The 72,089-nt window shown below is 38.2% G+C and overlaps 1 protein-coding gene and 3 non-coding genes across 4 annotated transcripts; 3 read left to right on the forward strand and 1 right to left on the reverse strand.

Moving 5' to 3' along the window:
* Nucleotides 1–34,994: 34,994 nt before the first annotated feature.
* Nucleotides 34,995–35,084, forward strand: LOC141589026 (small nucleolar RNA Z101). The gene has a single exon (XR_012519985.1). It is a non-coding gene; the product is annotated as a small nucleolar RNA Z101 (small nucleolar RNA).
* A 196-nt stretch (nucleotides 35,085–35,280) lies between these two features.
* LOC141589212 (small nucleolar RNA R30/Z108) lies at nucleotides 35,281–35,379 on the forward strand. Its single transcript, XR_012520162.1, has one exon. It is a non-coding gene; the product is annotated as a small nucleolar RNA R30/Z108 (small nucleolar RNA).
* A 75-nt stretch (nucleotides 35,380–35,454) lies between these two features.
* On the forward strand, nucleotides 35,455–35,554 carry LOC141589023 (small nucleolar RNA snoR31/Z110/Z27). Its single transcript, XR_012519982.1, has one exon. It is a non-coding gene; the product is annotated as a small nucleolar RNA snoR31/Z110/Z27 (small nucleolar RNA).
* Nucleotides 35,555–35,677: 123 nt separating this feature from the next.
* On the reverse strand, nucleotides 35,678–41,996 carry LOC141587168 (type I inositol polyphosphate 5-phosphatase 2-like). The gene is made up of 11 exons (XM_074408608.1): nucleotides 41,710–41,996; nucleotides 40,954–41,062; nucleotides 40,764–40,868; nucleotides 39,829–39,916; nucleotides 39,618–39,722; nucleotides 37,454–38,267; nucleotides 37,112–37,296; nucleotides 36,892–37,000; nucleotides 36,639–36,787; nucleotides 36,326–36,550; nucleotides 35,678–36,210 (listed from the first exon to the last, which is right to left on the reverse strand). Exons 1-10 carry the CDS (start codon nucleotides 41,890–41,892, stop codon nucleotides 36,343–36,345), a joined length of 2,055 nt encoding a protein of 684 aa, XP_074264709.1. The 5' UTR covers nucleotides 41,893–41,996; the 3' UTR covers nucleotides 35,678–36,210; nucleotides 36,326–36,342.
* Nucleotides 41,997–72,089: the final 30,093 nt, after the last annotated feature.

A 72,089-nucleotide genomic window follows, 5' to 3' on the forward strand; every position in this document is an offset into this window, starting at 1 on the left:
GAAATTGTTAATTAAAAAGAAAAACGATTCAATCATACCCTAATTCGTTCCCTATGAGCATAATTATACAACTAATTACACAAACATTGAAGTTTAAACAAAAATCCCCAAAATCATAAACCCTAATTCGAAATTATACATATTTAACCCTAAAATTGCCAAAACCGCATAAATTCATTATGTAATCGATTGAAACATTCAAAGCTTTGTAATTATAAAAATACCTGCGTTTATGAACAAGGGACGGGAAAGAGCTGAGATGCGGTACGGGAAAGAGTTGAGCGAGAAAGGAGACATAAACAATAGATGTAGCAGGTCAAAGCGTCGTTGTCATTGGGGTAGCAAGTCGTCGCCGTTGAGAGTGCAGGTCGTCGCCGTTGGAGTAGCAAGTCGTCGCCGTTCATAGGTTTTGTGAAATGAATGAATGAGGGAGGGAGAGTGTGTACGGGGTTTTGGGGGGTTAGGGTTGGGGTGTAAAAGTGAGGGAGAGGATTTGGGGGAAAATGTAGGTAGTTGAAATTAGAAGTGTGACGGCGGTGAGGTTAGAGTATAATTTTTACTTTAGATGCACAGCGGTTAAATGCAATGTTCCATGTCCATGACTTTTATATAGACATGGGTTTTATTAAATATCACATGTCCTTTAAAATCAGAAATAATGGACATGTGTTTTTTAACGCAACCGATGTACATTTAATTATATGCACATCAGTTTTTTGCAAACAACCGATGTGCATGTTATGTACATCGGTTTTCTAGATAATCCGATGTCCATCGACTGATGTCCATTACGAGTTTTGTAGTAGTGTCTAAGCATAAGTTGGTTATTACCCTGGATGACTTCAAGAATGTCTATCACCTGAAGAGTCATTCTACTAGAAGGTTTAATTTTCGAGTCAGGTCGAAGATGGCTCACCTGATTACCAACTTTGATTCAGGGGATGATAAAGGATGAGCTCAAACCTATATGTTTATCAAGGCTGATTCAATTGCCCCTGACCTGGACTATCTCAATTACCCAGCTGTTGAAGGAGGTAACTTTCTTTCCTGCATTATTTTTGGTTTGGTAATAATATGTTTTGGAGAGTTTGCTTACTTTGCCCATGCCTTCTTGTAGTAAATGATTGGGTGAATGATCCTGATGCTGAGGGGTCGGCTAACCGGATAGCAGCGTTTATGGCGTTGCCTGAAGAGGAGAGGGCGTGGCCTGCCTGTCTGGGGCAAGCTTCTATGCCTCGTTTTAAGAAGGCCAAGTTGAGTACATATAAGCATGTGAAGAGCACTAAGATTCCAAGGGTGTCTTCATCAGGGAGTAAGTTTGTTGCTTACTTTTGTCATTCTGTCTCTTGTATTGAGCATGTGTTTATATTGCTGATTTTAGAATCTCGTCGTGTAGCTACCAGGGCTTCTCCCAGGATTGCTAGCTTTGGTCTGTCTCTGGTGAAGGCAGGGGTCTCCCAAATTACAGAGGAGATGTCAAAGAGCAGTGAGGCTACGGGAAGTGATTGTGCTGTTCAAATTCAGGAACCTGTGCAGGGGGTTCAGTTGGCATCGCCTGAGAAGGTTGTGGATGAGAGTGACCGTCCTGAGAAGAGGAAGAGAGTGGATGAGTCTTCAAGAGGAGTTCATGAGGTCAGGGGGGTCAGGGCTCGTATGGATGAGGTCCAGTTTGCCAAGGAACAAATTCAGGCTCAGGCTTTTGTGGTTGATGATCCCTACTTCAAGTATCAGGCAGAGGATGCTTCTGCCCGTGCTTTGGCTACTATGTACCGTTCCAGGGACTATCTTTGCCTTTGATTACCATGCTTCAGGAGGTATATATTCTTTGTTTTTGGCTTGTTTATTATGGATATTTGTGTGTGTTTTCTTTTTTGTGGCTTAGATAGGCATTTTTTTCTTTGTTAGAATGTCAATGATATGCTGAGGAGCGCCTGTCAACTGGAATCAGTCCACAGCCTAAAAAATACCCTGGATTGGGAGGTACAAATCTTGAAAAAGATTTGACAAGTTTAAGGCTGAGTTGGAGGTGTCTAAGGTGAGAATCACTCTTTAAAGGAGGATAATGAAGCGGGGAAGGCTCGGTTGGTGGTGGAGTCTTCTAAGTGAAATCTGCTCAGGATGCTCTGAAAGCTCTTCAGGCCAAGTTTGATATTGCCCAGGAAGAATTGAAGGCTGAAAAGCAGGCTATGCAGGAGCAGTTGAGGGTGAATGAAGAATTGGCTGCAGAGAGGGATGAGGTTCAGGCCAGGTACAAAGATGTTGCACTGTATTTCTTTGGCAAGGGTCGTGTGGATGCTATGAAGGAGCCTGTTGAGGTCAGGCCTTTTTGGAATCCTGATCAGGAGTTGGCTGATCTCAATACCACTTATCCTGAGCTCTGTAAACTGCATGCTGATGAAGAAGTGGATTCTCCACCATCCAAGGGAAAGAGTAGTGATGCTGAAGGGGAGGGAGATGAAGAAGAGGAAGTTGTTGATGAGGGAATTGGCTCTGCTACTGCTTCTAAGGCGGGCTAGTTTGTATTTAATTTATTTTGTGGGATTTTGTGTTGTTTTGGCCTATTCAGGGGGGGATGTTCCCTGAACAAACAGTTTAGAACTTGTTTTGGTTTTTGTTGGTTTTTCCTGGATAAACAGTTGTTCTTCCTGCCTGGGAAGGGTATATTCCTGGGTAGGTATTAATATATATATCCTTTCTTCTCTTGATTTTCTTGCTGTGCTTGACTAAAATTTGTACCTTTACATTCATGTGGTATTTTTCTGTTAGAGTAATGCCTGTCAGGAGGGCTTATGACCCTCATTCCTGTGTTTATGGGGAATGGTGGCTCTATTTGCCTGTCAGGAGGGCTTTAAAATGAGGGTGGTTGCCGGTCAGGAGGGCTTATGGCCCTTAGCCTGTCAGGAGGGCTTATTTTGACAAGTACTCTGGTCTATTCCACCATTGTACTTGCCTTTTTATGTACTGAGCTCAGTTTAGTTTTTAGGTCAGGCAGGCAGGTGCCAAATTAGAGCATTTTTAGAAATGCTATTCAGGTTGGGTGGAGTGGCCCTCAATCCTGAACATTTGTTTAAGCCTAAAATGTAGCATATAATAAGTGAAAAGAAGGCGTAAAACAAGTTTTCAGGATTGGAATAAAGTTTTAGATAAAGCTAAGAATAACAGGCAAGCAGTTTAGCACATAGCAGGAAGTTCTATTGACATGTATATAGGGTAGGTAGTTTTACCTGCTTCTCAGATATGAAATAGTTTCAAGTGGGAAATGTTCCAGGATCTGGGGATCATTTCTCCTTCCAAAGTTTGTAGCCTGTAAGCTCCTTGTCCTACTATTGAATCAATTAGGTACGGGCCTTCCCATGTAGGGGCTAGTTTGCCTGCGTTCTTTTCTCTGGTGTTGGGGAAGACTTTCCTTAGGACTAGGTCTCCCTCTTTGAATACTCTGATGTTGACATTTTTGTTGTAACTTCTGGCTACTGCATGTTGGTAGGCGGCTATCCTGACTTTGGCTGCATCCCTTAGTTCTTCTGTTAAGAGCAGGTTATCCTGCAATAGGGGCATGTTTTCTTCTATGGTGTTCAAGCTGCTTCTGGTAGTTGGCACATGAATTTCTATTTGGTATTCGCTTGCATGACCATAGACCAGGGAATATGGTGTCTGGCCTGTGGCTGTTTTGGGTGTGGTCCTGTCAGCCCATAGGACTAAGGGGAGCTCTTCTGCCCATCTTCCTTTTCTCCTTTTCAGTTTTTTCTTCAGGCAGCTGATTACTACTTTGTTGCTTGATTCTGCCTGGCCGTTGACTTTTGGGTAGCCTGGTGTAGATGTAACTAGGTTGATATTCCACTGTGCACAGAAGTTTGCTGTTCTTTTTCCCACAAATTGTGTACCATTGTCACAGACTATTTCTGAAGGTATTCCATATCTGCATATGATATTTCTTTTGATGAATGATATGACATCCTTTTCTTTGACTTGCCTGTAATGATCGCCTCTATCCATTTGGAAAAGTAGTCGGTCATTGCTAGCATGAAGACTTTTTGTCCAGTGCCGAGGTAGCTTGCCTACTATGTCCATGCCCCATTTCATGAATGGTCAGGGAGCTGAGATGGAATGTAGTAGCTTTGATGGTTGATGGATATAAGGGGAGTGGATTTGGCAGGCTTCACATTTTGAGCTATATGCTATGCAGTCAGCTCTCAGGGTTGGCCAGAAATAGCCTGTCCTGAGAATTTTGCTTGCCAGGCTTCTTCCACCTTTATGATTTCCGCAGTATCCATCATGTATGTCTTCTATGACCTGGCTGGCTTCATTTGGTTCCAGGCAACGTAAGTAAGGTCCAGCCTGAGACTTTTTAAACAAGGTGTTATTTATAATAGTATAAGTGGAGGCTTTGATTTTCAGGGCCCTTGCTTCGTTTTTATTTGTAGGGAGTATTCCCTGTAAGAACCAATCATAGTAGGGTTTAGTCCAGGAGGTTGTGTCTTCCTGGATAGGACAAATTTGTTCAGGCCTTTCTATGGTTGGTTCCAACAGGTGGACAATGGGTATTTTGTCAAACACAGCAGGGCTGAAGTTTGATCCCAGGCTGGCTAGGGCATCCGCCTGGGTATTTAAATCCCATGGTATTTGGTCAATGTCAAAGGTTTTGAATTTTTTGCAAAGGTTTTTGACATATTCCAAATAGAGCATCATTTTTGAATCTTTTGCAGCATATACTCCTTTGACTTGGTTGGAAATTAAGAGAGAGTCAGTTTTTACCTTGAGGTTTGCTACACCGAGTTCTATACATACCTTTAGTCCAGCAATCAGGGCTTCATATTCAGCTTCATTATTTGTGGCTTTGAATTCACAATTAATAGCCTGTACAATTAGGTCTCCCTGTGGTGATTTTAGGACTAGTCCTAGGCCAGTGCCTTTCATATTTGTTGCCCCATCTACATGGAGAGTCCATTCCTGGTTTGTCTTATGGGTGTCAAGGTGATTGACCTCTTTTATGAGGTCTGGTTCTAGGGTAGGACTGAATTCAGCTACGAAGTCTGCTAATGCCTGAGATTTAATTGTCGTCCTGGGTTCAAAGGTTATATCATAGGTGCTAATTTGTATGACCATTTTGCCATTCCGCCTGACAACTCGGGCTTTCTCGGACAGATTTGATAGGCAGGTTGGTTCTTACAATAATTGGGTGACTCTCAAAATAAGGTCGAAGTTTAGTGCAGGACATTACTAAAGCAAGTACATATTTTTCAAGTAAGCCATACCTGGTTTCTGCGTCTAGGAGACTTTTACTTACATAGTAAACTGGATGCTGTTGGCCATCAATTTCTTTGGTCAGGACTCCACTTATCTTTGTTTCTTTGTGAGATAGGTAGACCGTCGGGGTTCTCCTCTGTCTGGTTTGGCAAGTAGTGGAGGTGTAGTCAGTATGTTTTGAGCTCTGGAAGGTCTGTCTCGTGTTCAGGCAACCATTTGAATGCCTTGTTCTTCCTGAGTAGGTCATAGAATGCCTTGCACCTTACTGATGATCTGGAAATGAATCTATTCAGGGCTGCAACTCGTCCTGTCAGTTTTTGAATATCCTTGACTGACTTGGGAGATTCCAGTTCTAGTATGGCTTTTATTTGTTCTGGGCTGGCTTCTATTCCTCTTTTGGTCACCATGTAACCTAGGAATTTGCCTGAAGAGACTCCAAAATGGCATTTGGATGGGTTAAGCTTCATATTAAATTCTTCCAGGATCTTAAAGGCTGTCTCCAAGTCCCTGACGTGATCTTCAGCCTTCTTTGATTTGACTACCATGTCATCAATATAGACTTCCATTGTGTCTCCTATTTGCTCTTTAAACATTGTATTGACCAGGCGTTGGTATGTTGCCCCTGCATTTTTCAGGCCAAAGGGCATTCTTTGTGTAGCAAGATATGCCTCTTTCTCGTGATAAATGCAGTATGTTCCTGATCAGATGGGTGCATTTTGATTTGGTTGAATCCACTTGAGGCATCCATGAATGTCAGGAGTTCGTGCCCTGCTGTAGCATCCACCATTGCGTCTATGTGTGGGAGTGGAAATGGATCTTTTGGGCAGGCTTTATTGAGTTCTGTGTAGTCTACAAAAACTCTCCACTTGCCATTCTTCTTTTTCACTACCACTACGTTAGGTAGCCAGTCAGGGTACATGACTTCTCTTATCATCCCCATGTCCAATAGTTTGTCCACTTCTTCATTAATGATAGCATGTCTTTCAGCGGCAAACTTTCTTCTTTTCTGCTGGACAGGCTTATAAGACTCATCTATATTTAGTTTATGTGTGATAATACTGGCATCTATACCGGTCATGTCAAAATGTGACCAGGTAAAACATGAAGATTTATTTTTAAGAAAACTTACTAATTCTGGCCTGACGTTATCAGGGACATCAGATCCTACCAGTACATGCCTGTCAGAATACTCAGGGTCTAAGATTAATTGATCGGTTTCCATTTTGGTTTCTACCACATGAGTTGTCTGACAGGGTACTGTAATTGCTAGGCGAGAGACTTACCCGCCTTGGAAGGCTTGGTGACTCAAAGATAGCATTCTGGGCGGATTTATGTTCACCTTTTATGGTTGCTACTCCCCATTCTGTTGGTATTTTGATGCATTGGTGATAGGTGGAGGGTATGGCCCTTACGTTGTGGATCCATGGTCTTCCTAATATGGCATTGTAGGATGACAGGCAGTCCAGGACTCCGAATCTTTCATATGAAGATACTTCTTCCACATATGTGGGCAGGTGTATTTCTCCCAATGTGTTCCTTGTTTCTCCACTGAATCCTACCAGGACATTAGACTTCTTTATGATTTGGCTTTCATCAATCTTCATTGCTTTAAGGACATCTAGCATGATCGGGTTTTTATCAATGTCTCCGTCTATCAGATTCTCATGACACGTGCAGTCCCTATTTGCATGGTGATGACCAGGCTGTCATGGTGGATGTCTGGAATGCCCTGCATATCAGTGTCGTCAAAAGTAATTTGAGGTAAATTGCTATGTTTAAAAGGAGATTTCGTTTTTGACTCCCTGGCAATTTTCTTTGCAGCTGAACTGATCAGGCCACAAATCTCTGATCCTCCATTGATGAACTTGACTTCATAGATGGGTGGTGCAGGGGGTAAGTCACGTTGTTGCCTTTCTGTGTTTCTTCTTGTTCCATCATCCTCTCTGTTCTTTGTTGGCATCAAGTCTTTCAGGTATCCTTTCTTTAGCAGGTAAGCCACTTGTCTGCGTAATCCCAGGCATTCTTCTGTTGTGTGCCCTATATCCATGTGAAATTCATACCATTTGGTGGTATCCTTCCTTGGGTTGGGGTTGTCTGACTTCTTTGGCCACTTGACAATGTCTCCCATATGGTCAAGTCTTTTGATCAGTCCTGCAATGTCAACCGAGAAGTTATATTCTTGGATAGGAGGATGAGTATAGGAGTTACCTCGTTGTTCATATGTATAGTTGACTTCTTATCTGTCAGGTCTTGTGTAAGGAGATGGTCTGGAACTGCTTCCTCTATGGTTAGAACTCTTTCTGTTGACTTTGTCATATCTCGAGTTCTTTGTCGGCATTATGCCTTGTAGCCTTTGTCTTCTTCCAGCCTGATATAGCCTATGGCTAATGCTTGGACATCTTCAAAGGTATGACAGGGCTTCATGGTCATTGCATCGTAGAAATCATTGTCCAGGGGTAGTCCTTGCCTGAAAGCTTCAACGGCTGTTCCAACATCACATCTGGGTATTGAAACCTTTTCTTTGTTGAATCTTGTCATATAGGATCTGATTGACTCTCCAGGCTTTTGTTTGATCCTATATAGATCACTGGATCTCTTTTCTAGTTCCCTGCTGCTGGCAAACTGATGATTGAAAGAATTGACCAGGTCAGCAAAGGACTTGATGCTTCCATTTGGCAGGTTTATGTACCATTGCAGGGCAGGTCCGTTCAGGGTTATTCCAAATCCCTTACACATGCAGACTTGACGTAGTTCACTGGGAATTGAAGCTTCCAGCATCCTTTGCTTGTAGTAGGCAACATGATTTTGTGGATCTGTGGTCCCATCATAGATTCTCATTGAGGGAATCACAAATTTCTTAGGCAGGTCTATTTTTGCTATTTTATCCACAAAGGGTGAATCAGCATAGCTCTCTGGATTTGCTTCTTCAATTGGGGTAGGAACTCCTGGGATCTTCTCAAATCTTTCATGGAGTTTCTGGATTTCTTGGAGCATGGCCATCATAATGGCCGTATTAGTTTGATCTGGAGAGGTTTCTTCATTTTGGGGTTCTTCTGAGTCTGTTTCCTCTCCTGTCTTGGACTTTGGTGGAGTAGGAGTGCTAATATTGGAGAAATCAATATTCCTGATGATTGAGGAGAATGGTGTGCCAGGCTGAACTTTCAGCTTTGATCCTGAAGCTTTCTCTCCCAGCTTTAGTTTTAGGCTTGATTCTGACTCTTTCAACTTTGCAACTTCTGCTTCAGCCTGGGCCATTTTTTGTTTCAACTGTTCCATTTCCAACAATTGTTGTTTGGCGGCAGCCAGTTGTTGCTCAACGCTATCTTCTGCCATTTCTCCTTAGTTTTTTGTGGTGTTTAGTTATGGGTTTTGATTGTTTTTTGAGCTAGATGCCCCACGGTGAGCGCCAATTGTTTTGGCAGGGATTTTACTGATCTAGAATGTCCTACCAGGGATTTATATGTAGGGTGATCTAACTCAAACAACTCGCCTGACTAGTATAGTTAAGTGTAATAACGACTAATAAATAAAGACACAAAGATTTTATACGTGGAAAAATCCTGGGAATAAGGGAAAAAACCACGGGCACCAAGCCAGGAGTGATTGTTACTATGATTTTAGATAGCCTGACAGAGTATGGATATATCAGGCGTGACATGCGAAATTATAATGCTTAAGAATACAAAAGTGTAGGTGAGAATGAGAGTATATCCAATGATCCTTCTGATTTTGTTTTCTCTTCTATTTATACTTGATTTCTGCCCCTTTCTCTATGCCGTTTAGGGTTTCCTGGTAAATAGGGAATGTGCCCTATTTACCCGGAGGTGGTTGCCATCTCTTCAACCGTTGCCTTTGACTATGTTTCATATCCTTTTTTCTTGAATTGGTCTTCCTGGTTTGTAGGAGACATATGTTAATTGCCTAGTCTTTGCCTGTTGTGCCTGCTTTACTTTCCTCCCAGGTTGCTTTGGTTGATTATCGCCTGTCTTGTATCAACTCCTGCTTGGTGCCTATCCGTATTGAGTAGATGCCGGATTTCAGATGTCTTTTGCTTGGAACTTGTCTTTGGCTGTTGCCTGGCCTATGTCAGGTCAGGCAGGATAATTTTGGGCCCAACATAAGTTATTAAGAGATTTCTTTGGGTATTCACTTTCGGGAGAGGTTCTACTTTGGACCTTTTTGGTCATCCATTTTAAGGAAAGCTCAAGAATAAGTAAGAAGGAGATCTTACTTGTGCCGTTTAATCCGAAATCCTAAAGTAAGAAAGACGATTTCTTCTCTTGTCTATTTTAGTTTGCATGCATAAGATCTAGTTTTAATTTTATGACTAAATTAAAATGTCACATATATGAATATGTAAATTAATGTGATTAATAATTTCCAACAAGCGGTATCATGAGCCTTAGGTTGTTTGCATGCAAATCGGTTTATAATTTTTCCGAGTTATATGATTAACATACAAAACTAATTAATTTGGTTTTATGAAGATAAACCTAAAAATAACCTTGCATGTTAAAATTTTCTGGTCCTAAGTGATTTTAGGATATCTTGGTTTATTTATGGATTTTATTGTTCATTTTATATAATATTGGCATTAAAATGTGATTTTTATGATAAAAATGTCATTTTTGGACGAAAAATAGCTAAACTTGGAAATTTTTCAGTGATTTTTGGATATGTTTTCACATATATTATCTACTGATGGCCTGTAAATTTTCATGATAAAATGAGTTGTCAAATATGGATTTTTCAAGTTAAAATCGTATTTAAATGGGTAAATAGGTTAATATGAGTTATATTTAGAATCTGGTTATGGAAATTTAGTATGTTGTCACATGCAATTTTACAAGATGTGTGTAAAATATTTGGCTATAATGTAGTCTTTATGCATGATTTATGAATTTTTGATGTAAAATCACATAAATAGTGACTTTAATTAGTAAAAATGCTAAAACATACTTCATGACTAAGGAAAAACGTCACATGTTGCATTTTATCATATATTTCAGATCTAAAAGTGAAAAGTTGGTAAAAATATTTTTCTCATATTTTTATGGTCATAATTGTTAAAATCGATAAACCGCAACATTGTTTTTCTCGATAAATTTTCGAAATTTTAAACCTAAATTTTGAACATTATGAGTGTCATGGTATTTTTCCAGAATTTTCATGAGTTTAAATTTCAAATTTAGAAATTATTTGAAATTTTTATGATTTAATTTGAAGTTTATGGCATAATTTTGTATTTTAGGTCCATTTATGAACAATATTAAGAAATCTAGGTTAATTATTGTCAAAATGTTAGTGGAGACTAATTTTGAGTCCTAAGTTGGTTAGGGTAATTAACTTGTACATAAATATGAATTTATGTAATTATTGTGATTTTTAAAAGGTTAAATCACCCAAATCCGTAAAAACCGATTAATATACGATATTGGCTCCTTAAAGGCGATTTAGCATAAAATTGGGCATGTTCATACATATTATAATGCTGCGTTTTATTTATGATTGTCATATTTTAATTTTATGTAATTTTTTAATTATGTAATTTTACTTAGTATGGCCTTAGTTTTAATTGATATTACCCGAAATGTATGGGAATATCGATTCGGTTGTAATTTATTGTGATCTCGTATCACCGTTTTGTAATTTAATAGATTTATTTTATTTTAATTACAAATGTATAATAGAAAATTATGTAATTTATTATGTAATAAATTTATTCCGGAGTTCTTTGAAGACGGTGCCACTCGAGAAGGCGATTCATCAAAGAATGTTGCCTTGAAATGCGTGCCAAGACCGAAGTTCAAGGGACCAAAGGAGTTGGTTTTCGAATTTGTAATAGTTTATTAGATTTACTATTTTAGGAAGGCCATACTAGGATTTTATTTATGCTTTGCATTTTATTTATATGTTGCATGCATCGCTAAATCGCCATAACTAAAACATGCATTATCATTTTAAATCGAGTTTATCGACCGTGTCAATTACAATTATCGTAGTTCACCGCTTTAGTTCACTTAAAACGTGATAGATAATAAATTGACATGACCTCTCGCTAAAATAAACAATTGAGACTTAGCCTTACCAAAAAGTAGAAACCATGAAAACCTATTTCATGAGGGAGTGCACTCGGCCCTACCGGGGTACAAACCTTGTTACGTAGGGGAAGTGGGTGATAAATGTCTATCCACCGAATTCATGTTGATAAGGGATGAATCGGCCCTACCGTGCCCAAATTGATGTGGATTTGGATCATGGACACATTTATTCGAAATTTGGATTGAGCTCAACGGAAGTATTCGTGACCGTAGTCGCATGTGTTCCGGGCTAAAGATAAATATTAATGTAATTTTATAGACCAAGAGTTCTAAAAGTAGAATCGATTAAAGAGTTAATCCACCGAGTTATATTGATAAGGGATGAATCGGCCCTACCGTGCCCAAGTTAATATGAATTTGGATCTTGGAATCATTTATAATAGTTGGGTAGAGGTCACTATATAAATGCTCATATCTTGTTAAATTTTATTTACAAGTATGACTAAAAAGACAAATGTTAATATTTCCTTTTCCTCCATACTTGTAGTTCATTACAATGAATCCATCAAACGCAACTACACCGATAACTATTGAGTCTTGCCACAATGTTCTTAACGACATTTGCTTCAACAATGATTTCGACAGTACTAGAGAATTTCATTTTGAGATAGGTTCAGATGGAAATATTAACTTCATCACTTCTTCTAAACCACCTACTACTACAAGATCTCTTGTGAGCCGGTCTCAGGAAGACCGCCTCATAAAATCTATAGGATCTTTGTCTTTAGAAGAGAAAGATGCCAAAACTAGTGGGAGCTCAAGCAATCAAGCTCTTGCTTCTAAGGGCAAAAGGTTCAAGAAGAAAGGAAAGAAAGGGAAAAACTTCAAGCAAGTTGAAGATGAGTGCCATTATTGCTATGGCATGGGACATTGGCTTAGTAATTGTCCCGTATATTTGCGAAATATAAGGGGAGGAATCATCGTTCCAAAAGGTAAAATTCCTAAGGAAATTTATGTTATTGATGTAAATTATACTTCCACTACGACATGGGTACTGGATACCGGTTGTGTTTCTCACCTTTGTAATCATTTACAGGGGTTAAGAGACGTGAAGAGGCTTAGCAAGGGAGATGTGGATCTACGCCTTGGAAATGGAGCTCGAGTAGCGGCCGAATCCAAGGGAACTTATGTATTAGCTTTGCCTAATGGATTTGAGTTGTATTTACATAATTGTTTTTATGTGCCTACACTTTCTAAAAACATTATTTCAATCGCTATGTTGGACATGGACGGTTTTTGTTTTGTCATTAAAAACAATCGTTGTACTATTTCAAGGAACGACTTGGTTATAGGCCAAGCTCCTTCTATTAATGGCATTTACATTTTAGAAACCTCGAATCCGACTAATGACATCTACAACATTCAATCAAAGAAACTCAAATCAAGTGATCCAAATGAATCGTTCATTTGGCATTGTCGATTAGGTCACATAAACGAGAATCGCATCAAAAGATTAATTTCGACTAATGTGATTACACCATTTGATTATCAATCATATGGAACATGCGAATATTGCCTTCTTGGCAAGATGACTCGTAATCCTTTTAGCGGTAAAGGAACACGAGCTAGTGAGCTATTGGGACTCATACATACCGATGTGTGTGGACCAATGAGTATCACCGCTCGAGGAAATTATGACTACTTCATAACCTTCACCGACGACTTGAGTAGACATGGGTATGTCTATTTAATGAAACATAAGAGTGAAGTTTTTGAGAAATTCAAGGAATTTCAAAAAAAAGTAGAGAACCAATTGAACAAAAAGATAAAAGCACTACGTTCCGATCGTGGTGGAGAATATCTTAGCCTTGAATTCGATTCACACTTGAAAGGTTGTGGTATTATATCACAACTTTCTCCACCCGGAACACCACAACTCAATGGTGTTGCCGAAAGGAGAAATCGAACCCTACTTGATATGGTTCGATCAATAATGAGTCAAACCGAGCTACCAAACTCGTTTTGGGGATTTGCGATTCAAACCGCAATTAGATCTTTGAATAATAGTCCCACAAAGACAACCGAAAAGACTCCATATGAGATGTGGACGGGAAGGGTTCCCAATATATCCTATATGAAGATTTGGGGATGTGATGCTTACGTCAAGGCAAAGACCGACAACAAGGTTGCCCCAAGATCCGAAAAATGCATCTTTGTAGGTTACCCCTCGACCTCTCGAGGATACTACTTCTACAAACCTCAAGAAAACAAAGTGTTTGTGTCTTGCGAGGCTGTCTTCTTAGAAAGAGACTTTATTTCTAAGAGACAAAGTAGGAGAAATTTTGAACTTGATGAAGTTCAAGAGCCACAAACCCAGGTAGAGACGCAAGAAGATGTTCCTTCGTCGTCTAACGCGGTTGTCCCTCCTCTACTTAGAAGAACGGGCCGAGTTATTCGCCATCCCGATCGATATGTGGGACTTATCGAAGAAGATGGAACACTCGATGTGTTGCTTTTAGAAAGTGACGAGCCCGCCACCTACAAAGCCGCAATCTCTAGTCCAAATTCCTCCTTATGGCTTGAAGCCATGAAGTCCGAGATGGATTCTATGCATGAAAACCAAGTTTGGAACTTGGTGGATTTGCCTAAAGGGGCAAGACCTCTTCAATGCAAATGGATTTTCAAGGTCAAGAATGGCATAGAAGGACATGATGATGTCTACAAAGCTAGGCTAGTGGCAAAAGGATTTACCCAAGTCCAAGGTCTTCATTATGATGAAACCTTCGCCCCCGTAGCCATGCTAAGATCCATACAGATTTTGTTAGCGATTGCCGCATTTCATGATTATGAAATATGGCAAATGGATGTCAAAACCGCTTTTCTAAATGGGCATTTAGAAGAGGAGGTGTACATGATACAACCCGAAGGTTTTGTCGATCCTAAAAATCCTAACAAAGTGTGCAAACTTAAGAGATCCATTTATGGACTTAAGCAAGCATCAAGAAGTTGGAATCATCGATTTGATCATGTGATAAAAGAGAATGGTTTCACTCGAAGTGTTGAGGAACCATGTTTATACATAAAATTTAGTGGGAGCAATGTTGTGTTCCTAATCTTGTATGTCGATGACATACTACTCATTGGAAATGATATTCCAATGTTGTCTTCAGTTAAAAGGTGGTTAGGTAACCACTTCCAAATGAAGGATTTAGGAGAGGCACAACGCATATTAGGTATCCGGATCCATAGAGATAGATCCAAGAGGATATTGGCACTAAGTCAAGAATCTTATGTTGATAAGATTCTTCGAAGTTTCAGCATGGACAAATCAAAAAGGGGATTGGTACCCATGGTAACTGGGACAATATTGAGCAAGTCTCAATCGCCCTCCGAACCCCATGATGTTGAACGCATGGAATTGATCCCTTATGCTTCCGCTGTTGGATCAATCATGTACGCCATGATATGCACACGTCCTGATGTCTCGTATGCCTTGAGCATGACGAGTAGATATCAAGGAAATCCAGGTGAGAGTCACTGGATAGTCGTCAAGAACATCCTTAAGTACTTGAGAAGAACTAAGGATTCTATCTTAGTGTTTGGAGGAGACACCGAGCTCCGTGTTAATGGATACACGGACTCAAGTTTTCAAACGGATAGAGATGACATGAAATCACAAGCTGGTTTTGTTTTCATGCTCAATGGTGGTGTCGTTAGCTGGAGAAGCTTCAAGGAAGCTGTGGATCATGGATTCAACAATGGAGGCTGAGTACATTGCAAAGATCGGAAAGCTGTCAAGGAAAAGCTGTATGGATCAGGCAATTCACAGAAGGTCTAAGAGTAGTACCTACCGCCAATGATCCCATCACTCTCTATTGTGATAATAGTGGGACAATCTTCCAAGCTAAAGAGCCAAAGTCTAGTAATAGACCTAGACATGTACTTAGAAAATATCATGTAATTAGAGATTTCATTGAAAGAAAGGAAATTGCGATATGTAAGGTTGGGACGGATGATAACATAGCTGATCCGCTCACCAAGCCTTTATCGCAGGCTAAGCATGATGGACATGTTGCGTCCATGGGACTTAAACGCATGCCAGTTTTTGGTTAGATTTGATATGAAATAAAAGAGTTGTTTTATTTTCTCATATGCATAATCTCATTTGTCTTTTATTTTTCCATTACTTTGTCATATTCAAATGGGTTGTGGAGACAAGATTGAACCCCATTAAAGTGAACTAAATTGACATAGTAATCGTCCATAGTCACTTGTATGAGGTGACGTCTCGAAGTGACTAGATTGTGATGCGATTGATGGCAAATTCAAGTGCCATAAAGTCATATGAGAATGACTGGTCGATCACATAGGCAGACTGTTAGGAACACTTTGTCGGGCAAATGACCGCTTATAGAGTTCTGGCAAATTTATATAGCCTGGTCGTGGCGAGAGCTACTATAGTATTCTAATGAGTCGATTCTTTTGACTAAAGACTGTTCGCCTAAGGTGGCACAGTTTCAGATTAACTTTGATTTATGTTACTACGACCTTCGTAAATGGGGTCAAATGGGCATATTTTGGATTATGATGGCTGTGGCTAGTCGAAGGGAATAAGTGCGATAGGAATTGTCCACCCCTTGTCAGGGTTATAACAATATCTCAAGGCCACTCGAGGAGAAATGAACTGGAAATGCGTGGCCACGCTCGGAAGGTATCTATGGTAGATAATTCCGGTCAATCAGTTATTCTCCAGATCGAGGAAACCACTCTCGATATGATCACGTGCAAGTACGATCTGAAAGACACCTTGCATTGAGTGAGAGATAGTAATAGGACAAGAGAATTGGTGACGCACACTTGTCGAGGACAAGTGGGAGATTGTTGGAATATGTGTCCTCCGATAATAATGCGATCACAACTGTTGATCATGATGATCACATGTTTAAATCTCATTTTAAGAATACATGTGGGATGTAATATTTGATGTAATATTTTACAGTCAACTGGTTCACACATATCGGTAATGATTGGCTGACTAGAGTTTGACATTACTGTCGTGCGACGGTGGTGATCAGTTGATCCCCTTAGGTCATACCTATAGGGAAATACTCTTAATTGATTATTTAATTAATCGTATGCCTATACGAGTTAATTAAATTGCTTAAAATTGACGGGTGATATTGTGAGTAAAATTAACGTGTGTTATTGTAATTCGATTATATTAGATACGGTCTAAGTAATTGAATTGTTTTATTACTTAGATAAAATTATTGTTTACGAAACAATTGAAATTGAATGAATAATTTATTATAAATACAAGACGTTGTGATTTATAATTCAATAAACCATTTCGGTACAAGTAATTACGAATTACTAGTCGATTTTGTATATGACATATTTTTATTAGTATGTTGATTTTTAACGTATTAAAAATGCATAAATGTGAGACATAAACATGTTACATGTTACATATGACATTGTGACAAAATTGACAAATTGACAAAGATAAAATGGAACCCATTTTATCTTATATGTACCGAAATAATGGAGGGAGTATGAGGATTAATATTGTGTTTTTATTTTAAATAGGAATATGATTATTATCCCTATAGACTAGCCTTGCATGCCTATCTTCTTGGGTAGAAAAACAAGCCCATGCATAGGGCACCCTTCCCCCCACCCACCGGTTTTTCCCACTAAGAGGAACAAATGGGTTCCTCCATTATTCATTCATACAATTCTAATTTTCTAGAGTAAGAAAATATTCTCTACACATGTGATACATTTTAGAGAAAAAAAAACCTATCATATATCTCTCCTCTTGGCCGAAATTCTCTAGAGGAAAATACAAAATATTTTGTGTCAATTTTAAGTATAACTTATATTTTACTAGCTCATATTTATATAAGTTATTAAGAGATTTCTTTGGGTATTCACTTTCGGGAGAGGTTCTACTTTGGACCTTTTTGTTCATCCATTTTAAGGAACGCTCAAGAATAAGTAAGAAGGAGATCTTACTTGTGCCCTTTAATCCGAAATCCCAAAGTAAGAAAGACGATTTCTTCTCTTGTCTATTTTAGTTTGCATGCATAAGATCTAGTTTTAATTTTATGACTAAATTAAAATGTCACATATATGAATATGTAAATTAATGTGATTAATAATTTCCAACAATACCTGCTCAACAACTGCTCACCATCCCCGAATGGATCACCACAGTTTTTAAAACAATAAAACGGGGTCAGTACTATTCACACAATCATACATATACAATTACTATAAGAATGAAACCAACATATCTCAACCGTCACATAACCCAAACTCCACAATCAGCTCCTCAACTCTGACTACACACTAAAGTGTGTAGTCCTGCCAGAGTACCCGTCGCAACAGGTTACTCCACTCCGCCAGTGGGGGACCGCAGCCGTTCCCACGTAAGCCCCGCTCATACCATAGAGCGAATAACCCAAATTCATTAATGTGCACATCCCTTCTGTGGCGGGTTCCACAGAAGGCGAATAATGGGCGTGAAGCCACTCCCGCAAGTGACCCCAATCAGCCAGGGACGCACCCCGAAGAACACTGACAGATACAATCAAACACAACTACCAGCAGTAATCAATTCCAACAACCGTCACAATACTCGTATGATAATATTCAACAATCCTAAATCACAACCAACACATATGTGAATAATATTGAGTAGGGAAACCCTACCTGGAATGCAAAACAATCAGACGATCTCAACAGCTGTTATCAAAAAGCCTCCTCTACGAATTCTCCTCCTAACAAATGATCACATAATTACTAACAATCATAAAAACCAACAAAACCCCCAAATCCCCAAATTAGGGCTTAACCAAACTTAATAAAATAAAATAAAATCGGTACGTAGATCTTACCCTCGACGCAAGGATCACAAGGATGTAAAGAACGATAGATTCTGATCTCCCAAGCTTCGGGATTTTTCAATAATGCGAAAGATGCAAAGTACGTAGGTTGAAATCTCTTTTGCAGTGATTAGGTTTAATGAAAGTGTATTATGAAAGTGACGGAAAGGTTTATATATTAATTCGCATTATTAACAAAACCCGACAAAACATTACCCGTAAACCGAGCCACTCGATCGAGTAGCTGACGTACTCGATCGAGTGCCCCCTACTCGATCGAGTACCAAGGCTACTCGATCGAGTACCCTACAGACAGAAACTTTTTCTAAAAACCAAAACACCCTTACTCGACAGAGTAAGGCCCACTCGATAGAGTACCCAGAGGCTCATAAAACCGTAGTATTACAGTCTTCCCTCCTTAAAAAGAACTTCGTCCCCGAAGTTCAAACCACAACAAAACAAAAACATACTACCACACTCCCGACACAACAACCAACATAAAACTTAACATAAAAACATGTTACCAACCAAACTCAACCCGACTCAAACCACTACAAAACAAACCGACACAACACAAAAAGGGTGTAAAACTCTTTGCGATCATCTCCTACCCCCCTAAAACAAACAAGGTTACGTCCCCGTAACCATACATACCTGATCAAAAAGGAAAGGGTAACGCTCTCTCATGGCCTCCTCTGCCTCCCATGTAGCTTCCTCTACCTCATGATTAGACCAAAGGATCTTAAGCAAAACTGTCTCACCACCCCTAGTCTTCCTAACCTTCCGGTCAAGAATCTGCTTAGGCACTTCAAGATAAGACAAGGACTCATCTAGCTCTATGTTCTCTGCCTCTAACACATGTGACGGATCACTCACATACTTCCGCAGCTGAGATACGTGAAACACATTATGCACTCTCTCCAACGCAGCTGGCAAAGCCAAACGATAATCAACCTCTCCAACCCGGTCTAAGATCTCATAAGGCCCTATGAACTTCTGACTCAGCTTGCCTTTCTTCCCAAATCTCATAACCCCACGCATAGGAGACACTTTCAGAAGAACCTTGTCCCCAACTTGAAACTCGATATCCCGGCGATGTAGATCTGCATAACTCTTTTGCCTATCCTGAGCTGCTCTCATTCTCTCCTTGATCATCTTAATCTGCTCAACCATCTCATGTACCATCGCTGGTCCTAAAACTACTGCTCAGCATTGTCGTCCCAACAGATCGGACTCCTACATCTCCTCCCATATAAGGCCTCAAACGGTGCCATGCCAATACTAGTGCGATAGCTGTTGTTGTAAGAAAACTCTATCAAATCCAACCTATGTTCCCAGATACCACCAAAGTCCATCACACAAGCTCGTAACATATCCTCAAGAGTCTTGATTGTTCTCTCTGTCTGACCATCTGTTGCAAGATGAAATGATGTACTCATCTTCAATGTCGTTCCCAAATATTCCTGCAACTCTTTTCAAAACATGGAAATAAATCTCGCATCTCTGTCAGATACTATGTCTTTAGGCACCCCATGCAACTTTAGCACATTCTTCCGATAAGCCATAGTTAATTGTGCTTTAGTCCATGTATCTTTCATTGGCACAAAATGAGCTGACTTGGTCAGTCGATCCACTATAATCCATATCATGTTGTTACCATGTTGACTCTTTGGCAAACCCACGATAAAATCCATAGAAATGGATTCCCACTTCCACTCTGGTACCTCAAGAGACTGAATCTTACCTTGTGGTCGTCGTTGTTCCCCTTTAACTCTCTGGCATGTCAAACAACGAGCTACAAACTCAGCTGTTTCTTTCTTCATCCCAGGCCACCAGAACGTGTTCTTTAAATCTTTGTACAGCTTGTCACCACCTGGATGTACCGAATACGGTGTACAATGTGCCTCTGTCATGATTGTCTTTTCCAGCTCCTCATCATTAGGGACACACCACCTCCCATCAAACCTCAAACTACCATCTGAATGAATAGATAATCTAGACACTGTCCCTTTCTCTACTCCAGCTCTCCACTCTACCATCTTAGGATCCAACACCTGTTTACCTCGTATATCATCATAAAGATCAGGCTGCACTGTCAAATCTCCCATGGCATCCCCTCTCTGCATCATATGTATCCCAAAATTCCCCACCTCGTCTCTCAACCTCATCAAAGATATAGCTGTACATAAAGAATGTACACTCTTCCTGCTCAAAGCATCTGCAACAAAATTGGCTTTCCCTTCATGGTAGATAATATCCATGTCATAATCGCCAATCAATTCCATCCACCTGCTCTGTCTCATGTTCAACTCCTTTTGAGTGAAGATGTACTTGAGACTCTTGTGATCTGAAAATACCTTAAAGGTCTCCCCATAAAGGTAATATCTCCAAATCTTGAGAGCAAACACCACTGCACCCAACTCTAGGTCATGTGTAGGATAATTCTCCTCATAAGGCTTCAATTGCCTGGAAGCATATGCAATCACTTTACCGTTCTGCATCAACACGCATCCCAACCCATTCTTCGAGGCATCTGTATAAACCTCAAAGTTCTCACTCCCTTCAGGCAATGCTAAGATTGGAGCTGTGGTCAAACGCTCCTTTAATGTTTGGAACGCCGTCTCACAACTCTCATCACAACGAAACATGTTCTCTTTCCTCATCAGAGCTGTCATAGGTCTAGCAATCTTGGAGAAATCCTTCACGAACCGTCTGTAGTATCCAGCTAAACCCAAGAAACTCCGAATCTCAGCTACATTCTTTGGTGCTTCCCACTTGGTCACTGCCTCAATCTTTGCCGGATCCACAGCTACTCCATCCTTAGAGATCACATGCCCCAGAAAAGCAACTTTCTCTAACCAGAACTCACACTTGGACAACTTAGCATATAACTCGTGTTCCCTCAAGGTCTGCAACACAATCCTCAGATGTTCCTCATGTTCCTCCTTAGTCTTGGAATAGACTAAGATGTCATCTATGAAAACCACCACAAACTTGTCCAGAAACTGACTAAAAACTCTGTTCATCAAATCCATAAACACAGCCGGTGCATTAGATAACCCAAAAGGCATCACCACATACTCATAATGGCCATACCTCGACGTGAAAGCTGTCTTTGGTATGTCCACCTCCCTAATCTTCACCTGATGGTACCCCGACCTCAAATCAATCTTGGAAAAGACTGATGCGCCACTCAACTGATCAAACAGGTCATCTATCCTTGGCAAAGGATACTTGTTCTTCACCGCCACTCGGTTCAACTCCCTGTAATCTATGCACAACCTCAAACTCCCATCTTTCTTCTTCACGAAAAGAACTGGTGCTCCCCACGGTGATACACTTGGTCTAATGTATCCCTTCTCTATCAGATCGTTCAACTGCTTCCTGAGCTCCTCCAACTCCTTAGGACCCATCTGGTACGGTGCCTTAGAGATTGGCCCCGTCCCCGGTTTCAACTCAACCGTGAAATATATTTCCCTCTTCGGCGGTGAAACAAAAATTGTTTCGTCAAAATTCATTTGTAGGCCTAAAGAAACAGTCCAAGGAATGGTTAACAATTGAAAGTGTTTCATCGCTTTTTGAAGTATTATTCCAGCAGGCCTGACTTCCAATCTCTATATCTCAAGTTCTAACGGTTCAAGTCATATGATTCCTATGCCATTGGAAAGCTTAAGGTCTTATCTAAATCAGGGATTTGGAATTACCATCATAGTTATTTTATATCTTGAGTTATGGTCGATGCAAACAGACTACGTATTTCGGAACAGCCCATGACCTATGTGCACTAAAGGTTCAATATATCAAGATTTACTCAATGATTAAGGTTGATTCCTTTTGGAGATGAAAGCTAACTCATTTAGCTTTCCAGTTAGCTATCATGAGCCCTTAAATTCATTGTAAACTATGAGATATGCCCTCTACAAGATGCACCTGGTTTCAGAGAGATCTGTCAAGCCCGGTTTTGGACATCATCACAATTCAAGGTCCAACTCCAAATACGTCTAACAAGATGTGCTATTTTATGACTCTAGACCCTTCTATGATGAGTTTAAGACATTTTTGAGTAAGGACCTTAATCTCAATAAGGTACCTACCAAGCATTAATTGAAGAATCAAAACTGAGCACAAGAGGGTCCCCGGTTTGGAGTAGCTTTGAGTATTGTGTTGAATGTCGCTTTCAACCTTCCCATTTTGATCAAGCAAGCTTCATGACACCTTTTGCCTGTTATTTGGGTCTCTTCCTACTCTTGGACGAACCTCTTGGCAGCCATAAAAGATGTCCACAAGATCCATAAATAAAGCTAGCAAACAAGGAAGCTTGACCATTTGTGACCACTCCTTTTCTATGTCTTTGTTTTTAGCCTTTTATTTTCATAACTGTAAGGCTTTGTAGCTGTTATGTAATGTCTTGTTAGAAGACTAATGTAAGCCCTTAGATCCTAGGTTAGATGGATGGCTGGGATGCTTTTGCTTGGCCTATATAAGCCAAGTTAACTCATTGTAAAAAAACCAGATTGAGTGAATTAAAGAATGAGTAAGAAACCAAGTGTTTTCTTCATCAAAACCTATTCTTTGTTGAGTGCTTGAATAGTCCTCTTTGCTTAGTGCTTGAGGTTTGGGTAATTTCTTTGCTTAGTGCTTGAAATTTCCCTTAGGCTTAATCTAGTGGCTTAGTGCTTGGATTAAGTCATATCCCAATCACGCTTGTTACTCTATTCGATTGTAGAGTTCAGGATTTCGTGGTGCCAAACAGTTCTGTCGACTGTTCGATTGCAGTCCTCGGAGTTTCTGTTCGGTTTTTTTAGTCCTTTTTATCACAATTAAACAGTCTGTATCACTGTCCAAATCGAGTCATTTTCAGTCAAAATTCGAGTCTTGAGAGTTTTACTTCAAATTGGTTATCAGAGCAAAGGTTTAACACAATTCCATTGTTGTGTTAGTCTTGGGTTGGTAATCCTTTTTGTGATTTCATTGTATCCTAACTACAACAAAAACAGAAAGACAAACCCAATGAGTGAAGAGAGTTTATCAAAACTTTGGTTTGTTGTTTGAAAAATCTGTTTTTATTAAAGTGTTGTCATTCGGTTTTCCCATTGGAAAATCAGTAGCAATGGAGTATGTTTATGTTCCATGCTCAAAGATTGAGCCTTGTAACCTTGGTTCCACTTCCAAGTCCTTACAAGCAACTAAGGTGAAGTTGCAAGCCCAAATAAGAAGGCTTAAAGGTGATGTGCCTACAAGGAGTGCAACCGGTTGTCATGGAGTTCCGAGGGAGCCAAAACCACCAGATTTGAGCCGTGGAGAGCACCACTTGCTCCGTGATTGTCCTAAGTCCTCTCCCACCCTTAGAGACAAAGGTAAAACACCATTACTTCCTTCTTTTAATGGTGAAAACAGTAGGGCCTTTGTGTCTTGGTTATATGAGGTTGAATGCTATTTTAAGGGCAAGTATTTTTCGGAGGAAAGGAAGCTTGAGTTGGTTGTGTCTTGTTTAAAGGGTAGTGATTTGTTTTGGTATAATGCTCTTAATTTTGCAAGGATGGTGAAAGGTAAGGGTAAAATTAGGTCTTGGTTTAAACTTGAAAAGAACATGAGACTAAAGTTTCTACCTTGCTCTACCATGAATGAATTATGGGCTAAACTTAAAACCCTTAAACAAAATTCCTTGAGTGTTCATGAGTATGCTAGATTATTTGAGGAACTACATTTTGTGTGTGTCAATGAAGTTAATCCTTTCAAAAAAATCAGATTTTTTCTTGGCTTGAAATCTGAAATTGCTCGAAAAATTAACTTAGAAATGGTGCATTCATATGGAGAATTGCTTGGGTTGGCTTTGTATGTTGAGGAGGGCTTAGCAAGACCTAAAAACCATGAGGTCTTAGCTAAAGGGGTTAGTTTAGAGGTAGCCAAAACAGATGGGAAAGAGGAGAGCTTAGACCAAGGAGTTGTGCCAAGCTTGAACATTACTTGTCCTAAGTCTAAGTCCCTTGAGCCAAAAGTCATTAGCATTTGTGGTGAGATGATTAACCCATGTAGTGCTATATTTGAGAATCCATGTTTTGAAACTAAAACCCCCTTCAACCCAACACATAATCCTACTAGTGAGGAGGAGAATAGCCATATCCTCTCCCATGTGACCATCAATGAACAAGCAACTGATTTAGAGCCGAGAGATGTGATTGTCGATCAAGGACTACTTGACCTTCAAACTGTAGGGATTGGACAGTCCGTGGGCCTGTTCAATGGTGGCATTTGTTGGGATTCAATCAAGGATCCGGATGAAGCAAGAGGAGAGTCTCTATTTGATGGTGGTACTCACTTACGACCTAACCAAGAAACTTTGAGCTTTATTCCAAGGAGGCTAAGAGGTATTTGGGTGAGTGAGCAAAATAAAGTTGGGAATGGCACGACACCTCTCTTGCTATACACAATTCGGGTCTATGATCCGGGAGGAAGTCATGAGAACCCATCTCTTGAAGTGTGCGTGGTCTTGAAGAGGTTAAAGATGACAATGTCGAGAATTTGAGGGCAAATTCTTTTGAAGAAAGGGAGTTTGAAACAAAAATTGTTTCATCAAAATTCATTTGTAGGCCTAAAGAAACAGTCCAAGGAATGGTTAACAATTGAAAGTGTTTCATCGCTTTTTGAAGCATTATTCCAGCAGGCCTGACTTCCAATCTCTATATCTCAAGTTCTAACGGTTCAAGTCATATGATTCCTATTCCATTGGAAAGCTTAAGGTCTTATCTAAATCAGGGATTTGTAATTACCATCATATCTATTTTATATCTTGAGTTATGGTCGATGCAAACAGACTACGCATTTCGGAACAGCCCATGACCTATGTGCACTAAAGGTTCAATATATCAAGATTTACTCAATGATTAAGGTTGATTCCTTTTGTAGATGAAAGCTAACTCATTTAGCTTTCCAGTTAGCTATCATGAGCCCTTAAATTCATTGTGAGCTATGAGATATGCCCTCTACAAGATGCACCTGGTTTCCTGAGACTGCTGCCAAGCCCGGTTTTGGACATCATCACAATTCAAGGTCCAACTCCAAATATGTCTAACAAGATGTGCTATTTTATGACTCTAGACCCTTCTATGATGAGTTTAAGACATTTTTGAGTAAGGACCTTAATCTCAATAAGGTACCTACCAAGCATTAATTGAAGAATCAAAACTGAGCACAAGAGGGTCCCCGGTTTGGAGTAGCTTTGAGTATTGTGTTGAATGTCGCTTTCAACCTTCCCCTTTTGATCAAGCAAGCTTCATGACACCTTTTGCCTGTTATTTGGGTCTCTTCCTACTCTTGGACGAACCTCTTGGCAGCCACAAAAGATGTCCACAAGATCCATAAATAAAGCTAGCAAACAAGGAAGCTTGACCATTTGTGACCACTCCTTTTCTATGTCTTTGTTTTTAGCCTTTTATTTTCAGAATTGTAAGGCTTTGTAGCTGTTATGTAATGTCTTGTTAGAAGACTAATTTAAGCCCTTAGATCCTAGGTTAGATGGATGGCTAGGATGCTTTTGCTTGGCCTATATAAGCCAAGTTAACTCATTGTAAAAAAACCAGATTGAGTGAATTAAAGAATGAGTAAGAAACCAAGTGTTTTCTTCATCAAAACCTATTCTTTGCTGAGTGCTTGAATAGTCCTCTTTGCTTAGTGCTTGAGGTTTGGGTAATTTCTTTGCTTAGTGCTTGAAATTTCCCTTAGGCTTAATCTAGTGGCTTAGTGCTTGAATTAAGTCATATCCCAATCACGCTTGTTACTCTATTCGATTGTAGAGTTCAGGATTTCGTGGTGCCAAACAGCTCTGTCGACTGTTCGATTGCAGTCCTCGGAGTTTCTGTTTGGTTTTTTTAGTCCTTTTTATCACAATTAAACAGTCCGTATCACTGTCCAAATCGAGTCATTTTCAGTTAAAATTCGAGTCTTGGAGTTTTACTTCAGGCGGTAACCCCGGAATCTCCTCTGGAAAGACATCTGAAAACTCCCCCACAACTGGTATCTGATCAACTGTTGGACTCTCTATCCGGTAATCTCTCACATGGCATAAGATCAACGGGCACCCCTTCGTCAGATAGGACTTCAAGGTCACAGCTGCAATCAACTTAACTTTGGGTTTGACAACAAACCCACGATAAGACACACTTATGCCCTTAGGACCTCTCAGAGACACTTTCTTTTGATGACAGTCTATCTTAGCTTTATACTTTCCTAACCAATCCATCCCGACTATCATCTCAAAACCGTTTAAAGGAAACTCTAGCAGGTCAACAGGTAGATCAACTTGCCCAACTATCAAAGATACATCCTTAAACAACCTCCCACATGTTACGGACTCTCCCGAAGGTATAAAAACTTTCTCACTTACAGACTCATACTCTCTCAAACCCAACTGTTTAACATGACTCGAAGATACAAACGACTGAGACGCCCCTGAATCAAACAAAACAAAGGTGTGAACACCATTAACGTGAAAGGTACCAGTGATAACATGTGCGTCGTCCTCAGTTGCTTGTTTGTCCATCATAAACAGCTTTCCACTGGTCTTCTGCCCACCTCCCTGGACAGTACTGGCTGAAGTAGTCGGCTTAGCACCCGACCCCTGATTGTTTTTGGTGTTGGCAACTGGTTTCTGATAAGAATTACCGCCATTGCGGTTACCTCCACCATTGTTACTTTGACCTCCCCGGTTGCTCCATGACCCAGCTGGTCTGTTACTCGCAAAACTCTGTGCCGGCCCCTGAGAAAAAGTCCCCTGGCCCGATCTCTGGTAACCCCCGTTCGCCGCACTGGTGCACTCATGTCTCTTATGGCCTACACCGCCACAGTTAAAGCAGGTCATACCCCAACTACCACCACTACTACCACGGCCACGCCCATATGAAGCCCCAGCACTAAACCCTGAACCAGAAGAATACACTCTAGACTGACTGTGGTTGTCTTTCTTGTAGTTAGATTGGCCACCACTCTCGCTCTCAGCCTTTCTTTTTTGAACACCTCTCTCCCGGGCCATCTCTACCAACCTCTCAGCTCTCCGAGCCCTCTCATAAGCTTCCTTAACATCAGCAAGAACTCCCACGGGTAACTTATCCATTATCTTGGGGGTCAACCCCTTCCCGAACCTCAAAGCTAGGTTCTCCTCACTCAATCCCATGTCCTCTGCATACCTAGACTTCTCATTAAACTTCTGATAGTACTCAGCCACAGAAATCTCAGAGGTCATCTTGAACCCATCAAACTCCCCCCTCAACTTACTCCTCACATGTTCCGGCACAAACTCCCTCTTCATAGCTCTCCTAAACTCTTCCCAAGGAATAGCATGCAGCCCCTGCTTCTCATACATCTCTCTAGCACTCACTTTCACCTTGTCCCACCACTCTCCTGCTGCCTCCCTCAAGTAGAACGCAGCTTGTTCTACTCTCATCTCATCCGGACAATGCACTAAATCCAGAATGTTCTCCATCTCACGATGCCAATTGTCAAGAAGAATTGGCTCCCCGGTCCCCTTATACTCTTTTGGATTAAACCTTGCTATGTAAAGGCTGATCTTAGAGTGATCACCCTCCTTATCCTTCCCCACTCTCTTAAGGGCCTCAGTAAGAGCATCTTGATGCTCCAACATCTTAACTATGTCATCCACGTTCATGCTCTCAGCTCTCGCATACAAAGCGGTTTTCTTTGGTGGCATCTTGAAGCTATATAAGAAAAGGTAGATATAAACATACGTACTATAACTCAAAACACGAAGACAGCCTGCCCAGAACCCACTCGATCGAGTGCCCAAACCTACTCGATCGAGTGGAGGCTACTCGATCGAGTGCCCAACATGCTCGATCGAGTGCCCTGACTCCAGAACCCAAACAGACTTTCTGATCTCTAACCCACTCGATCGAGTTGACAAGCCACTTGATCGAGTGCCCCCTACTCGATCGAGTACCCAAAAACACGATTCTGATCATAAAAACGTCAAATACCCACTCGATCGAGTCAGACCCACTCGATCGAGTACCTCACCCACTCGATCGAGTGCCCCCCACTCGATCGAGTCATGCAGACTCGTGAATACTACCCGCATGTTATCTCACATACCCCAACGTACTATGCATTCATTATTGTCGTAACATATTAATTACAACTACGCATGCAAATCTACGCAATTCCTCATACAATCAACAAAATAATCTACTTCATGTTATCAAGTGCCACATTATAAAATACTAACATGCCTTTAATTCAATTCCACATATAAAACACACCTCTTCAACTTTTAACCACACACCCAATCCTCCATTTCCAACATCCAATGATTCTCAACATATATCATTACGTACACACACAAACCAAAAGATAACACACACGACTCCGACACATACCCCCCATCTGACCGGTTCAAAATTGCAGGGTGAGTTCGCGACTTTAGGACGTCTCCCAAACCTTTGCATTAGCTCCTACAACTTTTACCCCGGGTTCATTTTATTTGACTCCCTATGTTCATTAGATTCATTAGTTACAGGTTTCAGGATCTTCGCTCTGATACCATTTTGTAACACCCTCATACTCCAAGTGCCTTACCAGGACCACTTAAGGCATGGAAGTGCTACCATCTCGGTTACCCGAGGCAATGATAATCAAAAGACAATAAAGAAACAACATTTAAATGGTATAAAGTTAAAGTGAGTACAATCCAAAACCAAACTGCCAAAATACGGATTACATGTTCATAAACCAACTGTCTAAACAGCTAATCAAATGTCTGATAAACTACTCAAGCTACAGCGGAAGACTCTATCATCTGAAGGTGACACATCCCAGCTAGCCCATATGTCTCGACTCATACCAGCTCAACAACTGCTCACCATCCCCGAATGGATCACCACAGTTTTTAAAACAATAAAACGGGGTCAGTACTATTCACACAATCATACATATACAATTACTATAAGACAGAAACCAACATATCTCAACCGTCACATAACCCAAACTCCACAATCAGCTCCTCAACTCTGACTACACACTAAAGTGTGTAGTCCTGCCAGAGTACCCGTCGCAACGGTTACTCCACTCCGCCAGTGGGGGACCGCAGCCGTTCCCACCTAAGCCCCGCTCATACCATAGAGCGAATAACCCAAATCCATTAATGTGCACATCCCTTCTGTGGCGGGTTCCACAGAAGGCGAATAATGGGCGTGAAGCCACTCCCGCAAGTGACCCCACTCGGCCAGGGACGCACCCCGAAAAACACTGACAGATACAATCAAACACAACTACCAGCAGTAATCAATTCCAACAACCGTCACAATACTCGTATGATAATAATCAACAATCCTAAATCACAACCAACACATATGTGAATAATACTGGGTAGGGAAACCCTACCTGGAATGCAAAACAATCAGACGATCTCAACAGCTGTTATCAAAAAGCCTCCTCTACGAATTATCCTCCTAACATATGATCACATAATTACTAACAATCATAAAAACCAACAAAACCCCCAAATCCCTAAATTAGGGCTTAACCAAACTTAATAAAATACTATAAAATCGGTACATAGATCTTCCCCTCGACGCAAGGATCACAAGGATGTAAAGAACGATAGATTCTGATCTCCCAAGCTCCGGGATTTGTCAATAATGCGAAAGATGCGAAGTACGTAGGTTGAAATCTCTTTTGCAGTGATTAGGTTTAATAAAAGTGTATTATGAAAGTGACGGAAAGGTTTATATATTAATTCGCATTATTAACAAAACCCGACAAAACATTACCCGTAAACCGAGCAACTCGATCGAGTAGCTGACGTACTCGATCGAGTGCCCCCTACTCGATCGAGTACCAAGGCTACTCGATCGAGTACCCTACAGACGGAAACTTTTTCTAAAAACCAAAACACCCTTACTCGACAGAGTAAGGCCCACTCGATAGAGTACTCAGAGGCTCATAAAACCGTAGTATTACAGCAAGGTGGCTTGTCGTCTGTTCTATTTACAGGGGAAACAGAAAGTTGATGTTGCCAGGGGATACGTGTTCGCTTACGACCGACTTCAACAAGTTAAGGTTCATGGTATACCCCTTCGTGATAATTGCAGGAAAGTGGAAGTGTCCCAATTATATAAAGACGAGTATGGGGAAGTAAAAGTACCATTTCCTAATGAGGAGATCACTTATTTGAAAGAAGCCCTAAGCTCTTATGTGCAATGGCCTAACAACCTCATCAATGTTGTCATCCCCGAGGTACCTATACGCAGACGTTAATTGCTACTTGTTCTTTAAATATATTAGAGTACGAATATTAACATATCGTAAGTACTTTAATCTTTACATTTGCAGAAGTTAAGCAAAGTCATGGTGGCAGCTAAAGCAATTACTACTACGTCAACGGAAGTTGTTGCAGTCAAGCCTGCTTATGATTCTTATTATGAATCGTGTGAATATAAGAAAAAAATGAAAACTACTTCGCTGAAGGCTTTGCACAACCTGGCTGTAAAGAAGTCACCTAGAAGGGATGTAGTCATGATTAACATTGAAGAGGAAATTATGGGCGCAAGCTGATATAGCTGTACTGGACCCGAAGCAACTGATAGAATTTGTCGACCTTGACAATTTAGATGCTGTTCACATTTCGATTTGGATGAAGTAAGTTTTATTAATAAAACTATTTAGTCATTTCCATTTACAAATAATGATGTTTGTTTAAATTATCAATTACAATAACATTCTTCGTTCCATGTGGCGTAATAGGCACATCAATAATCAGTTTGCTGAGTGGAAGGTCCCAATTCACACCTACGGATTCTTGAGTCCTAAGGCATTCTCTGTGAACAGAATTTCATACGAAGAACAAATCAATAGTATCGCTCGTCGGTTGATGTTGACCAAAAAACTATGGCTTGCTCCGTACAATGAGAATATGTATGTATAGTACGTGATTATTGTAATGAATCATGGTTCTATAAATTTATTATTAACATGCTTAAATGCATGTAAATGAACTAACAGTTTAATGTCCCAAATTGAATAGGAAGCATTGGGTGATCTTTGGCGGTCAAGTGGAAACAAAAACGATTATCTTTGGATTGACTCTCATGAAGGCAAACCCTCAGACAGTTGTGTAAGGATGATAATTGAGTAAGTTTACAACCTTCAATAATGTCATTTGTTATTGTATGACTTGAGCCATATATATGCAAATAATAATGGCATTTGTGTATATTTTAAAATTAGTGTTTTTGAAGCAAAAAAAAAAGATTATGTCCACTTGGGAAATATGAAAGCAACGCTGTTCCCAATTTTATCACGCCATTAGTAAGTGTATTCTTAATAATTAATCGTATCATTTAATTAATGTTTTTGCGAGAGGTTGATTATCTAATTCAGCTGATTTGTATGTGATTTATATAATAGTCTCCTAAAGCACCAGACGACAAACAATGCGCCTTTTACGTTTGTCAGTCCATGTGGGAGGTTATCAACAGAAAACTTTCTACCATTCCGATACGGGTTAGTGTGATTTAAAAACTACTTCAGACGTAAATTGAGTTCAATTCTGTATACTTCCATGTATTATATCTATTTTGATTATGTATATTTTGAATTGTAGTTTCCACTAATACTCAACAAAGCCCCAGAATATTCGCCAGAGGACATCACCCAGTTGAGAAATATGTGGGCCAGTTATGTTGTTTCATTAGCGGAGTCTCAATAGTTTTCTCATGCTTTATGTACGAGTGTGTATATATAGAGCCATTGTGTATTGGCTTCTTTTGTTTTTCTGAGGAAGTTGTGTTTTGGCTTTTGATCATCTCGTTTGTACTGTTTTTAAACTGGGTTTAATTGATCATGGGGTGTAATATTTTGATGCAGGATTGAATTTTTGCACCGCATTTCTTTGGAATGCTATTTTTCAAAGCAGAAATTTGAAAAAATAGCATTTAAAGAATCGCTACAAAAAACGCTTTGAAAAAATAGCATTTCAAAGAATTCTTGCTAAAACAAGCTAAAATCATTTAAAAAAAAATTAAAAACGATAACGGTTAAAAACAACCCGTTGCAAACAATTATTTTACAACGGTTTTATTTAGATAAATAACCGTTGACATCTTTTCCCTCCCATTCAAACCGCCAAAAATATAAGATAACGAATGATAACCGTTGTCGAGTTCAAAACTTTTACAACGGTTTATTTAAACAGAACCGTTGTCAAAGTTTCATCAATAAAAATAGATAACGGTTACATACCGTTGTCAACATATGAATATAACAACGGTTTTGCAAGCAATAAAGTCGTTAAATTTTGACATTCAATTAAATAAGATAACGAAATGAACCGTTATCATATATAATATTTAACAACGGTTTTGGAACGATAAGACGTTGTTAATAGTAAACTACGACAACGGATTTGAAACCGTTCTTAAGATTTAATAATGGTTTCTTAAAAGATTTTATAACGGTTCTTGATGTTATATAACGGTCGCGTGTTACTTGTACAACCGTGGTATATATTTAACAACCGTCGTTGTAATAACGGTCCCGTGTTTCTATTTAAAAACGGTAATTGCATTATTTGACCGTTATTGAAAGTCTTATTTGGCGTAGTGAACTAGTATAACTTTGAGTTTCGTGTCAAGGTTATGGTTGAGGTTACTATAACTTCAAGGGCATTTGTTGAAGTTATAGTCGAGGCTACTAAAACCTCATGTTTGGAGTTCACGTTATGGTTAATGTTACTATAACATTGATCATTAGTATTTGTTTCATACGTAGAGTTGTATCCAATTGTAGTATAACATTGTGTTTGCTTATGTCTTTGGTTACTCTATTCATATGTAAGTTATACAGTCAGTTACATTGTTCTATGAGTTGTGTCATGATGTTGTTCATGCATTGTTGGTACAGTCGGTTATACTGTGCATTTGTGGTTGGCCGGTTGTAGGACAGTAGTATCAGTTATATACTATCGGAATGAACAAACGCTACCCTTCGGGGATGGTTGTATGGTCTATGGTTGGGGGGGTGTTTATCAGAGGCAGTTCGTTAATCGCTATGCCCCCCAAGTGTCGTTCGGTGTACATTTATTGCACCGAGAGCTCTAGCCAGGTCTTAGGCATGTAGGCAGTGGTTATACGCTATACATAGTACCTTGGATGCAGTTCGTTAATCGGTCCACAACCCGTTGGATGCAGTTCGTTAATCGGTCCATCAACTAAAGGCAGTTAATTAATTGTTCTAACAGTTAGAGGCAGTTCGTTAATCGCTTTAACGGCGTTCATTCTATACACGGTGCTCGTGGCTAGAGGCAGTTTGTTATACGCTCTAGTAGTTGTTTGGTTTGGTTATATTTGCATTGAGTTTGATTGTCCTAAGATTCTACATTGTGTCATAACTTGGAGTTATCATTATAAATGGTTGTCTGATCATATCATTGTTCAATGGTAAGTTGGTGTCGATTTTTCATGAGTATAGATGGTCTCACATGTTTACTGGTTTTACATTTCAATTGTTATTTATTGTTGGTTATATTCAATTGTCGAAAACATGACTGGGAGAGCATCTAGTTACTCCTGACTGATTGTCGACCCCCATTCTCAGGTTGAATGTTCATCGCTGTTGGGATGATGTTGTTTGGGATGCATCGAGGGGTGAGATGAATAATAAATTAGGAGTTTGTTTTTATGTTTTGAGAACCTTTAATAATGTATTAGTTTGGTTTTAGTTTTGTTTCTAGTAGCGAACCGGATTGGTCAAGTGTTTCCGTCACCTTGACCCTTTTATCATTGTTATACTCTGATATTTCTTTTAATATACGTTTTCCCTTTGTTTTATAATCCGGGTTGTTACATAATATGATCAAGTAACCAGACCCGATAATGACCCAACCCAAACCCGACTCGACTCGATACATCATTTGACCCGAAATGACCCAACACGATAACGACCCGAACCCGATCCGATATGACTTGAAAGGGTTGACTGACCCGATATGACTCAAATCCGTTATGACATGACTTGACCCGTCCCAAACCCGACCCGACTGACCCGATTGCCACCTAATTTATGTTTCACCCCATTGTGTTTTTTACTTTTTCCTTTTTTATATTTTCGCATTTTGAGTTGTGCGATCGCCCTTTGACGGTTCTAAAGGATGATTCAAGCGGACCCCAAAACATTTTGAAATTAAGGATCTGATGTTGTTGTTGGATAAACTTTGAGTCACCATATAATGTATTTTTCAAATCGTAGTACTCTGAAAGATGATCGATTTGAAAAAAAAAATCGTCACTTTCTGAGCTTGTAAAAATGAGTTATGCTTGTTAAAGTTTTTCGGTTTGAAAAATTGTGTATTTCGTGCATAACATCAAACCTTAGGGATACCGCTTCAATTTTTCGTAGAGTTTTTTATTTTTTAATGAGAGTATTCTTTTGAAATTTGGGGTTTATATTGGAGAGAATAAATTGAGGGGCATAATTGGAAGTTCATTAAAAAACGTCGATGATATTAGTAATTTGCCGACATCGTATAGTTGCTAAATGGGCCGGGGTTTAGCTACCCAATCCACTCCCACTGCAAACTACGGAGTATAATAATCTGAATCCTACTTTTAGGATTGCTTCATGGCAAATTAGGGTTTATAGGCTTAAAATAAATAGCCCCTCTTTAGTCTGTAGTCTTCACTCTAACAAAATTCCCCAATTCATTTCGGCTTGATAATTGTTTTTTTCTTTAATTTTATTAATGTCTTATCTTCTGCTATCAAAATTTTATGACTATTTTATTTATATTGAGAAGATTATTGTAGCTATATTAAAAGGGTATATGATGAATTTCATAAAGTCAAATGGGTAATTTGCGTCTGAATTTATCTTTGATGCTAACCTTGTAGAACTGATACTCTTTATATTTCAACATTTCCATTTTTTCCCCTTATTGATATTATTACTAAGAGCATTTTGTGCTCTATTTGATGATTTATATGATTACCTCTTAATTTGCGGGAGCCATTGAGTCATCTGGTAATATTGCTGAAGTACGATTTTAGATTTGATTACATTATTAGGCCAATGTATGTTTGTGTCAATGTAGCAAAAATAAAAGGGATTGCAATGAGGATAACAAGCTCCCTCTTCTGAGAAAAGTTGAGGACAATCGCTGGCAGAATCGAACCAATACACTCTTTGCCACTACTGAGCAATCCCTTCACTATTAAAACTCGATTCATTTTCTTCTAAATATTCAATTTTGATGTATTTTTAGTTTGATGATTGGAAGTATCATGTGATGAAATATGGAAAATTATCTTAGGACACCTTCCTACACAGTGCTAATCAGTGCTGTGGATGAGAAAGAAATTCCATTCTGATGATGCTTTCACGCTTACATTCTGATACATTTGTTATTTCTATGCAAACGGGTTTTAAACCGAGGTTATGATGGACTGTTCTACTGCTGTTTACTGTTAAGCAAAGAATAGAACAAGTGAACAAGGCAGATAGTCAAAAGAACAGACATATTCTTATTATACAAAGGCTCACCAATATAATGTTCACTAATTCAAAAGACGAAAAATTTCTATGACACTGCTTCTGTACATGGTTGATTCTTTTGTAAATATTGATCACGCGAAAACTGTATAGAAGTTGACAGTATACATCATGTAGTTTACTTCACATTCAAATTTCCGAATAGTCCCTGAACTTCAATCGCAAGTAAAATATTTATGCTTTGGTCCCTGAAAGTGATGATCACCGGTTTCACCACCAACAAGATATCAACTTGAAGCCGTAACTGTCTGTATACACCATATTAAACAGTAACCCCTTCAATAGAAAACTATTTCTCATTAGTCCCTGAACTTCTATCGCAATTATAATATATGTTGCATTTGGTCCCTGACAGCAATGATCACACTGCCAGCAAGAAATCAACTTGAAGCCCCGGAAAATGTACAAAATTCCCAAGTCAGATATGCTATCAATTTTCCATGCCACACCATTACATGATTAGCTTGTTCATCCCGTAAAAGCTACAGAAATCGAATATCATCATTGTCTTCTTAGTCTGTTATAAGCTATGCCAGTGTTGTGTTCCGTTTTAAATTGAAGCATCGATTTGTCGTGTCATATTTAGGTAAAGTTTACCTGTTTCTACTGGCAAGCTACGGGTCCTCGCTTCCTTCCGGAAACATATCAGGATGTATTGCGGCCCTGTTGTAATGAAGAGTCCTTTGGAGCTTTCGAGCGTCTAGAACTTCGACCTCAATTGAGAAAGAGGAACTAACAGGACGATGATCTGATAGCTTTATTTCAGATCTTCTATAAAAGTGCTGTTTTATACCTATCCCTGACCAAAGTATTCGATCACACCTGCAAGCAATAACACATCGCATAAATACGAGAGTGATCTGACAAACTGATGAGCAATTGGCCTATTTTCCTGGTCTAAATTACTTACCATGCCGGTGATCTCCTTTTCTCCCCTTCTTTTGGGTTTTCACCGACATATCTGTCGGAGTTAATCTCATATTTATAAGTTGGCGGAAAATTTATTGGTCCTTCTTTCCATCCACCAAATGCACATCCATTGCGAAGCTCTTCGATAAGCTACAAGTTTAACAAATAAGATTTGGCTTACCATTACTATGAGATTCCAGTAAATGCACTTAGCATTACTATAAGATTCAAGTATGATGATATTGAAAGCTCACCTGATCGTTGTTGATAAGTTCATTCCACTTCTTTTTTGCAACAAGCTTTCTTATCTGAGAATCCGCCATATTTAGACGGTAATTCAGATCGCCAAACCAGAATATTTGGCTGTTCAAAGCAAAACCAAATACAATTACAATTACGTACAGTTACTATCAAATAGAAATAGCAACTAGAAACAATGCTGACAGTAAAACAACTTGACAGAAAGATGCTTACTCATGGGAAGGAATGGTGCTGGCATGGCTATTTTCAACAATGGAAGAGAAACGAGTACGTCTGATGATTTCATTGACATTAGCATTGCGTTTCTGCTGGTCTCCGTCCTTATGGCCGGAAGTAAGATGAGAGCAAACAAAGCACATGCGTGACTGATAAAGTGACATGCTGACAGATATAGATCCCTGCAAATGCAAACATGTAAGCTCACTTTAGAACCTGAATTCTTACCCGTCTTATTGTACGACAGTCTTAACTACTACGAGTACTAGTCTTATCTATGTTTTTCCTGAATGAACAGAGATATCAAATGGGTTCTCATGGATAAAAAAAAATTATTACCTTGTTTCCCATGTAACCCATCAGTCCAACTCCAACAGGAGAAACCTTCAGATTGCTGATATGTCTCCTCAGCTTCCTTCGAACCCAAACTGTTATATATATCCCAACCATTTGCTTACTCACAACCCTTACATATCTCGGACGGGCATTATACCCTGTGGAATCAGACCCAGCTGATATGTCCTCTGGCAAATCAACCAACAAATCATTTTCTTCTTCTTCTTCGGAAAAATCTTTGGAAGCATCCGAGGCAAAATCAGAAGAATCGCCAGGCATTTCTGATTTTAAGGCAGCTAAATTTCCAAAACTGTGACGAAATCCTTTAAGTCCTCCACCATTGTTAGCTACAATGTTTGGATCAAATACTAGAGGATTTTCCAACCAGGAAAAGCCAACTCTATCAGAGCTACTTAAAGCACGACGCAGCTTCACGCCTGAAGATAAAACTGGGGACAAGTCAGGCCATTCAATCCTTCTATCACTGTCTATTCCATATATCCTCTTAATCAAGGACTTGTTTTCTTCATAATGTCTTCCTTTCTGCTCATGTTTTTCCCAGTTAAGTTCACGATTTAGTTTTGATATCGCCTCGTTGACTGAAGGAACATTAAGTTCAGCCTGAATTTCAAGAGCATCAAGAGTAGAAGTCGCCGTTAATATTGGAGAAAGATGGTCGCTATAGTTTTCGCAACTTGTGTCATGTTCTGAAGTTTTGTTCAGGGTTTTCCTGATTAATGATACCCATTTCGGAATCGGCCTGTTGTCTTCTGCTCCAAAGACATTTCCAGCATTCAAAGGAACAATTTCTTGGAAACTGGTAAGAAATCACAACTTAATATCTTCCATTTCTAGCTACAAATCTAGGTATACAAGATCAATATGACATGCTTATAATACAGTGAGCCTTGTACGAGTGGCCCCACATGTGAGATCGATCAATCACAAATGACAAATCCTTATGTATTTCTCATTTAATTATATGATTAATGAGTTTGTCTTACATGTAAAACTGTCTCATATAAGAGAATCGATATAAACTCTCACAAAAACCTCTCATTTATTTACTACACTTACCATTTAGTTATGAATCAATTATTAATTTACAGTATTTATAATTTACAACAATTAAATACCAACCTCTTTACTGCCATGTCTCTAGCAGATATCAACTAAATTAGCTACTAAAGTCGTATAATAGTGCTCATATCGTGAGTTAAACCTATCACCATACAAACATAAAAAAACTAATCCTTATATGAAACCGTGTCATGATAAGTTCCTAAAACTTTAGTAGACACTTAATTGGCAATGTTTTAGGAAGGTTCTATGTGTATTGTTTATAATTCTTCTTCATTAGACCAGTAAAACCATAGGCTTGTTCCATCTGTACATAGCAAAGCAGTTGATGTAGGTTTCAAAATACATGTTTCAACTTTTACAGTAGAACATTATTTTATGAGAAGACTACTTTAAGATAGAAATCTTACCTATTTCTACTTTTCATCCAACAAACATCCTACATGTGATTCCACTATCTTCATGTTAATCTTTTTTCATGAAAATCTACCCTATTTAATGAGGGACACATCACACTTGCCTCTAAATTTTAAAATTTTCATCTTACCCAACTTGAACATATTCTAATCATCATTTAAAAAGATAGCTTCAAAGCAAGCCAAGTGTCACAAATATTTATTTGACACTTGTTTCATTCTTCACCTTTGGCTACCATTAAATTTTGTTTGAATGTTTTAGTATATATATAGTCTTATGAATTATGATTTCAAATAAGGTTAAATGTTAATCTAATCTAATATTAAACCTTTATTTTCCAGGTGTTGCTTGATATATATACAGCTCCAAATGTTTCAATTTATTGTTTGTTGATGGTCGGTTAGATGTATGTAAGTAACAACATCCTTATGATTTAATTAAATAAGTTTGTTTTTCGGTGACAAATAGTTAATGAAAACGCGGTTTTAACAATTACATCAACCGGTTATGTCACTTATAGTATAAAAAAAGTGAACAATTTAGCAAATTATTTTCCGAATAATGTTTTAAAGGTTTCTTCAACCTATTGCTTTAACGATGGTTTCAAGGACGAATAATAAAAAATGAGATAAATAGTAGTAAATGGTTTAGTAAAAGAGCAAGTTATTACCCAATAATGTAAATATCAGCAGGTTCTTGCATGCAAAGCCAGTCATCTATGTCGAGACCTTCAGAAGGGTGTCTACCAGCAACATTCCATGATGCTATTGTTACTCTGTTTCATAAACAGAAATATATATAAGAAATATGCAAAATCACAACAAAATGTTGCATATATCAATTAAATAACATTTAATTAGATAGCAAACTTACGAGCTGACCTCACATCCTTTGTGTTTATGTACTGTGCCCTTATTGTTTCTGATATCCCTCTCCTATGCCTCAACTGATAACCTCCTCCACAATTACCTACAAAAACCACAACAAAAGTAAGTCTTCTGTAATACGGTTTGACGATGGATAAATTATCGTCATATTAACAAATTAGGTAAAATGTAAAATGGATAATTGTTTTGTTTTGGTTGGGTGGTAACTTTTTTTGTTGTATATTGTAGGGACAAATTAGGTTCAAATTCTATGTGGAACCGAAACATCAATCTTTCTTATATTTTGAATTATAATTTTTTTCCCAAAAAAATTAGTGCATACTCCCTCCATAATTGTATATTTGACGTTTTAGCAATTGTTATTTTTTCCACTTTATTTGACGTTTTACAAGTTTCTAGGCAATAACTATACTTAATTTCACACAACTCATTTATTGAATATACTTTATGTATAATTATTTTTATTAAGAAGCATGTAATTGGTGGGTTAAAGGTGAAAGAGGGAGTATTTAATGTGAATATTAATGAGGGTAATTTATATTATGTAGAACTATTAGCATATCCATTTTGCTTTTACAGTTTTTAAGGTAGTTAATATCCTCTAATTAATACTCTTAATAATTTCTAAACATTTCTTAATATTTGTGCTCGACCTCAAAACGTCATATAAAAAAATTTGGAGGGAGTATTATATTTTATCTGAAAAACTCCTCCCGACCATTGCCTGATCAGCCTGTACTTAGCTTCATCTCAGACGACCGTCTATTTCTCCATATAACTAATTGTCAAACCAATAAATTAACCCAACCAAAACTATAGAATGATTAATAAAATAAAAGTAATTTGTTGTCATTAAAAAATATATATGGCTCACACAAAAAAATGTAGAGTACGTGTTGAATGGGAGGCAGTATTTAATAATTTATTACCTGAAATTCCCTTTGTGGAGGGAGATTCATTCTCATGAGTTACACGATGAGAATGTTCCTGAGAACTGCTCAGTTTGGAATCCCTGGGTGAAAATGGTTGACAAACTTCAAGAAAGAGACAACTTCAGTTAGCAGAGGATTACAAGGAGAAGCAAGCTTATGAAGTTGTCAAGCTAAGATTAAGTCTTACCATCATCTTCACTCTCGGTTTCGGTATCAAAGTCATCCTCACTGAATTCATTCTCCTTGGGCTTGATATTCAGCCATTTCTTCATGACTAAGGAGGGCCAAAAGGCTTGCTGTACAAATAAATTTGTCTTTACATAAGCCACTATCGTCAACAATACAACAATATTACCGCAGTGTCTTAAATAACACGATAACAAAAAGTTTCAATTGCTTGATGTTTCTAATATAGACCCATATCATCAGGTTTAGTATAAAGCAATATCACAAAATTTCAAAGGACCAAAAATGTGAAATTAATTATAATTATAAAATATTTTTTGTTACGGTGAACTTTTATTTGTTGCACCCATATTTATCATGGATAACATTTAGTGGCAGAATTAGTCGCCTCCTGGCTAGCAAGAGCGCTCGCCTCCTGGCTGTGGAGAAAAATAATTTCAAACCGTTATGAACTTTTTTCAAGTTCCCCATATACTATCACCTGTTTACCCCAAGTTGAAATTTTATGCCTTATTAAGTTCAAATCCTAACTCCATCCGTGCTAATGTCTCTCAAATTAAAAATAGAAAGAGGTTGCGTCCAAAAACTCTTCAACGAAAAATCATACTCCTATGTATGAATAGACTGTATACTAGTCCACTCTTTCAAAAGTGAAGAAAGTTTAACGAGTCATTTTGATTTATTCTGAACAATAGCGAATCTTTGACTATATGAAATCAGGAAGATGATTGAAGACATGAGTTAAATCAAACAATACCTCAGAACGTTTTCCGCCTCTGGTTCTCATAATAATTTGTAGAGTTGTTGAAGAAATAGTGATAGAAAAGTTATGTATGGAAGAAGAAAATGTATGTGTGTGATAAATAGAAGAGCAAAGAAAGAAGCAATAACTGTTGAAAGGAAGAAGGATGAGTTTTATATAGAAACCGTTATGGAACATGAGGCTTGCTTAAAAAGTAGCAAGGCTTTATAAGAAGCTGCTTTCTTCGAGGAAGATACACATAACAAACAAGCAGCAACACGACATACTCCCAAGCATTCCCAACTTTAGTGCGCAACACCCATTTTTATTTAAGCTCCAACTTGCACCCTTAACAAAATACTAAATGTTCTTCTCTTCCACATCTTTTTTTTTTTTTTTTTTTTTTTTGTTAATGGGTCAACTGGAATGGTACAATTTTATTCGTGCTTGGGTTAGAGGTTGATCTTGACCACTTGTATAAGAGATGATAATCCCTATTACCTCTCTGTCCCGGTTATTTGTTATCCTTTTTTATTTTAGGGTGTTTCAGTCATTTGTTGTCCTTTCTATTTTAAGAATGAATTTGATGAATAATTTGATCATTCACAATCAATTTATTCCACTTGTTATTTAGTAATTGGCCCCCTCCCCTTTCATTGGTCTTTGTGCCAAAACCAAAGGACAACAAATGACCGAAACGGAGGGAGTATTTATTTTGGTATCATAATTCATAATATTGTGTTTGTTGTGTTTTCAAGTGAAACAAGTCGTTTAATTAGAGTTGTTTCTCTAACACCCGACCCAAACCTTGGACCGGAAGCGAGTACTCAAGATAACTCGTCAGGTTGTGTACTTTATTGTCCATAGATTAATAAGGGTCATGTCTAGCGTATTTTAGTTTCACTTACGCGCATTCTGTAAACCTTTCCAATAAGTCATCCATCTTAAGATTACTCTTCAGTAAGCATGTTTAACTACTGTGAAATTCTTATCATTAGCTACCGGTAAAGAAAGAGCATTTTGTTGATATGAGCAGTACTTTCAATCCTTTTAAACACTAATTATTTAACCTTATCAATGGACCTCTTCAATAGGGTGCCCCACCTAAATAACGTGTTCAATTTCAGATTATTTTAGGGGTGAATTTTCGAATCAGATCAGTTCAAATTTGAGTTGTTTTTGAATGATAGTTTCCGAATTTAGATTGGGTTATTCGAGAACAATGCTTAGGCTCTGCCTGATAAACTAGTTGAAAATGTAGCTATTAACTGAAGGTACCTGAAATCTAAGAAAGTAGTCGAACCCCCAAAAGTAGAAAATAAATAGCTGATGAGGTAAATGATTAAATTTAAAGTTTCAATAGGTCTTGGTATAGACGGGTGGGGCGAACAGACGGGTAAAGACCTCTAATAAAATGGGTAGGGGGGACAAGGTGGGGCACCCCCCATGTGCTTCCCACTTTATGGCAAATGGGTATTTTGTGAGGGGAAATGGTATCCGTCTATACGTATAGACGGATAGTGTCCGTCTATAATGAGAATTTGTGTTAAAGTTTTTGGTTAAAGTAGCTGAAAAAAGTAGTATTTAACATTTGGTACAATGACATAAAAGAAATATGTTTCAAAAACAATAAAACATAAAAGAAATAATTACTCTTAGTAAAAGTGAGAAAAAAAATATGATAAGCTACCTCTTTAAAAAAAAAAAAAAGTAAATTTGAGTAGTTTTTTATCAGGTACCTTAAATTCATTTCAACTAGCTAAAATGTCGCTTACCAAACATTTACAACAAAAAATAGCCGGTTGATCAAATTTTGATCATATAAGCTACTTTTTTCAAATAAAATTACTTATTTGTCATGATAAATAAAGTCTTAGGCTCTGTTTGGCAAAATTACCTGAAAAGGTAGCTGAAAATTGAAAAGTTATCTGAAACCTGAAAAGGTAACTGATAAGGTAGCTGAAAATTAGGAGCTGATAAGGTAATTGATTATATAAAAATGTGTTTGGCAAACTAACTGAAAAGATAGCTGATTTTGGTAAAATGATGTAAAAGAATATGAAAATTATTTAATATTATAGAACAAAGGGGTAAAAAATGGAAAATAAGTCATTTCAGGTACCTGATTTCTCAAATGCTACCTGAGGTAGCATTTCATTTCGGGTACCTTATTTGACCAAATAAGCTACTTGCCAAACACGTGCAAAAAAAATCAGGTAGCTGAAATTTTGGTCAAATAAGCTACCTGAAGTGTCATGCCAAACGGAGCCTTAGGCTGAGGTTTTTCTCCTTTTCCTTTTTTTTTTTTTTTTTTCCTGTTGAAAGGAGCTGAATTGAACTAAACTAAACTGAATGAAGTTAAGTTGAAATAAACTAAACTGAATGGAACTAAACTGAACTGAATTAAACTAGAGTAAGGTCGGTATGTTCTTTCTGGCTTAATTTCAGCCCATTTCAATCAAACTCGGCTCTATTCAGCTTAGGTCAGTTCAATTCAACTCATATTTTTACAAATTAATTCTTACTTTAACTACATCAAGTTTAGATCAGCTCAGCTTAACTCCATTCAGTTCATCTCCTTTTAGCTGGAAAAAACACAGCCTAAGAATTAAATTGAATAAAACTGAGTGTTTGAGCTGAACCGAGCTGAACTAAATTAAATGGATCTAAGTGGAACTGCACTAAACCAAAATAAATTGAATTAAGTCAAAATGAACAAGGCTTAGTAAAATTACAACTTACTTATGATAAGAAATTCAAAGTATTTGCCCTATTATTTATCCAGAGATATTAAGATAATGCTAGTAAAAGAGAAATACTTTTACCTTAGCAATAATTTTTTTTTGTGTGGCTAATACTCCGTACCAAAATTTATCATTTGAACTACTAATCCTATACATAATAAAGGGTAGAATTGAAGGAAAACCCTAGAGGCTAGAGGTGCACTTAATTATAATAAAAAATGAAGTGTTATTTTCAGTGAAGTAAGATTTCAACAATACAAGATCAATTGGGACGCATAGCAACAATAGCTATCAGATATTTGGTGAGATTATTGGTTGGACATACAGTTGTCACTAACAGTATACATAAAGAAAAGTCTCCAACAAAGAAAAATACTTAAAATTTACACCACTTATAAACTTGATCAAACACTTTTAAATTAACAAATATACTTAGGTTGAAATTTATATCATATCGTACTAACAACTAGGTCAAATAAATATTCCAACAGGTATTTTTTAAATTCATTAAAGGGACCCATATTAACTGAAATACTGTTTAATTATCATAGCTAGAATGTATACCACTAATTAATTCATGTTTGTATGGTTTGAGAATCATAGTAGACTTAAATAATGTTAATTTTAGACCAATCCCCTCTTAAATTATCATATAATAATTGATTATTGAAAAAATTAAAGAATACTGGTCCGTCTAGGTCATTTGTTTACGGAAAAGGAGGGCTAATTATTAATGATAATTGAATCAAATTGAAGGTAAATGATCAAATTATTCATAAAAACATTCCCAAAATAAATAAGGTCAATAATTAATTGAGATACCGAAAATAAAATAAGTAAACAAATGATCGGGGGTGTAGGATAATATTTGTGTGTTAAGAGCTAAATTTTGGGCTGACCGACTACGTAATTAAAATAGTTACATGCATGAGTATATAAAATTACAACTTAACACTAGTCGCTAATCAGAGTCCAACGCCTAAACTAAAAAAATGGTTTGGAAGATAAGGTCAATGATACGAATACAGAGGGAAAAAAAAAAAAAAAAAACCACTAACTCTAAATGCAAAAGGCTGTGAAAGCTATAGGAACCACTACGTGGAAAAAAAAATGATTTTTTAATAGGTTTTTTTTTTAAATACAAACTTTTTTAAAAAAAATTATTTTTAAATACCATCTTAAAAAAAAAATTGTCAAATACAACCTTTAATAATTTTTTTGTCAAACACGACTTTTTGGACAGATTTTGACAACTTCCTGACCAATTGCAATAAGGTGATCTTCAGTCTATATTTGAGATAGCAAACGAGGTCGGTTTGAGGCGTTCTTCGACTCGTTGGAAAGTTGGGAGTACAAGCTTTCCAAGGGTACACAGTGGCCAAAGGTGGCCTTATGTGGGGTCGATTGGTGCGTAAAGTAAGGCTGGTAAGAGAAAGGGCTGTAAGTCTAGGTTTACAGCGGGTGGTCAGGGGTTTTTCATGGGTCTTTTAATGGGGTTATAATGTTCTGTTTGGTCTGAAATTTAGTATATAGGTTGAGGGGGAGTGCAAGGTATGTCGTAGTTGTGTTGTTTGTGGTGGTTGTTGGTTGCAAGTGGTGATTCGAGGGTAGTGAATTGCCCACAAAAAAATCCTACTTTAACCTACGTCAACCCTCTGTGACCAACTTTACTTTACACATCAATCTACCCAACATAAGGCCACATTTGACCACCGTGTTGACAATCCCTGGAAAGCTTGTACTCCCACCTTTTCAACGAATTAAGAACACTTCAAACCGACCTCGTTTGCTTTCTCAAATATAGACTGAATGTCACCCCATTACAAGTGTCAAACTCCGGCCAAAATGTCGTGTTTGACATAAAAATAAGATGCTACAATTTTTTTTAAGGTGGTGTTTGGAAATATTTTTTTTAAAGGTTGTTTTTTACAAAAAAAAAAACACTTTAATATTAACACATTCTCGTTTAAAATAGAAGTATTCGTCTTAAGATAAAAATTGATTAAGTATTCATTTTAATCTCAAGACGCATTTGAATTTTAAGACAAATATATCCGTCTTAAAAAGATTAATTGATCGTGATATTATTTTTCTTTTGTGGTAGTATCTTTAAATTGTTTAAAAATAATACAGTCAATTTTACTAAAGCAATCTTCTAAAAGTGATAATGTCAAATCAGCAATTATTATACCTAAATGCTCTTTTAAAACAAAACTAATCACTCTTCCATCCCATTTTTTATTTTCCCATTCAGTTAACAAATTTATCCCCTAATTATTATCCCCATTTTAAATATAATAAGGAAGGCAAATTCCCAATATTACCCCTAGATAATTAAGGCATCTCCCTCTTCATCCCAATAATATATCCCTGTTACCTTTAATTTCATGGGTAGGATTGATATTTCATCATCATTTCTTAAATCATTCCAAAATAGAAAGTGGTACAATAAAAGTGGGATGGAGGGATTATTTCTATTACGAGTATCAATATTCAATATGATTGATTTGTTGATGTGTGACACTTTCCTAACGATCATTTGTTTATCTTTATTTTTGAACAAAAACCTCTTGAAATGGAGGAGATCACGTGCAGTGGTTGTTAGTAGATGACAAGTAGACATAATAAATACTCCCTCCAATTTCATTTATTGTTCTCCTGTCTTTTTGGCATAAAAAATAAGGAAATCAATTTGGACCACACAATACACATGTGTAACACCCCCATACTCCAAGTGCCTTACCAGGACCACTTAAGGCATGGAAGTGCTACCATCTCGGTTACCCGAGGCAATGATAATCAAATGACCATGAAGAAACATAATTTAAATAACAATATAGTTTAAAGTGATTACATGATCAAAACCAAAAGCGTTAAATCAAGTACAAGATTCTCGGACACTCTACTACTAAAACTATCAAAGCTATAAAACATCGTCGGACACAATGGAAGACTTCTAAGCGCCACGTGGTGACTCATCCCGCCTATCCCATACGCGTCATATCATACTCGCTCAATAATCGCTCACCATCCCCGAATGGATCACCACGCGATTTTAAAACATTTAAACGGGTCGATGTACTAATTACACGATACAAACCAACATGAAGCAAATACCAAGCAACTCAATCAACACATCAATCCCGGTCTCCACCATCAATCTCCACACAATCGACGCGCACACTAAAGTGTGTAGCCCTGCCAGAGTACCCATCGCAACAGGTATTCCGCATCGCCAGTGGGGGACCGCAGCCGTTCCCACCTAAGCCCCGCTCATCTCGTCCGAGCGATAAACCTATGTTCCTTAATGTGCACATCCCTTCTGTGGCGGGTTCCACAGAAGGCGAATCAAGGGCGTGAAGCCACTCCCGCAAGTGACTCCACTCGATCGGGGACGCACCCGAAGATCACATACGATTAAACAAAGAATCACAACACAACCTCAACAACCGTCTGAAACATTCAACAATACAATATCACAACCGCCTGAAACAATCAACAATATAATATCACAACCTGTCTAAAACAATCAACAATTACTATCTACAGCACAATCATCACACACATCATGTAACTAATACTGAGTAGGGAAACCCTACCTGAAATAAGTCATCACCAAGATCGTCATAATCAGCTATTCATAATCATTTTTCAATGAAATCACCTCGTATAGACACACAATCATACAATCACAATCTACAACAACAATACTCCTCAAAAACTCCAAATTACCCAATTAGGGTTTTAAAGAAACTCAACGAAACACTACATAAATTATACAAGGAACTTACCCCTGACACGACGATCACAACGGTCTAAAGAATAAGATGATCCGACCAACCAAGCCTTGGGATTTGCCACTAATGCGATGAATGCGAAGAACGTAACTTTCAATCTTCTCTAGAAAGGTTTTAGAAAGATAAAAGTGTTTAAGAAAAGTGATGGAACCTTTTTATATTAATCCCGCATTAGTAACAAAACCCGTCAAAACAAACCCGTAAAACACACTTACTCGATCGAGTAAGGCACCTACTCGATCGAGTGCCCCCTACTCGATCGAGTACCCAACTTACTCGATCGAGTACCCTACAGACAGACTACTGTTTTGCGTCAAAAACTACTTACTCGACAGAGTAAGCCCCACTCAATAGAGTACCCAAAGACTCGTAAAACCGTAGTATTACAACATGACCCCACATCAAATTGAGTTTGGACCACACAAAGTTATCTAAAAAGGGAAAGAGGGAACAATAAGAAAAATGGATGGAAAGGAAAAGAGGAACAATAAATGAAATTGGAGGGAGTATCTATGATCAAATTACCCCAAAAAAGCTTACCTAATATATAAAGCTAAACAAATAAATAAGATACTTTAATATGAAAATAGTTAAACAAATAATCGAAACGGGGTACAAATTATGTCCTCTTAACAATTTACTCAGATTACCCATTTTGCACAAATTCTCATTATAGACTGGAGATATCCGTCTATATTTTAGAAACAGTCAAATATCCATTCACTTTAAGTATAAGATACCTTAAGTGAGACTAAGGCCCTGTTTTTCGACTTTTTAGCCGAATCGAATCGAATCGAATCGAATGGAGCTGAATCGAAGCTGAATCAATCAATCGAATGAATCGAATGAATGAAGTGAATGAATCAATGAATAGAGTGAAATGATGAATCGAATCGAATAAAGTCAATTGAGTGAATCAATAAAATAATCATATTAATATTAATAATATTAATAATAATAATATTTAATATTATTGTTATTATCAACTATAATAATACTAATATTCATAGTGTAATACTATTTATACTAATACTAAAATTTTTAAGAAAAAAATTATAATATTATATATGAATAATCATAAATTATAATAATGAAAAAATAGTAATTTTTTACTAATAATATTCTTAATAACAATAATAAATAATAATGTCAATATTAATAATGATATTAGTAAAAATAGTTGTTTCGAATAAAAACACTCAAGTAAGAGTTGCTCGAATCCGGGTCGGGTCAACGCGCTCCTCTCAACGATGGCACCTCGAACCTATGCTTGCTCTCTCCGGATGGATCTTACGCGTAACAAATAGGGCCTCCAAGGGTTCGCAATAGGTCCTTCTCTGATGCCTTACGGTACTGGTGGGTAGTTGAGACCTTGCTTGAAGCAAAGGTTTCCATGCCCTCTCATAGTAGCTCGAGTAATCTTACTTCTAGAGAGAAGAAGTTGTTGGTGAGAAGTATTTTACCATTGATTGGTCAATAATGAGGTATTTATAGGTTTCTATGTGTACCTCGAATGATGGCTTGGAAAGCATGGTTACCATATTCGCTATGAATACACCTTACCGATTCGCGATTCGCTTATAGAAAATGTGTTATATGTATTTTCAGTAATCAATTTGATAGAATTTGTGGGAATTATCTGTATGCTCCCTTTAATTATAAGGATTATAACGAATTTATTATGATGATAACTAGTCATAAAAGAAAATTACATAAACAAAATTGAAGAGGATGAAGAATCAACCTTCGGTCCTAGCAAATTCGGCCTAAGAAAAATATCGCAATGATATTCGCCTATTAGTTGCACCCAAGATGCTCCGAGAAATGCCCCTCAAATTGCTAGAATGAGATCCCCAATTTTCTGTAAATATTAGGGTTTTGTGTGTGTGATTTTTGATGAGAGAAATGATGGAAAAATTAGGTTAAGAAAATAATCTCCCTACTCTCTTATTATAACCGAAATAAGAGAAGTCAAGGGGAGATATTTTCTCTCCTTAATTTCGGAAATACCAACCGAAATAATAGAAGTATATTCTTCTTATTTTCGGTTTATCCACCTACCAAAATGATGAGGTTAAATCTCCTTATTTTGGTAGTTTACAAAAAATGTATATAAAGTGTATAATTAAATTGTCATTTATTTTATTCCGTATTATGACAATATTGTATAATATATACTTTAACTATAAATATCGCATATTTATAATTAGCTAATAAAATATAACCGATTATATTTAATTACGAATTAACATCTTAATTCGTTTTAGCTAACATTATATACATTAATTAAATATAACATATTATATTCAATTTACGAATTGACAGTTAATTCGTCTCAGCTAATATTATTTAATCGGCATTAAATATCGTCTCATCAACACATTGACTAACTGTTTAGTCAAATACTTGGACTAACCTTTTAGTCAGGCATCAATGTGATTATATTTTCATACAATCACATCTCTCAAACACATCCTTTAGGTGTGACTTTTAGGGACCAGTTGATCACCGCCATCAGTATGATAATAACGTCAAACTTTCTAGCAAGCCAACCGTTATTAGGTAATCGTTAATCAACTGATGAAATACGAAGTATACCCTTGTGAACCTATAAGAGATTTATAAATTTTATCACACTAATTGTGGAGGACACAAGCTCCAACAAACTCCCACTTGTCCTCACAAGTGTATATGCGATAACCGATTCTCATATCCTAAAATTTCTCCCACTCAATGTAAAACAATTTGCAAAATCTGTATTCACAAAGGTCGTATTTTACAAGTGATCTGTATCAAGAGTGGTTTCCCCGACTAGAGAGTAACTTAACTGATAAACGAATCTTCATTCGAGCATGGCCATGCATTTCAGTTACAACTCCTCGAGTGGCCATGAGAAATAACTATACCTGATGAAGGTTGGATATTTTCTTCAACTCGAATCCTGCAGATATAAGCACAGTATGAAATGACCCAGAAAAAATCTACTTAGTCTCCTGTTACGGCAGACCATGAGAAAGAAACCAAAGTCACCCAAAAACTGCCTTAATCTCAAGAGACAGTCGATAGTCAAAAGAATCGACTCTAGGAACACTATGGACGTCCAATCCACGACCTGGCACCGAATGTTTTTAAACATTTAGGACTCCATTACGTTGTCACAAAAAAAATTGTCCTACGAGGTATCATTATAACCCGTATTTGTGATCGATCAGTCAACAGTTTGACTTATGGCTCGTTGAACCCACCATCAATCGACTGCACAATATAATAGCCAGAGTTATCAGCTCATATGGGCGATTACGGACCAAAACAAATATAATGTAATTGATTCACTTTGTGGCGTTCAATGTTGTCAGTACAATCCACATGAAAAACAAAATATTATATAAAAACGATGAAGTTATAAATAGTATATGAAAAAGATAATGTATCGAATCCATAATCAACTACTACAACTCAGGAACACGTTTAATTCCCATGGAAATAACGTGCCTTTCATGCTTATCATAATTCAACGGTTTAGTGAGAGGATCCGCGATGTTATCATCCGAAGCTATCTTGTCAATCACTATCTCCTCTTGCTCCACATAATCACGGATCAGGTGAGCCTTCCGATGTACATGTCTAGACTTGTTGCTAGACTTAGGCTCCTTAGCCTGGAAGATGGCACCTCTATTGTCACAATAGATGGTGATCGGGCCATTCGAACTAGGAACTATCGTAAGTCCTTGTAAGAATTGACGCATCCATATAGCTTCCTTTGCTGCTTCCGAAGCGGCATAGTACTCGGATTCAGTTGTAGAATCTGCTACAACACTCTGTTTTGAACTCTTGCAGCTGACCGCAGCACCATTAAGAGTAAAGACGAACCCGGACTGAGATTTTGAATCATCTCGATCCGTTTGGAAACTAGCATCTGCGTAACCGATTGCGCATAGCTTAGTATCTCCTCCACAAGTCAATACCCAATCCTTAGTCCTCCGTAGGTACTTGAGGATGTTTTTAACAGCTATCCAGTGTGTTTCACTTGGATTGCCTTGGTACCGACTCGTCATACTCAATGCATATGCCACGTCTGGATGTGTGCATATCATGGCATACATGATTGATCCTATTGCAGATACATAAGGAACACGACTCATGCGCTCAATCCCTTCAGGCGTCGTGGGTGACTGAGACTTAATCAACTGCATCCCAGACGTCATTGGAAGGTTCCCCTTCTTGGAGTTGGTCATGCTGAACCTATCAAGAATCTTATCCAAATAAGACTCCTGACTCAATGATAACGTCCGTCGTGATCTATCTCGGTAGATACGGATTCCCAAAATGCGTTGTGCCTCACCCAGATCTTTCATCTGGAAATGGTTCTTCAACCATCCTTTAACCGAAGATAAGAGAGGAATGTCATTCCCAATCAAGAGTATGTCATCGACATACAATATCAAGAAAACAATCTTGCTCCCACTCGACTTGATATATAAGCATGGTTCCTCGACCGATCGAGTGAAACCATACTCTTTTATCACCTAGTCGAAACGATGATTCCAACTCCGAGAAGCTTGTTTAAGTCCATAAACGGAACGCTTAAGCTTGCACACTTTCTTAGGATTTTCAGAATCTATGAAACCTTCAGGTTGCACCATGTACAACTCTTCCTCCAAATAACCGTTTAAGAAGGCGATTTTTACATCCATTTGCCAAATTTCATAGTCATGAAAAGCGGCAATCGCTAAGATTATCCGAATGGAACGTAGCATGACTACAGGTGCAAAAATTTCATCATAATGCAATCCGTGCACTTGAGTGAAATCTTTTGCCACTAGTCGTGCCTTATAGGTATCTGGTTGCGCGTCTACAAAATGCTTTATCTTGTAAAGCCATTTGCACTGTAGAGGTTTTACCTTATTAGGTAAATCAACTAGATCCCATACGTTATTCTCATACATGGAGTCCATCTCGGATTGAATGGCTTCAAGCCATAGCTTTGAGTCGGAACAGGCCATAACACCTTTATAGGTAGCGGGTTCATTACTCTCTAGGAGTAAAATGTCATTCTCCTCGACCATACCAATGTATCTGTCTGGAGGATTAGAAACTCTACCCGACCTCCTAGGTTCCTGAGGAATATTACCGTATCATCAGTTGAATGAACAACTTCCTCCATCCGTTCCTCGGTTGTTGGTTCCGGAATCTCCGACAGCTCGAAGGTTCTATTACTTATCTTGTTCTCGAGAAATTCTTTCTCTAAGAACGTCGCACTAGCCGCAACAAAAACTCGATGTTCGGTAGGCGAATAGAAGTAATGACCAAACATTCCTTTTGGATAACCAATAAAGTATGTCTTGACCGATCGCGGGCCGAGCTTATCCTCGTGTCTCAACTTGACATAAGCCTCGCAGCCCCAAACCCGAATAAAGGACAAGTTGGGGACCGTTCCCCTCCACATTTCATATGGAGTCTTGTCGACAGCTTTAGTCGGACTTCGGTTAAGTATAAGAGCGGTGACAAAAGAGCAAAACCCCATAATGAATCGGTACTACCGTGTGACTCATCATGGATCGAACCATATCAAGTAATGTTCGATTTCTCCGTTCGGACACACCATTTAATTGAGGTGTTCCAGGTGGAGTTAACTGTAAAACGATTCCACAGTCTTTAAGGTGTTGATCAAACTCATTTGAAAGATATTCGCCACCCCGATCTGAACGGAGTCCTTTGACCTTTCTATCCAGTTGGTTCTCAACCTTGTTCTGGTATTCCTTGAATTTCTCAAAGGACTCACTTTTATGCTTCATCAAGTAGACATATCCGTATCTACTCAAATCGTCCGTGAAAGTGATAAAATATCTATAGCCATCTCTAGCGGTAATTGACATAGGTCCACAAATATCAGTATGTAAAAGTCCTAATAGGTCACTAGCGCGCATTCCAACACCTTTGAAGGAAATTCAAGTCATTTTGCCAATGAGACATGATTCACACGTGCCACATGTAGAAAAATCGAATGCGGGAATAGTCCCATTATCGACGAGTTTCTTTACACGTTTTTCATTTATGTGTCCCATTCGACAATGCCATAGATAGGTTTAATCTTTGTCACCAACCTTTAATTTCTTATTATTCACGTGTAATATTTCCGAGGTTTGATCTAAGATGTAAATTCCATTCATGGAAACTGCTTTGCCATAAATCATTTCATTGAAAGAGAAAATACAGCTATTATCCTTTATTAAAAATGAAAAACCGTCCTTATCAAGTACGGAAACAGAAATAATGTTCTTAGACAAACTGGGTACATAGTAACAGTTATATAAAAATAACTCAAAACCACTAGGGAGTTGGATTACGTATGTTCCCTTCGAGACTGCAGCAACTCTAGCTCCATTCCCGACTCGCAGGTCCACATCACCCTTTCCGAGAGGTGTGATGTTTCTTAGGCCCTGCAAATGATTACACAGATGAGAACCACAACCAGTATTTAGTACTCAAGTTCCGAAACTTGCATGGTTAATCTCAATCATATGAATATAAGATGACATACCAACAGGAGTGACGCGGCCTGCTTTTATGTCCTCACGGTATACGGGACAGTTCTTCCTCCAATGTCCAGTCTTGTGACAATGGTGTCACTCAATGTCACCGCCCTTGCTCATTGCCTTGCCCTGTGAGCCACTAGTCTCACAAGGCCCACTCTTACCGTTTCCTGGCTTCTTGAACTTCGGCTTACCTACAGTTAGGTCGCCTGGAGCTTTGCCCTTACCTTTATTCTTGTTGGAAATCGTGAGAACATCCTGCTTCATGCTCCCACTCAATTTCATATCCTTCTCGGTCTGTACGAGAAGTGAGTGTAGCTCATGAGGACTTTTCTTTAAGTCATTCATGTAGTAGTTCGCCCTAAAAAGGGCAAAACCATCATGAAGAGAATGAAGCATTCGATCAATGACTATGCTCTCACTGATTTTGCAATCAAGTGCCTCCAATTTCTCGACATTCTCAATCATGTTAAGAATGTGTGGGCTAACTAGTTGGCCCTTTTGGAGTTTCGCATCAAAGAAGCGATATATATGCTCATAAGTAACGATTCTCGGTGCTTTTGAGAACTCGTTAATGAGCGTGGTGATAATCTTGTTTGCCCTTGGCAATGAAGCGTCTCTGCAAATTGGTTTCCATTGCAAAGATGAGTACGTTCTTTATCGCACCCGCTTCCATGACGAAATCACTATAAGCAAGTGACTCGTTAACTCCTGCATTGGGGCCTGGGTTTACCGGTATTGGCTCAGTTAAGTACTTGAGCTTACCGTCAGCAATGGCAGCATTCCGTAGTGCTGCCTCCCAGTCCGCAAAGTTGGACCCATCATTCTTCAGTCGTGTGAACTGATTCATGTTGTCCATAAAAACTTTAAGCCAGGACTCGCGTCCAAGTGTGGCACTCGGCATTGGGATTTCGTTATTTCCAGCCATTTGTTGTAACAGTATTATCAAAATAAACGTATTCTAAACTGCGAAAAGAAGAATAAAAATAATAAGCATATGTATCGTTTTGATTTTAAGTCTTAATGCAAAACTGTTATAAGCGAAGACTCAAGCATTTATAGAATTGACCTCCCTCAAGAATTATATAAATGATTCCAAGACTCAATTATCTGTAAATTGATAAGCCAACCTTTTATCTAATTCTACTGTTATAATTCTTGGTCGATAAATTTATGTAAATTCTATCTTTAGTCCATCATAATCACGAGAAACTCTTCGGACTATAATGTTGAGATAAACTAAGTCAACACAAACTACTTACCCAACGTAGAAGGGGTCATATTATGCCTACCGACGAAGAAGGGATTCATAGTTGTTTGCCCTTATAAAGACTAGTCTCAATTTCCGTTTTAGAGGAAGATCCCATCGACTTTATTTTAATTCATTTTAAGTGAACTAATATCTAGCATGCGTGAATGAATAAACTAAGGTGATGGCTTAATAAATATGTGACATCTGTATGTCCATGAAAACTAACATTCATTCTATATGAGTCGATTTTCATACATTATAGTAGGTGGTTTGGTTTTAGGCGGAATATGATGCATAAACTATCATGTGAATAAAAAGCAATAGGAACGAAAACGTAAAAACAATAAAAAGTCCTAGTGTGGCCTATCTACCAAAATGAACATTAAATACAACTTTGGAATCCATCCTTGGACCCGAGAAGCTTGTCTTGATGTTTCATCTTGATCCATGTAGCAGTGAGCTCCAATCTCCATCTCTAGTCTTCTTTAAAATTACAATTTAAATTACATAATAAACCTATTTACATTCTAATTTAAAAACCATAATACTTAAAGAAAATAAAAGGAGATTCGAGATCTCAAATTACATAAAAATTATGTTTCCTTCATTACGAAAACATAATTAACTAAGGCCACACTAGGTATTACAAATTACAACCGATTGCAAAAAAAAAAAAAACGTAAATAAATCCATTCAACGACTCATTCAACAAAAAAAAAAATACATCAACTAAATAAATTAAACATGCAAGACATAATTCCTTAATTATGTAGATTAATTTTACCCAAACCACCTATTTAAATGATCGAATTAAGTGACAATTCCTCAATTACTCACATTAATTTCAATCTTAATTCATATTAAACTTGTAATATGAATTTAATCCATCAATATTTTAAACTTCTTTAAAATAATTAGGTATCTTAAATTGTGAACTTCTTCACAACAATTAATCATACATTATTGATTTAATGTATAATCAATATTGGCCAAAACAAAAACAAGAGAAACCTCTCTTTTTTTTTTAAAATTGTCTCGGCAAAAGCAAAAAAAAAAAACAAAACAATTTTTTTTTTTAAACTCTCGGTAATTCCTCAATAACCGAAACAAAAAAAAACAGAATTTTTTTTTCCAGCCCTCGGCATTAGCCAAAGAAAAACCCTAAAACCTTTTTTTTCCTTTCGGCAAAATGCCCTAACAACAACAAAAAACAGTTTTTTTTTTTATTGTACTCGGCTGAATCAAAAACAAAACAGCCCAAAATTTTTTAAGATGAACAAAATCGTTTATAGTTGCTATTAGAATAAGATTAGCATATTAATTAATGAAACATGATCAACCGTATATGCCAAAAACTATATAGCAAAAACAATTTTAACATCATCAACAAGACGATTTCCATTTACATTTTAACTTAATCTTTCATTAAATCAAACATCTACCAATTCTTCATATAATCATTTTAACTGATTAAAACAACAATAGGAAAAATCTAAATGGAAATAAATCACCAAAAAAAAAAAAAAGCAATCGGCAAAAAAAATAAACCCTACGGCCCAAAATTTTTTTGATAGCCGAAACCTCCTTTTTTTTTTCTCGAAAATTTGTTTAAATCAATTATGATAATCATCAAAATAATTTCGTGGTCTTGGCTCTGATACCACTTGTGGGAATTATCTGTATGCTTCCCTTTAATTATAAGGATTATAACGAATTTATTATGATGATAACTAGTCATAAAAGAAAATTACATAAACAAAATTGAAGAGGATGAAGAATCAACCTTCGGTCCTAGCAAATTCGGCCTAAGAACAATATCGCAATGATATTTGCCTATTAGTTGCACCCAAGATGCTCCGAGAAATGCCCCTCAAATTGCTAGAATGAGATCCCCAATTTTCTGTAAATATTAGGGTTTTGTGTGTGTGATTTTTGATGAGAGAAATGATGGAAAAATTAGGTTAAGAAAATAATCTCCCTACCCTCTTATTATAACCGAAATAAGAGAAGTCAAGGGGAGATATTTTCTCTCCTTAATTTCGGAAATACCAACCGAAATAATAGAAGTATATTCTTCTTATTTTCGGTTTATCCACCTACCAAAATGATGAGATTAAATCTCCTTATTTTGGTAGTTTACAAAAAATGTATATAAAGTGTATAATTAAATTGTCATTTATTTTATTCTGTATTATGACAATATCGTATAATATATACTTTAACTATAAATATCGCATATTTATAATTATTTAATTAAACATAACCGATTACATTTAATTACGAATTAACATCTTAATTCGTTTTAGCTAACATTATATATATTAATTAAATATAACATATTATATTCAATTTACGAATTGACAGTTAATTCGTCTCAGCTAATATTATTTAATCGACATTAAATAATCGTCTTATCAACACATTGACTAACTGTTTAGTCAAATAATTGGACTAACCTTTTAGTCAGGCATCAATGTGATTATATTTTCATACAATCACATCTCTAAAACACATCCTTTAGGTGTGACTTTTAGGGACCAGTTGATCACCGCCATAAGTATGATAATAACGTCAAACTTTCTAGCAAGCCAACCGTTATTAGGTAATCGTTAATCAACTGATGAAATACGAAGTATACCCTTGTGAACCTATAAGAGATTTATAAATGTTATCACACTAATTGTGGAGGACACAAGCTCCAACAGAATTCGCTTTTAACGATTCGTGATTCGTAGGGTATCAAGCGAATCCGTAACCATGTTTGCAAGCGTGTTGACTTGTATGACCCCGTATTGGCTATTGGGTCATGTCGGTTGAGCGTGCCCAAGCGTATTGGCTGTCCGGCTTGCTCTGATGATGTTTTTGGGGACCACGCTGTTTCTTGTACTAGTACTGTGGGCGTTAAACATCGGCATAACCTTTGTCCGGGACACTCTTTTCGACATCTGCTATAGATCTGGTATTACTGTGGGAAAGGAAGTTGATATCGGTTTGGTTGATGGACATGGTGGCTCTCTTCGTCCTGCGGATTTATTGCTTTATTCTTGGGACAGGGGGCGTGATGTGTGCGTTGACTTGACAGGTTCTTCTCCTTTGACTCGAGGAGGCGGGATGACGGATTTTGTGCCTGGCCGGGTTGTCGCTAATCTTCGCTCGGCGAAAGTGTGCTAAGTATGGGGATTTGTGCGCGGTAGCGGGTTATGGTTTCCTTCCTTTCTCTTTCTCTTCACTTGGGAGCGAGTTCGGATCTTTGTTGCCTTGCTCAAGCGGATCCAGAAATTCTCGGTATCTCAGGATGCGGGGTCTCGGGTGGCCGTTTACATTTTTACTAGACTTAGCTTTGCTATTGCTAAGGGTGTGGGAGACCAGATTGTTTCTCGGCTCCCCACCAATTTCATGTAAACTTTTATTTTTATTTTAATGAAAGTTGCGCGCATCCTTATAATAATAATAAAAAATAATAATATTAACATTAATAACATTATTATTCACAACAACAACAACAACAACAGTAAAATTAATAACATTATTATTCATTTTAATAATAATAATAGTAATTATAATAAATAAATTATTAATAACATTTTTATTAACAATATTATTAAATATAATAATAATAATAATAATAACAATAATAATAATAATAAAGAATAATAATATTAAAAAAATAGTATTATTGATAACAAAATTAATAACAACTATTAAATTTAAGATGAGTAAAGCTGAAATGAGATGAACTTAATGGAGCTGAACTAAACTAAACTAAACTGAAATAAATGGAGCGAAATTTGAGTGAATCGAATGAATGAATCGAATGAAGTGGAATGAAAATGAATGAAGCCGAATCGAACTGAATCGAATGAAGTGAAGCTGAATCGAATAATAGAAATTTGAATCTGAAATGAAAGTGAAAATAAGCTAGAAAGAACATGGCCTAATTGTCCATTTAATAATACGTCTATCCAATGAGGTAAAGATAACTTGGGTATTTTGTACACGTGAAAGGCAAAAAAAAAAGAGAGAGAGAGAGAGAAAAAAAAAATTAACGGGTGTGAACAAGGGATAACGGAGTAGAGAAAGTGGGGCTTGTGCACCATATGTGGCGGTGGGATCCAGCCGAATTTAAATTAACCTCAAGTCAGCCATGCAAATGTAGAAAATTCTCGTACTTCCTTCTTATGCTAATTCTTCTACCATATGGTAGGTTGTTAGGATGTAAATTCATGTTTCACATTGATAGAATAAAGATGAAAGATTATCTTTATAAGCAGGGGCGAATTCAGGAATTAAAAATACGGAAAATTCACGTGGTAATCTTGAACTTTGTCATTTTGCATGTGGTACCCAACTTTTTAAGTTTGTGCACAAAGCATTCTTGAGGTTTGATTTTCAAGCATGACGTGTTCTTTTTATCATTCTTAAAATTTTAAATTGAGCATAAATTATAGATCAGAAATCGAATTTTGGCAATTCTTTTTTTCAAATTGATTAACTTTTCGAGATCTATAATTTGACAAAACGGAAATGGTTATTCGGAAATTTAAGACCGAAGTTATGGTTGATTTGAGGTTTTCGTACAAAAAGAAACTCGACAAAACGTCAGTCGACATTTGTTTCCCCTCAAATCATAAAGTATGACGAGATAATCATTTTAGAACAAAAATTGGCCGATTCTGAATTCGGTCTAGGAGTTATGCTCAATTGAATTTTTTACACGAAAAAAAAGGGTATGCTATGCATGAAAATCAAATATAAAAGGTATTATGTACATAAACTTAAAATATTGGGTACCATATGTAAAGTGACAAAGTTCGTGAGTACCACGTGAATTATCCTTTAAAAATATATTGGGCTAGTTCGAAGTTAGTGATCGTTAGTCATGTGAAGTCGTATGGTTGTGCATACGTTTACTGTAATGCTGGGGCTTCTAAAATGGCGAGGCCATACTTTTTAGAATGAATACAATATTTAGATTATAAAAATATGTAGAGGAAATTTACAAAATACATATTTGTAAGTAAGCATTTTTCAATGCATATTTCTAGTAATTATTTAGTAATTAAATTAACAATCATCTTGACCTACGATCCCTTCATTTTAATAGATTCTTTTTTTAAAGTTCTCAAATGACGGATAATCTAAATTTCTTTAGAATTTACCTTAATGATACAAGTATTTATCATTAAATTTTTTTAGAAAGACTAAATTATTATGGATTATCCTAATTGCCTTGCAATCTAAAAATTACAAGCGAAAAAATTTGATACAAAAATTATAGAGTAAGACGGTCTCATAGGATAAGATCGTCTCATACATAACTACTTGAGTATTTAATTAAGGAGCAACCAACAATTGCCAATATAATGAACACTTAATGCATCAACTAATATATTAAATACATGAACCTTTAAAAAAAAAACGATAATTTGTTAGTATAAAGCTTTGGAAAAAAACAAAAAGTGGAGTACATACATAAAGGTTTTACCAAAAAAAAAGAGTCAAAAATGTTGTGCTCCTTTGCAAGGCCATGGGTTTTGAACCTGCGTTGTCAGGCATTGTTGATGACTTTCATTTATTATACTTTAACCAGCCGAACTACTTTGCTTTGATGAACATATTTAGTGATATCTTAAATTTTATCTCTTAAAATTGGTTGGGCTATAGCTCATATAGCCCACTAGCTGGACCCGTCCCTGTTTATAAGTATCTATAAAATATAATAGTACGAGGTCTTTTGGGAAGAAGTAAGCCTAATAGTAAATCCGTGAGGGCTTGGCCCAAAACGGACAATATCGTACTATTATGGACAGTGGACACTGGCGCAGCAGATGCCTAACACGGAATATTCACGCTTCCGCACAATAAGTGGAATCAGAGCCCAACGTACGATTTGGGCTAGACACAGAGATTCATCAGGCCAAGACTTGAGCTAGACGTACACTATAAGGCGTGAAACTCCTATAGCTCGAGGGAGAGCTAATATGATCGCAAGAAGCGACATGTTCTCACAGCGTTGAGACAAGGTCGTCTAACAGAAGATCGTCAGCGACCCGGCGAGGTGACCTGACACTTAATGGAGGCAAAAAAAGCGGTTCATGCTAAATCCGAAGGCGGTCCGATGTGGCAATGCTGAGGCAGTGGATTCGGACCCGGTCCAGGGTATATTGGATGCAGAGGAGTTTGGTAAGCAAGTGTAGCACAAGCCCCGTGAGACACATGGTGTGTCGTTTAAGGGCCGACCAACAGAAGATCGTCAGCGACCCGGCGAGGTGAGCTGAGGCTTAATGGAGGCAACAAAAGCGGTTCATGGTAAGTCCGAAGGCGGTCCGGTGTGGTGTGCTGAGGCAGTGGATTCGGACCCAGTCCAGGGTATATTGGATGCAGAGGAGTTTGGTACGCAAGTGTAGCACAAGCCCCGTGAGACACATGATGTGTCGTTTAAGGGAAGGTTATCAAGACTTGGTGATGCGAGTGTCAAAAAGTTGGTGTATGGTGTGGGGAGTTCTCCATGAAGGTCAAGGTCTGAGTCAAGATGATGGGTCTTTCGTTTGAGGGTAGGATTGTTAGGGTGCAAATCCATGTCCCACATCGGTAGAATAAAGATGGAAGATCATCTTTATAAGTATCTACAAAATAAAATAGTACAAGGCCATTTGGGAAGGATCCCAATAGTAAATTCGTGAGGGCTTGGCCCAAAGCGGACAATATCGTACTATTATGGTCAGTGGACACTGGCGCAACAGAGGCCCAACACGGGATATTCACGCTTAACATAGTGTTTGGCGCAAACGAGAAATTTAGGTTATTTTTTCCTTTATTTGTAACACCCCCATACTCCAAGTGCCTTACCAGGACCACTTAAGGCATGGAAGTGCTACCATCTCGGTTACCCGAGGCAATGATAATCATAAGACAATAAAGAAACATATTTAAATAGTAAATAACGTTTAATGTGATTACATGCCAAAAACCAAAAGCGATAAAGAGGTACAAGTTCTCCAAAACTGTCTACTATCAAAAGACTATAAAACTATCAAACACAGCGGAAGACTTCTAAACTGCATCGTGGTGACTCCTCCCAGTTATCCCATACGCATCAGCTCATACATGCTCAATAACTGCTCACCACCCCCGAATGGATCACCACAGTTTTATAAAATATTTAAACGGGGTCAGTACTAATTACACAAAAACAAAGCGACAATGAAACAAGTATATAAACAGTTCAAACAGCTCAACACAATCCCCAGTCTCTATCTCCAATCTCCACACAACTGACTACACACTAAAGTGTGTAGCCACATGAGTACCCATCGCAACAGGTTACTCCTCGCCGCCGATGGGGGACCGCAGCCGTTCCCACCTAAGCCCCGCTCATCTCCATCGAGCGTTAAACCCATGTTCATTAATGGGCACATCCCTCCTATGGCGGGTTCCACAGGAGGCGAATCAAGGGCGTGCGTGAAGCCACTCCCGCAAGTGACCCCACTCAGCCAGGGACGCACGCCCAAGAACACAGACAGATAAACAATAACCATAACACCAAAACCAACAACCGTTTGAATCAATCAACAATATACAATCACTGGCAAAATCGAATCAATCAACAATATACAATCACAACCAAATCGAATCAATCAACAATCACTATCTACAAGACAATCACCACACATATCATGTAACTAATCGAGTAGGGAAAACCCTACGGAATGCAACACCAACGCAGACGATCTAGCAATTTGTCTCAAAATCATTCTTCTACGAATCCTCCTCCTATTCACATAATCATACAATCACTACTAACACCACAAATCATACAAATCCCCAATTCCCAAAATTAGGGTTTAAACAAAGTCAACCAAATGCTATAAAAATGGTACGTGGATCTTACCCTTGACGCAAGGATCACTATGATGCAAAGAACAACGAAATCCTACCTCTCTAGCTCCGGGATTTGCCAATAATGCGAATGGAGAGAACGACGTAGTTTGCAATCTCTTTTTGAGTGTATTAGGTTTCTAAAAGTGTTTATGAAAGATAACGGCGTATTATATATATATTAATTCGCATTATTAACAAAACCCGTCAAACTATTACCCGATAACCAACTTACTCGATCGAGTAAGTAACATACTCGATCGAGTGCCAAGGCTACTCGATCGAGTACCCTACAGACAGAACACTGTTTCGTTTACCAAAACATATCTACTCGACAGAGTAAGCCCCACTCGATAGAGTACCCAAAGACTCATAAAACCGTAGTATTACATTATTAATCTGTCTCAATAGTACAACGCGTCAAGATCATTCCATTTGTGCATATAAGACAAATACGTTGTTTTTTTCTTATGTATTCTGCTTTTGTTTTATTCTATTTACTCGACCGGACTTAAGCTTAAATCTGATATACCCATCTTAAATAAGAATTAATGTTCTCTGAAATGAAGTTTTCAGCCATCATCATCATTTACGGCTAAAGACGATAGTTAGTGGTAAAGGTGGGGATCGGGTTAGAGTCATTTATGATGGGACGAGTTTTGCCGAGTTATTATAGGATCACGAGTCGACTCATTTTAGGTCTTGTCATTGCCAAGTCAAGTCGAGTCCATCACGGAGTCCAAGTCAAGTGGCCTCCTGTTGGAGCATTATCGGATTAAAGATCATCTTAAATCGATTATAATCCGGGTCAAAATAAGACAAAGGGGGTTATACTCGATTATTAATTTATCCTTGAATAGTCAAGTCGAATACTATTCGTCAAAAAATTAGGTTATATTAAATCGAATCCTACTCAATTCATATAAGATCCTTGAAGTCAAATCATCATTTGCCAACTCTAATTAACGGCCACCGTGTGTTGAGTGTACGTCTGGTGTACATGAAAGCGATAAAGTTATAATGTTACGTTTTACATGTCCATAAGCAAAAAGCGATGAACTGAAAGGAGCATCATTGAGGTTGATGTGGCTGGATAAATTCAGGATTATCAAGGTCTCTATTACTCCACATGTTTAGTTTTGACATGATTAATCATGCTACCTTGTAGATTTGTAGTGGTGTAATTATATAATTTAGAATAAGAAATATTTCCCATGTTTCAATTATTTGTTGCCTTATTTTATTTGTTGATGTCTTAGTTAATTGTTATTCTTTTTATTTCAGGATTGTATTTGATTAACAATTTGATCATTCACACTTAATTTGGCCCATTTATCATCTTATAATTGGTCATCTTTTCTTTCTGGTTTTTTTGCCAAAACCAAAGAAAAATAATTGACCGAAACGGAGGGAGTTGTAAACTTAAAAAAAAAACAAGGACTACAAAATATCTCCGCCTTTAGAATCAGTATTTTAAGCACTTCATTAGTAATCACGCTACCTTGGAGTATGGTTAGTCTCCTTTGTTCTTCAATTGTAGAGAGATTAGTGAAATGACTAAGGGAGTGGATGTTAGTTACCTCTTCTTGTAATACCCCATATATTTTATATTAATTTATTATTTTTATTTAATGAGCGATTAGGCGATGCATATAATTTATTATATATATGTTTATGAGTCGGGAATGAGTGAAATCCATCATAAACTCGTTGAACGAGTGAGAGGCCAAGTGTGTATAGGGGGGTAGGGCTTGACCGAGTTAGTGAGCTTGCTAGGGATTTACTTAAGTTGTTTTAAGTTGCTCGGATATATAAACAACATTTTACACTACCTCATAACCTTTTTCACATTCTAAACAAAAGAAAAAGAGAGAAAACCTAGAGAAGAGAAAGAGGAGAACACCGAAGGGGAAAGGGAGGCGACAACGAGCTAGGGCACGGTTTTCTAACTCGATTCTTACCAATTTTTCATCCTGCGATCGTAGGTATAACCTTATTGATTTTCTAATTCATTTTAATATACTTTTTAACAATTTTCATGTTTTGCCTCAAACTCTAATTTGTTAATTAGCATGTAATTTGGGGATTTCTTTATAAAGATTTTAAGACGGTATAATGATAATATGTATGAAGGAATATGGACCAAGGGAGACATGGGGATGAGTAGTGTGTCGGGTTTGGGTGTGTTGTGACGAGGGTGATGGTGCGCGTAAGGTCTCGGGTGTTGTGGACATGGCCCACCTGCACGCCCGGCCGATATGCGGACATACAACGGTCTTTTGAAAGCCACGCTCAGCGGCGTAAGAATGCTTTCGACCGGATTGTTTTAGATCGGTCGGTTTCGTCTCGGTAAGGGTCTCGAAACGATTAGAGATGTTCGGAGTCGCCACCAAACATTTGTGGGATGCTTGGAACCCGTTAAAATCCACTTTATACCTCGGTCAAACGAAGCATAAATCAGGGTTTGACATAGGTACTAAAGATAAGGAATCATCCCTCTTTAGCATCCTATCATTTAGAATGACTCTCGTACGCCCTAGATAAGGTCGTCCACTATCGAAACTTTCTGAGTAAGAGGTGAAGGTACTTATTGGGAAGCCCTTTAATCAGACACCCAATCCCTCCCGCGGTAGCGGCCTCTACTGATCGATCTTGGTTGGTTGAATGCAAAAGTTGATAAAACGGTTTAAATGCATGAATGCGCATCCATTGGTTTAAACCTAAAATGTGAGAGCTTTATATGTCGATTGATTTAATCAAAGTATCAAGTATAAGATGTCAGGTTGGATTTAATGTCGATTTGCATGCAAGACGGAAATTAAACATCCATTTACCAGATTAGGTTTATGGTGCATAACGTGATCCATTTGTCTTAGTAGGGCGTTTTGCAAATACGGTGTTTGAATGAGCAAATTAGTCATCCGATCCTTCCTGTATTCGGGTTAACCGAAGTCGGGATCGTCCTAGACTAGTGCTGGAAAGGGAACAGACCCTGCATCAGGCAGCCAGAAGAGGTGCGAGCCTATTGGCGATGCAAGAGGGTCTCCCCTAGTTTGAAAATAGAAAAAGGAGTGACCTGTTTAGGCGCGGGTCAGTCAACGATGGAAGACGTGTTCTGACCATTGAAAAATGTTTATAAAACGTGTTGAAAAAGCGGTATTTGAACCCGTTTTGTTTTGAAAAGGCCGTTTAGGCCACTTTTGTGTTAATTTGAAGAACGAGACTTAAATAATCGTCATTGTTTTGGCGACATTCGATGTCGGGTTCGATTTTGCAAGCTTGACATGAATAGTTTTGAAAATGATTATGAACTAATTGTTTTAAGTTCATTTGAATATAATTAGTCAATATTCATCATCGTACTCGGGTTAAAATCCGACATGGTATGTGAACCAAGGATGACTTTGTATTGATGACTAATACATTTGTTTTGAAAATGTAAAGAAATGATAAAAGGCTTTAAAATACCTTTTAAAATGTAATTAACCAAATATTATCACCGAAACACGGATTAAACCGTCATGGTATTAAGAACCAAGGGTGAAAAATGTTTTATGGTTAAAAACTTGTAAAAATGATTTGAAAATACTTGAAATGGTAAAGACTGATTATAAATATGAAAATGAAAATAACGGAGATGAAGAGACCAAACACGGTTTGGACTTAAGGCTGGGCAAGGTCCTTTAGGCGCGAGCCTATCTGCTACGTAAGTAGCCTATGCCTCAATCAAAAGTCCGATTTTGGCTCATTCTTCCCATGTTTTGGACCATGTTATGCATGATTTAGCATGTTATAGTCATGAAACATATAAAAATATGATAAGAGAAGATTTTTACACCCTCATACTTACATGCTAGGCTTATGGCGAGAAATCAACGTAAGTGTATCAACTTGTTTGGTCGGAAAACTCGGTTTAAAACCGTTTTGGTAAGTAAAAAGAGTGTTTTGTTAAGTTTAGTGATGGTGTAGTGGTCGAGATGGTCAGTCAAATGATTTAATGCACGATGACGGTACCAAACAATGTGTAAGGCTTGTGTTTACGATCGGTAGGTCGTAAACACGTGTCGGATTGTGACTCAGGAAGTCAAGTCGAGTCTAGAATTTTAAAGGAGAAAAGAGGGGGCGGACACTTGCGTAACCCTCAAATGGTGGCATTTGAGGGGTATTTATAGGAAAATGAGTGGTTGTGTGAGTTTTGAGCGACGTGGCCACCTGGGCTGCTCAAAGAGGCGCGAGCCATGTCGCACGTCTTCGAGGTGTCTTGTCACTATCACACGAATGCAATCATGATTTGTTCTATTCTAGGATTTGGATGAATATGTTTAGTACTTGACTATGTAAGATTCCGGGAAATCTTAACATAGAAGCATTTGAATGGTTTGTTTTTTTGTGTTTGACTCGGTTTGACTCGTTGTCGGAGTCGGGATTTGAATTTTGAGTCGGTTTTTTATCCGGTGTCGGTTTTGACTCTAGTTAGTGTCGTTGTGACCCCATCGTCATGCATTAAATACTCCAGGTACTTTTGAAAAGTTTTGAAATGTTTTATTTTCGAAATCGTTTTAAGTTTTCCGACGTAAAGGTGTACACAAACTGTCGATCAAACGCTGCGATTCCTAAGCATGTTGTAGTCCGATAATCATCGGGTGTTTGTTGGAGTCTCATCAGATACTGGGTATCTACAGAGCCCCCACTTTGACTGAAGCTTGGACAGGGCTAAAGTCAAAGTAGAGCCCCCAGGTCAATCGAAGATTAGAACCTGGAGACCCAAGCGACGTTGAGGCGGCTCGAAAGGATTCGGGCCAAGGACCTGCCGTCGGGAAGGGCGACGCCAAGGCGACTCGAGAGTACGAGCCAAAGAACTATCATCGGGAACAGTTTAGAGTCTGTCGATTGTCCGTGTGGGTCGTTTAAAGTCCATTAGACTACGTACAAAGGCTCTCCAGTTATAAGAAAGAGTCATACATGAGGCATCTTCGGGATACGTCCTCGATTTGTATATTGTTTGCAGACAAAGGCTCACCAGCTGTGTGGAGGAGTCGTACCTGAGGCCTCTTTGGGATACGTCCTTGATTTGTATATTGTTTGCGGACAAAGGCTCGCCAGCTGTATGGAGGAGTCGTACCCGAGGCATCTTCGGGATACGTCCTCGATTTGCATATTAATTGCGGACAAAGGCTCGCCAGCTGTGTGGAGGAGTCGTACCTGATGTAACACCCCCATACTCCAAGTGCCTTACCAGGACCACTCAGGTACAAAGATGCTACCATCTCGGTTGCCCGAAGCAATGATAATCATAAGACAATAACGAAACAACATTTAAATATTATAACTTTAGTGAAAGGTTACAATCCAAAACCAAATATCAAAATACGGTTACATGTCCTCAAAACCAACAACTAAAAGAAATGTTTGATAAACTAATCATGCTACAGCGGAAGACTCTATCATCAGACGGTGGCACATCCCAGCTATCCCATGTAACTCGACTCATACCTGCTCAACAACTGCTCACCATCCCCGAATGGATCACCATAGTTTTTAAAACAATAAACCGGGTCAGTACTAATCACACAATTTATAGAAACCAACAACACAGTAAACAAGCAGCTCAATCATCACAGATATACTCCGAACTCCAATCCCAACTCCACACTCCTGACTACACACTAAAGTGTGTAGCCCTGCCAGAGTGCCCATCACAACAGGTCACTTCACGCCGCCAGTGGGGGACCGCAACCGTACCACCAAATCCCCGCTCATCTCCGTCGAGCGATAAACCCAAATTCCTTAATGAGCACATCGCTTCTGTGGCGGGTTCCACAGAAGGCGAATAATGGGCATGAAGCCACTCCCGCAAGTGACTCCACTCGGCCCAGGGGGACGCGCCCGAAGAACACAGATGGATACAAACAATCACAACTACTATCAAGAACCAAATCCAACAATCGTCACAAAGACGAGTATGATAATATTCAACAACCACAAAACACCAACAAAACATTATGGGACTAATCTTGAGTAAGAAAACCCTACCGGAAAGCAACACGTCAGACGATCTCTGGTGATATCAAAAGGCTTCTTCTACGAATCCTCCTCCTAACATACAAACATATAATCACTACCAATCACGAAATACAACAAAACCCCCAAATCCCCAAATTAGGGTTTAACTACCTTTAACGAAATACTATAAAAACGGTACGTAGATCTTACCCACGACGCAAGGATTACAAAGGTATAAAGAAACACGAATTCCGACCTTCTAAGCTCCGGGATTTGCCAACAATGCGATTGATGCGAAGAACGTAGTTTTTTTTCTCTTTGAAAGTGATTGGGTTTATAAAAGTGTTTAAAGAAAGTGACGGAAGTAATTATATACCAAATCGCATTATTAACAAAACCCGACAAATCATCCCTCCGTAAACCGGCTACTCGATCGAGTAGCTGAGATACTCGATCGAGTGCCCCCTACTCGATCGAGTACCCAACAGGTCAGAAACTATTTTTAAAACGCAACACACCCTTACTCGACAGGGTAAGGCCCACTCGATAGAGTACCCAGAGACTCATAAAACCGTAGTATTACAGTCTTCCCTCCTTAAAAGAACTTCGTCCCCGAAGTTCAAACCACAACAAAACAAAGACACACACTCCAACACTCCCGACTCAATAACCAAAACAAAACTCAACATAAAAAATGTTACTAACCCAAACTCAACCCGACTCAACCACAACAAACATACCGACACAACATAAAAAGATATAAAAAGCTCTTAAAAACTCTTCGCGATCATCTCCTACCCCCCTAAAAGAAACAAGGTTACGTCCCCGTAACCATACATACCTGATCAAAAAGGAAAGGGTAACGCTCTCTTATGGCCTCCTATGCCTCCCATGTAGCTTCCTCAGACTCGTGGTTAGACCAAAGGATCTTAAGCAAAACTGTCTCACCACTCCTAGTCTTCCTAACCTTCCGATCAAGAATCTGCTTAGGCACCTCAAGATATGACAAAGACTCATCTAGCTCTAAGCTCTCTGCCTCTAACACATGTGATGGGTCACTCACATACTTCCGCAACTGAGATACATGAAACACATTATGCACTCTCTCTAACGCAGCTAGTAAAGCCAGACGATATGCAACCTCTCCAACCCGCTCCAAGATCTCAAAAGGCCCGATGAACTTCTGACTCAGCTTGCCTTTATTCCCAAATCTCATAACCCCACGCATAGGAGACACTTTCAGGAGAACCTTGTCCCCAACCTGAAACTCTATATCCCGGCGATGTAGATCTGCATAACTTTTTTGCCTATCCTGAGCTGCTCTCATCCGTTCCCTGATCATCTTAATCTGCTCAACCATCTCATGCACCATCTCTGGTCCTAGAACCCTTTGCCTCAAAGACTGTCGTCCCAACAAATCGGACTCCTACATCTCCTCCCATATAAGGCCTCAAACGGTGCCATACCAATGCTAGTGTGATAGCTGTTGTTGTAAGAAAACTTTATCAAATCCAACCTCTGTTCCCAGCTACCACCAAAGTCCATCACACAAGCTCGCAAAATATCCTCAAGAGTCTTGATCGTTCTCTCAGTCTGACCGTCTGTCGTAGGATGAAATGCTGTACTCATCTTCAAAGTTGTTCCCAAAGATTCCTGCAACTTTTTCCAAAACCTTGAGATAAATCTCGCATCTCTGTCAGATACTATGTCCTTAGGAACTCCATGTAACTTAAGCACATTCTTTCGATAAGCCATAGCTAATTGTGCTTTAGTCCATGTATCTTTCATTGGCACAAAGTGAGCTGACTTGGTCAGTCGATCCACTATTACCCATATCATGTTGTTACTCTGTTGACTCTTTGGCAAACCCACGATAAAATCCATAGAAATGGATTCCCACTTCCACTCAGGTACCTTTAAAGACAGAATCTTATCTTGTGGTCGTCGCTGTTCCCCTTTAACTCTCTGGCATGTCAAACAACGGGCCACAAACTCAGCTGTTTCTTTCTTCATCCCAGGCCACCAAAACGTGTTCTTTAAATCCTTGTACAGCTTGTCACCACCTGGATGTACTGAATACGGTGTACAATGTGCCTCTGTCATGATTGTCTTTTTCAGCTCCTCGTCATTATGGACACACCACCTACCGTCAAACCTCAAACTACCATTTGTATGAATAGAGAATCGA

The sequence above is a fragment of the Silene latifolia genome, chromosome 6 (assembly GCF_048544455.1).
Source record: "Silene latifolia isolate original U9 population chromosome 6, ASM4854445v1, whole genome shotgun sequence".
In the NCBI taxonomy this organism is placed as follows: Eukaryota; Viridiplantae; Streptophyta; class Magnoliopsida; order Caryophyllales; family Caryophyllaceae; genus Silene; species Silene latifolia.

Coding starts and splice junctions, on each gene's coding strand:
- LOC141587168 (XM_074408608.1), bottom strand. CDS start 41,892: ATGTTCCATAACGGTTTCTATATAAAACTCATCCTTCTTCCTTTCAAC. Junction 37,297..37,453: donor TGGGTTACATGGGAAACAAG/GTAATAATTTTT, acceptor TTGCATTTGCAG/GGATCTATATCTGTCAGCAT. Junction 37,001..37,111: donor AGCACCATTCCTTCCCATGA/GTAAGCATCTTT, acceptor TGCTTTGAACAG/CCAAATATTCTGGTTTGGCG.